Source organism: Macaca mulatta, chromosome 20 (assembly GCF_049350105.2).
Source record: "Macaca mulatta isolate MMU2019108-1 chromosome 20, T2T-MMU8v2.0, whole genome shotgun sequence".
Lineage (NCBI taxonomy): Eukaryota > Metazoa > Chordata > Mammalia > Primates > Cercopithecidae > Macaca > Macaca mulatta.
Window position 1 is genome coordinate 422,669 of NC_133425.1, and position 71,812 is coordinate 494,480.

Here is a 71,812-nt window from a genome sequence, read left to right on the forward strand (position 1 = left end):
CCCTCTCTATGTCCTTCCCTCCATCCCTCTATCCATCCCTTTCTCTCTCTCTCCCTCTCTCTGTCTCTCCCTCCCTCCCTTTCTCCCTCTCTATCTCCCCCTTTCTCTCTCTCTCTCTCTCCCACTCTCCCCCGCCCCCTGTCTCCCTGCCTGCTTCTCTGTCTCCTCCCTGCATCCCATACACATCATGGTAGAAAGGCCCCTTAGGATCATCCCACATCCTCTGTGGCCATCCACACCTGCCAACCTGCCCTCTGATCTGTATACTGTCCTGGTTTATTCTGTCCACCTGAAAAAGCTCGGCCATGCAGGTAGAAGATGCTGCTGTTCTATTTCCATGATGCCAAATGCCTAGAAATTAAGGGGAAAACGCATTCACCAAAAAAATGGGATTTTATGTTGAATCTTAGCATTTACTTCTGTTATCCTCCTTTTTTTTCTTTTGTTTAGGTCTGTGTCCTGGGAAGCTCTGGGATGAACATGACTCCTGAGCACAGACGCCGCCCTCACAGAGGTTCGTGTATGCTCGGCTTCATCCTCGGAACTTTACACTCACACTTGACTCGCCCACTTTACGTGTCTTTTTTTTTTTTTTTTTTTTTTTGGCCTGACTTTTAGAAAACCAATCTGAGAATAAAGTTTAAAAAGAGAGTTTCTGAACCCTTAACTGAGGTCAAAATCTTGGAGTGAAAGCCAAAGATGCAGTGTCCAAGGAGTCAGGGGAATGGGGACATCTTCGAACCCAGAATCAGTCAGCAGTGGGGAGAAAATAAGGGCTTCTATGTGCGGCTCCCTGATGAGCACTCGGAAAGCAAATGCGTTTCAGTCCAGAAGAAGGTCAAGTGAGGAAATGAGCTAAATGGGGCTTATTCCTTGCTCAGCCCTGAGACTAGGCTGGAGGCCCCAGGCAGGAGAGGGAGGGCCAGGCCCCATAAGCCTCTCCCCACGGAAAATGATGATGGGCCAGGAAGCTGCAGAGTGAGTCGACCTTCTTGTCCTCTCTGCAGAGGCCTGGCCCTTGTGAGTGAACCCCCTCACTCCCTCTTATTATTTAGTCTTGCTACTGTTGACATATTAAAGTTGGTGATCATTTGGAACATGAGTGCTAAACTGAATTTTGTTAATTCTAATCATTTATCAGAGCATTTTTATATTTCTAGGAAACAGAATTATACATTATCCTCAGAATTATTTTATCTTTCTTGTTAATAATAACAGTCCTTCAGTCGCCCTGCCTTCCCACTGGGTGTGAGTGCATCTCTGCTAATGTGGGGAATGAGAATGGATGCCAGAGGCAGAGCAAGCAGCTCAGAGGCCATAGCAGCTATTTTTTTTTTTGTTTATTTATTTATTTATTTTGAGATGGAGTCTCACTCTGTTGCCCAGGCTGGAGTGCAATGGCGCGATCTCAGCTCACTGCAACCACCACTTCCTGGGTTCAAGTGATTCTCCTGCCTCAGCTTCCAGAGTAGCTGGGATTACAGGCACCCACCACCATGCCGGGCTAATTTTTGGTACTCTTAGTAGAGACGGAGTTTCACCATGTTGGCAAGGTTGGTCTTGAACCCCTGGCCTCGGGTGATTCACCCACCTTGGCCTCCTAAAGTGCTAAGATTACAGGCATGAGCCACCATGCCCGGCCCATTGTGGCATCTTAATCACAGAGTGAAGAAGGCCTGGACCCAGCGTGAAGATGATGAAAAGGGGGAAGAGCAGCTCTCTCACCTATAGTGCTGCCAGGCGCTTCCAACTTTCAACATAAGGGACACTAAATAGCTTTCCCAACGAAAACAACTGAGATGTTGGGTAAAACCTACAAAAATGCATCTTTGTAAGTGCATTACTGGGCTGGCATTGAAGGATGGAATCCACAGCAGTCGATAAGGAATTGGCCGGAACCAAAGTGGAATTTATTTTTCTGTTTAGACAGTTGCACAGAGGATGGGGCATCAGAAACAAAACCGGATGTCTCTCCAAAATGAGGTCAGAAATCTGACATCTTAGACTTAAAATAAAAGCCCACCTCAGAGCAGGAGCAGCAAGGAGAGCAGCTGTCCCTGCATTGGTGCTGGGTGGAGGGAAAACCACTGACCCTGAGAACCGATGAGAAACAGTCCTCCAGGAGTTCATGCTGGAAGACCTCGAGAGCATGGGTCAAATCGACGTGGCACCAGGCGGCTGCTAACTTCACCTCTACCCCATGTGAGTGAACATCTTTGCTGAAACAATGCAACCCTGTCCTCAAAATATCTCCCCACTTAAAATTCCAAGAAAGATAAGTCCCCGTGCAAAAAGTTACAAAACATAAGTAAACAAAGTACTGTGGATACATCCAATAATTCAAGAAACAAATTGAGCAGAGCCACAAAAATCCAAAATGTGGAAAAGATCAACTGCTGGCAAAGTATCCACTGCTGTTGCTCCCGTTAAGAGACTGTATTTCATAAAAAGCTAGACACGCCCCTCTGTGGCCTCACACTTGCCTTCTCAGGCATGTCTGCCCCAGAAATGCCTTTGCACTGCCTTCTCCAAGAGACACATACGGGGCAAGAATATTTAGGCAGTGATTGTAGACATAGAAAACACTTGAAAGCCACCCAAATACATCTCTATCAAGGAAAAAAGCTGGCATAGTCACATTGTGGAATATGATACAGCTGTGAAAATGAACTGCCGTTAGAAGCATCAGCAATGAAAAATTACAGTGAACAAAGGAAATTACTGAAAAATACACTGCTATTCCACATACAGTTCACAAACTATAACATATGATATGGCTGAATAATATACAGAGAAATGATATAACTTATGAAAAGCAAGACAAACATTAACACGTTAGTCCTATGTCTGGGTGAAGAAGGGAGACCCAGGTGATGAAAGAAGGGCGCATTGTAGCCTTTCAAGACACTCGATGCTAATGCATGATGACAACAGCGCAATTATTAATCTATCAGATTATGCATTCAGTTTTGTTTGTTTGTTTGCTTTTGAGGCGGAGTTTTGCTCATGTAGCCCAGGCTAGAGTGTAATGGCACGATCTCGGCTCGCTGCAACTTCTATCTCCTGGGTTCAAACAACTCTCCCACCTCAGCCTCCCGAGTAGCTGGGATCACAGGTGCCTGCCATGATGCTCAGCTAACTTTTTGTATTTTTTTAGTAGAGACGGGTTTCACCACATTGGCCAGGCTGGTCTTAAACACCTGACCTCAAATGATCCACCCGCCTCAGCCTCCGAAAGTGCTGGGCTTACAGACATGAGCCACCGTGCCCAGCCAAATTTTATAGACTCTTAGGTGTCATATATTTCATAATTAAACATAAAAAACTAAATGTTTACTGTAGTTTGTAAATGAAAGAGCAATAAAAATTGTTGCAAACTTTTAAACATCAAACCTGTTGTATAGCTCATAGTGACCCTCCTATTAAGCTGTGGTAAGCTCCAATTGGTATTTCATTGTTATTTTCTAAAAACTAGGTGAACAGATGAAAAACAGAATTCAGTTTTAAAACAAGATATTAAGATAATGTTACTGGTTGAAAGTGTCCAGGTTGTTGGTGCCTTGAACCAAGAATTGGACGCAATGCAAAAATGGAGCAAGGAAAGAATGAAGCAGCAAAGCAGACATTTACGGAAAATGAAAGCACGCTCCACAGGGTGAGAGCGCCTGAGCACAGGGGGCCCGTTACTGAAGTTTCTAGGGCTTAAATCCCCTCTCGAGGTTTCCATTGGTTACTTGGTGTGTACCCTACGTAAATGAAGAGGATGAAGTAAAATTACAAAGTCATGTACTCGGTGTAAGCCCTGTGTAAATGGAGAGGATATTTCTTGTCATACCGCAAGAGTTTCCATTTGATTTCGTTCTCGGAAGTCAAGGTGAATCGGCCTTACGTTCCTGCCTCCAGACCCTTTTCTCCTGCCTCCGTGGAATGGATGGCAGGACATGGAAAATGGTTTTGTCCAAATGACATGTCCCAGGGCACTGGCAGCTGAGGACAAGAGGGAACCAGTTGGTGTCACTGAGGAACGCTCACCCGTGTCTCCACACCGCACAGAACAAAGTGAGTGTCCTTGTCCTGAACCCTCTGAAGTGAGTATCTCGCCTCAGGGCTTTCATGAAACCCTTTTTAGGAGAGGCTCCTTCTCTCTCCTTCTGCAGCCACAAGGCAGCAGGGATAGCCCCTCTCTCGCTGAAGTTCTTCTTAAAAAAACAAAGAGAATAGAATACTAGAATTAATGTAATGAATAATAAAATAATGAAAATGAAAGTATGTTTCACAGAAGCAGCTCTGGAATTTCATGTATTGGTGGCATTAAAAGCAGAAAATGGGCCTATAGGCCTGGCGGGGTGGCTCATGCCTGTAATCCCAGCACTTTGGGAGTCTGAGGCAGGTGGATCACGAGGTCAGGAGATCGAGACCATCCTGGCTAACACAGTGAAACACTGTCTCTACTAAAAATACAAAAAATTAGCCATACATGGTGATGGGGCCCTGTAGTCCCAGCTACTCGGGAGGCTGAGGCAGGAGAATGGCGTGAACCCGGGAGGCCGAGCTTGTAGTGAGCCGATATCGCTTCACTGCACTCCAGCCTGGGCAACAGAACAAGACTCTGTCTAAAAAAAAAAAAAAAAAAGAAAAAAGAAAATGGGCCTATAGAGCTCCATTTAATGGCAAAAAATTAAGGAAAGAATAAAAAGACTCTGCTAATAATGGTGACGTGAGCTGCTCATATTGTCATTTTCTCTGGGACCTAATATTGGGGAGGAGGTGGGACCACCTGCCACCAGGCTCCAGGTGATTTTCGGGCTGTTCCCCCAAATCACTGCAGCCTCTTCCCTGCTGGTCCCTTGATCCTGCTGCTGTGCCGGGCGTCCTGAGTGGCAGGAGGCACCTCGGCAGCTTCCAGTGGGATAGGCCTGCGGCATTCTGAGCCTGAATGTCGTGATCACTAGGAAGTAAGGAGACATAAGCAGGAAGGGTTCAGGGATGGAGCGGCCGCTTCTCAGGGATCAGTCTCGGGCCCGAGCTGAGAAGAATCCCCTTTCAGGACGATGGCTCCAGGCTGAGGTCAACGCTGTTTCTGTGCGTTATGATGACTGACCTGCATCCACAGGGAAGCGTATCCGGGCTCCTTTTTCCCAGGCAATGTTGGGAATACCTTGAAATGGGCACTGGTGGATTTCAATTCCAGCCTTCCAGAAGCCACTCCAAATGGAAATGGAGCTAACGGATGCAGGTGGAGTAAGTAAACAACTTTAGGTCCCAAACAACAATTTTCACATACAATATAGTGTACAGGGAAAAATAAAGCCTTGGGACCCCAACTCACAGCCAAAACGGAAAAAAATCATTAAGTTGGAAGCTGAATCATGCAAGAAACTGCCTTTCCTTTTGTTCCTAAGCAGATAGTTACAGATAGCTACATCTCCACAGGAAGCTGGTCTATGTTCACCTTATCTTATATAAAGGCTTATGTAGAGGACTGATTTACCGCATGTGAGATGAAGACGTAACTGATCCTTCCCCATCTGCTCTCTTTCTCTTGCAACCTGAGGAAGACCACAGGTTCCTTCTCTCCCCTCCTGCCCACCATTTTCCTCCAGCCCACCCTTCCCCTCCAGCCCACCCTTCCCTCCTGCCCACTCTTTTCCTCCAGCCCAGCCTTCCTCTCCAGCCCAGCCTTCTCCTCCAGCCCGCCTGGAAGAGGAAGAGGTCTGCAGCTTACATCAGAATCTCGAAGTTGACACCCAAAAAAGGTAAAAGATCCTGCGGGATGCTGGCATATACAACTAATGAGATAACGCTCTGGGTGTACATCCTAGCATACAGGAAGAGCATTCTTGTTCATGGCGGTGGTTTCAAATATTTCAGTGAGTTTTCCCTTGAATGCCTCAGTTGGGAGCCACTTCAGTTCAGCGCAGGAAGCAAGGGAGCTTCAAGGACTGGTAGTTATGAATTCAAGCTTATACACAGCGACAGATCACAGGTCTGTGGAAGATACTGGTCAATCAATATACAGAGGTAGCATTCCATAAGTGAAGCATAGGGAATATCTGACTTCATCTGACAAGGCTAAAATCATGATTGTTTTTCTAACTGGGAAATTTATGTAACTTATTTGCCAATAAACAACCATCTCTCTCTCCCCATTTTCTGACATAACGCTAGTCGTTAGAGAAATGTTCCGATGATGTTCATGAAAGAACAAACCAATGTCTTCCGCTTTAATACCACCTATTTCACACATATGACTCTTGCTGCTTCCATGTGACACTAAAAATATCGGGAGTGCCAGGAAGTCTCTTTAATCATCGTTCTCCAACGTGCTCAGGAGATGAAGTCATTCTGTGAAGTGGACTTCAGTTGACACCACTGAGAAAATGTCCTAGAGAAAGTAAAACTTGTAGTGGCCTCATACTTTACAGAAATAATCCAACTTCTTTCTTTCATTTCTTTCCGGTTTTTGGACATTAATTGTAATTGGTTCAGGGCGACCTGTTTCTGCATCAAAGTCTTGGGAAGCTTCCATCTGTTTTTATATTATATTATATTATATTATATTATATTATATTATATTATTTAGAAATAGAGTCTCACTGTGTCACTCAGGCCAAAGTGTAGTGGTATGATCACGGCTCACTGCAGTCTCAACCTCCCAGGCTCGAGCCAATCCTCAGGCCTCCACCACCTGAGTAGCTGGGACTGCAGGTGTGCCACCATGTCCTGCTAACGTTTTATTTTTATTTTTTTATTTTTTGTAGAGACAGGATCTCGTTATGTGGCCAAAGCGGGTCTCAAACTCCTGGTCTCAAGCAATCCTTGTGTCAGCCTCCTAAAGGGCTGAGATTATAGACATGAGCCATGGCACGCAGCTGATTTATTATTTTATTTTCTCAGAACTCTATGCAACCTGATTCTTAATACATAAGGAAAGAGAAGCCAGTCAAAAGTGGAAGTAGTTGCACACAATGAAAGTGTCATTTGGCACTTAGACAAGAGAGGCGGATTATAAAAATGAAAGATCTACATGTCGCAATTGGCTGTGGGCTTGGACTCCAGCACTTTTTATTTTTATTTTTTTAGGAGATAGTGTCTCACTCTCTTACTCAAGCTGGAGTGCAGTGATATAATCATAACTCACTGTTATCTCAAACTCCTGAGTTCAAGTGATCCTCCTGCCTCGACCTCCCAAGTACCTGGGACTACAGATGTGCCATCGCTCCAGGTAATTTTTTTTTTTTTGAATTTTTGTAGAGACGAGGTCTCCCTGTGTTGCCCAGGCTAGTCTCAAACATGTGACCTCAAGCAATCGTTCCCCCTTGGCCTCTAAAGCGCTGGGGTTATAGGTGTGAGTCACTGGACCCGGCCAAGAAACCAACCCCACCTGTTTTCTATATAAAGTTTAGCATCTAGATACGAAGCAAAATAAGTTTTCAAGATCAAGGAGTCTGAAGGGAAGCTGCTGGGAGGGGAATGGGCTCAAGGCAGCGTTTTCTGGTCTACAGTTTTGCTTATTCTTGGACTTTCCAAAGTCCTGAAAGAAGCAGAAGGAAAGTGAGAAGAGAGGAAGAGGCAGGAGGAAAGGAGGAGGGCTGCACCTCTGCGGTTGCAGATTAGCCCAAGCCGGCTCAGTGGCTGGGAAGGAAGGGAGGAAACCCCCAAGGCCGAAGGTGGAGTCAGAGTCCTGGGTCCAGCAGAGACTGGACAGGAGGAGGGTGCCGGGAGCCAAAGACCTTCCTGCTAGCACTGCAACCTCTTAAACTGCTTAGGCTTTTATCTAAATTTGATATGTCCGCATTTTGTAGACCTCCAAACCAAGTCACTCAGGGTAACCCAGACAGGAAGGGGAGGATGATAGGAGAAGGTGCCCCACCTGATGATGCCCTTCTGGCTTTTATCCATTCCTGGGAATGACTCTTTCTCCAACTCGGGGGATACCCCTATGGGAGAATACAGTGGCGTGGACCAGCAGTGGAGAATTCCAAGTCCAAAAAACGATTGGCATTTTCAAGGAAAGTAAGAAATCATCCTGCATATATGAAATATTGGGAAAAAGGTTGTTACTAATAATTCTCAAGCGACCACTCTGGTGAGACTAGGTTTCTCTGGGGATGTGTGGAGCAGGGTGTATGTACCGAGTGAGCACATCCCACCCTTCAGACTCCTTCAGCTCCTGTCTACTGTAGCAGTCAGAGGGCAACTCCTGTCCTCATCTCCTCTGAGCGACCCACTCACTCATTCACTCACTCATTCATTCACTCGTTAACTCATTCACTCACTCACTCATTCACTCATTCACTCCTTCACTCGCTCACTCACTCATTCACTCACCCTTTTACTCACTTGCTCATTCATTTACTCATTCACTCACTCATTCACTGACCCATTCACTCACGCACTCACTCATTCACTCACCCATTCATTCACTCATTCATTCCCTCATTCACTCACTCAGTCATTCCCTAACTCACCCTTTCACTCACTCACCCATTCACTCATTCACTCACTCATTCACTCACTTATTCACTCACTCACTCATTTCCTCATTCATTCACTCAATCATTCACTCACTCAAATCATTCACTCATTCACTCACTCATTCACCTCTTCACTCACTCATTCACTCATCCTTTACTCACACACTCACTCATTTATTGACTCATTCACTCACTCACTTGTTCATTCACTCACTCAATTCTTCACTCCCTCATTCACTTGTTCGCTCACTGACTCATTCACTCACTCTTTCCCTCACCCATTCACTCACTCACCCACTCATCTGTTCACTCACTCATTCACCCACTCACCCATTCACTAAGTCACTCATTCATTCACTCACTCACTCATTCACTCACTCACTCACTCACTCATCACTCATTTATTCCCTCGGTCACTCACTCATTCACTCACTTATTCACTTGCTTATTCACTCACTCATTCACTAAGACGCTCATTCATTCACTTACTCACTTATTCACTCACCCATTCACTCACTCACTCATTCACTCATTGACTCCCTTGGCAATTCATTCACTCACTCACGGTCACTCATTCAGTCATTTACCCACTCACTCACTCATTTCTCCTTCCCTCATCCACTCACTCACTCATTCACTGACTGACTCACTCACTCACCCATTCACTCATTTACTCACTCATTTACTCCTTCACTCACTCACTCACTCACTCCCTCCCTCCTTCATTCATTCATTCAGCAGCACCCATGACAGGTTCACTCTGTCCTGGGCTCTGCTGTTGCCCTGGGACTGCAGCAGGGAATAGTCAAAGATCTCTGAATCCACGGCATTCAGAGTTCAGCCAGGGGACCTTTCGAGAAGCCCAGCAGATAGGTGAAATGCCCCATGTGTGACACTGACGAGGATGTTTTAAGAGCAGCAGGGAGGGAACAGGAGTGTGCATGGAGCCCAAAATTTCTAAGAGGGTGATCTGGGGAGGCCTCACCGTGCAGGAGACCTTGCAGGACAGACCTGTGGAAAGTGGGCAGAGTCGGTAGGGAGAGGAGGGCCTGGGTTGAGGAAAGAGCAGGCTAGGCCTGAGGTTGTCGGGTGCCTGCATGGGCCTCTGGGCAGCACCAGGATCTGAAGGGACCAGAGGACAGGCCAGTGTGGCTTGTGTGGGGTCTGTGACTCCGAGTCAGCAGAGAAGATGCCTGAATTACATCCTGATAGGTGCACCCTGACTTTGAAGCTGAGGACACCCGAGACATGGAGGTGGGGTGGAGGTTGGGGCAGAGCAGGGGATGAGGAGGGAGCCTGTTCCGGTCCAGGTCAAAGGTCGTGGCCTGGCCCTAGTGGCTCCAGATGCAATGAAGAGCCAATGGGGACTTTCCTGAGGGACTTAGATGCCAGGGTGGAAGAGCACTGCAAGGCTTCAGCCTGAGCCCCTGGGAGGATGGAGTCACCAGGAGCTGAGGTAAGGAAGATTGAGCGATGGGGGGTTGTGTGGGGGGTGCAGAGGCCTGAGCTCAGTTTGGCCCCTGCAGATTTGAGATGCCCACTCCATGCACAGGCCGAGACAGCAGAGAAGGGGAAGAGGCTGCAGCTCAGGTAGCCCTGGGATGTGCAGCCCCACATGCTGGGGCACTGGGTCATGGTGTCCTCATGGCTGGTAGCTGCTTCCCTCCTGGGATGCCAGAACTCCTTTAGGGCACATCGGCAACTCCTGCGCTCACCACTGAGGGGAAGTGGGAAGGGCAGCTGTCCCTATGCATGTTCTCCTTCACCTTGTCCTAGGCAGGTCCCAGGCAGCACCACCCTCCCAAGTGGCTCCCCTTGGCCGCTGTCTCTAGTGTTCACAGCCAGACCCTAGAAGAGGGCTGGACTCAGCGGCTCACTTCTGATGAATAGAACCAGGCAAAAGAGATGGCGGTCTCTCCTGAGATTGGATTGGGAGGAGCTGAGGTTCTGTCCACTGGAACTCTCCCCCTGGCTCTTGGTAGGTGCTAGTTCTGGCAAAGCCAGTCACCCGCCCAGGGCAGAGGGCAACCTGAAGCTGATGCCACAGAGAGACTGGGGCCTTCAGTCCAACAGCCTGCAAGCAACAGAATCCTGCCAGCAACACAGAAGTGAGCATGGAAGCAGCTCCTCCCCTGATGAGCCTGAGCCTTCAGAAGACACAGCAGCCCTAGGCAGACACCTGCTGCAGCCCTGGAGAGCCCCTGGGGCAGAGGGCCCAGTGAAGCCTGCCTGAACTCCTGGCCCAAGGAGTAATTAATCATTCCTGGGGTATAAGTGTGTGCTGGTGTGGGCCTTTGGAGTAATCTGTCAAGGGACAATAAAGAACAAGCACACACCTCAGGTCCTACTGGGTGGAAGCTGTACGGTCAGCACCGCATGTAATATCTTCCTCTTAAATTAGAAGATTCATTGCTAAGGCCAAAGTTAAAAAAAAATAAAAAACAAAAAACTCTAGTTGTAGCAACATTGAAATACATGACTTTCAAAAAAAAGAAAAAAAAAGCCATAGCTATTCTTTTCCATCTTTGCTACAGGTATATATTAATATATGTTAATTCCCTGACTGACTGAGCAAGGGGCCAAACTCATAAGAACAGATGTGTGAGGACCGTCAGTGACCACCCTGACCCCAGCCCTTATACGCAGACAAACTTTTGAACATAATCCGTAACCTTGGGGGTCTTGACACTCTAAATTTTATTGTTTTTCATTAGCTATTTCTATTCCCTAAACAATACCTGTTCATCGCAGAGAAAAATGGCATTGCCTATACTAAGCAAAAGAAAGGAAATAAAATGCTCAGAAACATTTACATATGTATGCAGACTCACACACACACACACACACACGCACGCACTCACACACAGGCTCGCACTGCGTCTAGGCCTGCCTTTTCACTTATTTGTATGTCCTGAACATATTTCCATGTCAGTAGACACATATCTTTGTAGCGGTAACAGCAAATAAATATTATTGCAGCGCATATTTTTACCATCATTTATTTAACTCATCATGTTTGAACTGTTAGGTTGTATCTATCATTTTCTGTATTACAGACAATTTGATGACAAATGACCAATCCCCTAATGTTCAATATAAAAATATCAATTGTATAAGGAGATAACGGGTATTTGGCTAAAATAAAATTCAGTGTGGCCCACCTTCTCCACATGTAACATGCTCTAAAAAGGCATGAATAATTAAATTAGCCCTTCTATTCTCCAGCACAGATCCTGAGCCCAGCTGTGGGTGCAGGTGCTTAGAGCCTCGGTCTGCTCTTCTGCCCGCCAGAAGGCAAAGGCCACTCAACTGCCACCTTAAGACAGCCAGGATTCGCCTCTCCCTTTTAATTAATAGAATAATGCTCAGGTTCACTGCATGAGAGCAGCGCTCTCTGACTTTGCATTCATCAGGATAACCTAGGTGGTTTGTTTAAAAATACACATTTCCTGGCTGAGCTCCCAGAAACTGGACTTCAGTGGTTTAATGGGGGTGTGCATAGGACAGGTGATTCTGAGGACCACGAGGGGTTAGGAATTTCGCCGTTAATTCTGGCCAAGGGAGAGATTAGACCATCCAGCATTGTCTGCAGCATATATATTTTTTCCTCTTTTGCAATGAATATTTGATGCTCAGCGGGATGAGCCCCAGGATGAGGCACACATCCAAGAAAAATCCATGCCTCTCCATCTTTTCCCCAGGATTGCCCTTTGGTGAGACTCTCCTTTGCGATTGCTTCACTTTCCCGGGTTCATAGAACAAACCTCTTCTTAGTCTCTTTTGTTGTTTCCTATCTGTTCAACCAACACCCACTGCGCAGGACCATCCTCCGGAAAGCCCTCGAGTGGGGCCGTTTGGGAGCCCTTCTTCGTGGGGTGAGCACTGAAGGAACCGGGATCCCATAAGCCCGTGCTTTTGTAGGGGCTGCTCCCTCTCCCATCGCAGGTAACTGGCACCAGGCTGCTAAGCTGTGGATGGGCAACTGGCACAGCGCTTTGGATGTGCGTATTTCAGCACGTGGAGTTGGCCGGTGAAGTCAGCCGAGGTCGGCACAGCGTACAGCAGCGCGCCTGTCCGTAGGGAGGAAGGGTCGTCCCGCCTCCCCGCCAGGTCAGTCCCGTTGCACCTCCTCCTGTCCCACTCTGACTTTCGCGCGCCCAGGCGTCTCTGAGGGTAGCGCCCCGATACTCTCCCCCACCCCAAGGATTCTTCTCCCCACGGGACGGGCTGGGGGCCCGGGAGCGCCACAGACCCCGTGGACCCGGGAAATCGCAGCTTCGTCATAGCTAAGCTCGCCGCGCTCAGCTTTTCCCACCACCTGGAGGATCCACTCTCCGTGCGTCCTTCCCGACCTCAGGCTGCAGAGAAAACGTGGGGGCGGGGATCGAGGAAGCCGCGCGCAGAGGCTCCTAGCGCAGCCCCAGGAGGAATCCTGCCGCCAACAAGAAGCTGTGCGCGCGGCCGGGCTCGGCGCTGACAACAGCCGGATCTACCGGGCCTGCCGCGAGCCTCCGCGTCCAGGTGGGGTCTCCGCGCCCCAATTCCACCCCGCCCCGCCATCGGCGCTCCCCGCAAGTGCGGGGTTTCCACCGGCCCCGGCGTTCGCGCCCACTCACGGTCTCCCTTGCCCCCCCGCCCCCGGGAGATGCTCCCGGCGTTCTATTCCCCCCTGCCTTGGCCCGCCCAGCGAACGATGTGACCCCGCCCCCTTGCGGTCTCCCCTCCCCCGGTCGCTGCCCCTGCCCCCACCTGTGGCGCTCCGGGCATCTCTAAAGGCCCCAACCAGAGTCCTCTAACCCACCCGCGAGGCTAGCGCACCGGCAACGCGGCCCCACCCCCAGGGACTCCGCCCACTTGTGGTGCTACCCCCGCCTCCGCGACCTCACCCACCTCTAGCGCGGCAGCCACCTACGATGACCCCCGCGTAGGTCCTCCTGCCCACACCCGCCCCCGGCCAGCCCCTGCCCCTTTCTCTGCCCCTTTCCCTGCCGCTGCCCCTGCCCCTAGCCGCGCCCCCACCCCCGCAGCCCCTCCTGTGCGCTTGGGCCCCGCCCGTCAAGGCCCTTTGACGCTAGGGCCGGGCGGGGGCGCGGGCAGGGCAGCGTTTCCGAGTCGGGCGCGCGCCGGCAGGGTCTCCATTGCCTGCTGCGCACCCGGACTAGCGGCTGCTCTCGGCCTCCTCGCCTTGGACGCGGACGACTCCCGGGCCCCCAAGGGCTCCTTGCGGAAGTTCCTGGAGCACCTCTCCGGGGCCGGCAAGGCCATCGGCGTGCTGACCAGCGGGGGACATGATCAAGGTGCGCGCCCCCCTCCGGGCGGCGAGGGAGGGACGGACGGAGAACGGGAGAAGAGGGAGAAGGGGAGAACAGGGCGAAGGGGATGGGGGAACCGGGCAGAAGAGGGGGAAGCGATGGGAGGACCCGGGGAAAGGTGGGGAAGCGATGGGAAGAACTGGGGAGAAGAGCGGGGAAGCGATGGGAAGAACTGGGGAGAAGCCCGTGCCCGGGAGCGGCAGGGGTACCTGCGGGGCGGCGGGAGCCGGCAAGGCAGCCCCGGGGTCCTTGCCGGGTGGGGCGGAGGAGGAAGGAACATGGCGGTAGGAACCTCCATTCGGAAAATAGTGAGCTTTCCACCCTCTCCGGTTTATGTTTTAAATTGAGCCTGGTAGAGGGGGTCGCCTGGAGCACCTTCCGGGGTCGTTCTGCCTCTGAGCTGTAGGATGGCGCCGGGCTTCCCCTCCGAATCCTGGGTACAGCGCGATCACTTCTTAAGTTGCCCCCGCCCCCCAACTCCGCCCCACGCCACCCCCCAGCATGTCGAGGAAGAAACGGCCGGATCCCGGCGGGCCTCCTGTCGCCTCGGGCCCCCCGCGGCGTGGGCGGGGTCCTGGCTGCTGCAATGCGGGAAACGGCAGGGGTGCTCTGGGTTCCCGCTTGGCGTCTCCGAGGCAGTCCGGCAGCCCCTCGCGTTTCCGCTGGAAGATTTTAAAAAAGGGTTTCCTGCGCTCGCATGTGCTGTCGCCATCCGGCTCGTGACAAAACCGAAAACTAAAATGGGTCCCAGGCCCTCCCCGCCAGCCTCCGCGGACGGGAAGGACCAGGAAGCGGGGACTCCGGGACGTCAGCGGCGCCGCAGCGCGGGCTCTGGGCTTCCCCTGTCCTGTAATGTGGAAAGGGCTCTCCAGGAGGGGCCGAGCCTGGGCCCACGACGCAGGCGCTCCGGGAGGACATTTAACATTGAAGAGCGAGAGGTGGTGGAGACTGCGCTCCCCAGGCCCCGGGTGCACGTAGGGGCATCGGTGCCCGGGTTCAGGAGGGTGAGGCCTTCTTGGCCAAGTAGCCTTGTTAAATCTATCTGAAAATCACAGATAACTAAGTATCAAGTCGTCACAGATCATTTTAGTATCCTGAATGAGATGGCTACGGAAAACATGAAAACATCGTTACTGGTTACGTGCATGATGCATCCAAAACATTGTTACCTGCACAGTGGCAGCACTGATATTTGTGGGCTTTTGAACGTGTGGACTGGAGTGTTAAGAGCCCTTCAGAGTTATGACAGTAGTTTGATTTGAATGTTCTTTTCTTGGCGAATAAATGCTGTACATTGAATTTACCCAGGAAACTAGGAAGGTGAACCCACACGAAGGACACAGGCCTGTGGGCTGCTCCAGGCGCCCTTAGGGCGTTGCAGGGCCTGAGCCATGCGCTTCCTGCTCAGCCTCCTGAGAGCCGTGACGGCGTCTCTGTTCTGCCTCACACTGGACCCGCTAGTTTCATATTCTTGTTATGGTTCCGAGGCTACAAGCGGTTGGATTCTGTGAGACACTCTCTGTCTTCCTCCTCCGGCTGCTTTCAAATGGGTCGTCTTTTTTTAGAACTGATTTTTTAAGCAGTGATTGATGGGGTGAGTTGTAGTGCTGTCCTGAACTGCAGAGGGAGCGCATTGAGGAACCTGGCTTTTGATGCTGTGCACATCAGCTGAGTCACCAGCCCAGGGCCCTGTCAGTCCCATTATTAAGCTCATTTCTTGCTCTTGTCATCGTTACTCAGACGCCTTAAAAAAAAAGCAAACTCCTGCTTGCCGTCACTGGCTGAGTTTGGCAAATGGGTGTTTACCCTGGAAAGAGGGGCATTTTGTCCTCTGGAACGTCTAAGGCGCCCTTTGGTGAGGTGGTCTGTTTCTGACCACTCTATCCCGTGGGCGTCCTTCCTACTTCCACCTTCCCTTTCCGAACGCCTCCGCCTCCAGGGCTTTAACTTTCCTTCTGTGTGTGTGCCACGCAGAGGTTATGACTGTTGTGCCAGTGCCCTGTTTTTTCTTTCTTTCTTTCTTTCTTTTTTTCTTTCTTTCTTTTTTTCTTTCTTTCTTTCTTTTTTTCTTTCTTTCTTTCTTTTTTTTTGCTGAGGGCCCAAAACTTGCTGCATCTCAAAAGAAGCAATTGCATCCATTTGTTCGCGATGAGCATAAACTGCTCTTTAAGGGAGACTAATTGGTAAACCCGGCTGCTGTGGGTAGAAAGACAGAGGTGGCCGCGGAAGCAGGGCTCTGCCTCTTGGAAGCCTGCACAACCTTCCTGCTTTCTTTCTTCAATATCCGCGGGGGGGGGGGGGTGGGTGGTTAATTTTAATAAGCCCTGGAAACCAACAAAGCAGGAAAGTGCTAAGACATTGAGGTGTGAGATTTAAAATGACAACCAGCAGCCTCTCATTCTTCCTTCACTGAGGAAGGAAGGAACCAGTTGCCTCTTCGTTTTGGGGCTGCAGGGTATGTTTGGCAGCGACACTGGCCCTTTGTGCTGTGTGACTCATGAATTGAGATAGTTCTTTACTAAGTGTTTTGTGCAGTAGGTATGAAAATGGGGAAAGAGGGAGCACTGTCCGGGGTGGAGAGGCGTGGAGAGACGCTGTGATACATAGCGAGTCCTTTTCTTCTGGGCTCCTGGTTTTCAATCTTTTTCTTTTTTTTTTCCTAACAGCTTGAAAGATGATTTTTGTGTCTTAATTAAAAGATTGAAGACTGTGGGTCAGACCCAAACTAATTCCATTGGCATCAAAGAAAAGGATTCTTTACATATTTATCTATAGGCATAATTAATTTTTTTATTTTTTGCTGAATTATCTGGTTAGTCAAATCATACATTAGAGAAGTAATATTAAAAAATAAAAAATGTATCTGTAAACATATCCCCCTTCCATTCCAGTCTTTGTCTCTGTGTAATTTTAGAACCTTGGGCCATGATGTACATAGAGTTTATATTCTTTTAATATCTTGCTACTTCATTGTTTTCATGTTTAATCTTTGGGTTGATGTATCACAGGTTACTTGACCGTTTCTTACAGGTGTTTGGTTTAGTTTTTTTTTTTCCCTTAACGCTAATGTAAATTTGAGTGTTTGGATGGTAGTTTTAGCAGAATTTAAGGCAGAGTCTCAGTTAGGGTGATGGATCGATTTATAGTCCCTAGTTTGAGGAGGGAGGTGGCAATATGCCCTTTCTTCTAAAATTGATATGTTAAATCACAATGGACATTTACATGATTTTGAGCACTTGGGACTCCCCTGGGGTTCACTGGTATTGCAAGGTCAGGGCTGGGGATCTTCTGCTGGAGAGGCCCCCAGCGTGCCCAGCGCAGGGTCCTGAGTGTGTTGCTGCAGGACAAGCTCTGGGCTTTGCCCTGCAGCGGCTGTCGCTCTGGGAAGAGCTGGCTGCTCCAGGAATGAGGCCTATGCTCTGAAGCTCACAGTCAGCAGACCAGCAAAGGTCAACACAGACGACCTTATATGAATCATTCATTTAACAAGCATTCATGGAATACACATTCCATGCAGTTGGAACTTAGAGTGGAAGGCCATCAGTTCACTGTTGTCTCAGCAGAACTTTGTCCCTGGGTCCCTGTTGAACTTAGAGTGGAAGGCCATCTGCTCACTATTGTCTGAGCAGAGCTTGGTCCCTGGGTCCCTGTTGAACTTAGAGTGGAAGGCCATCAACTCACTGTTGTCTGAGCAGAGCTTGGTCCCTGGGTCCCTGTTGAACTTAGAGTGGAAGGCCATCAGCTCACTGTTGTCTGAGCAGAGCTTGGTCTCTGGCTCCCTGTTGTAGCCTCCGCTCCTAGGAGGTGCACGATGAGTGTTGGGGGACCCTCCACAGGCACAATTGCTGAACAAGGACCCCTCCCAAGGGTGTCAGCCCTAGGCCCTGAGCTCTGAAGAGGAGGAAGGCATTCCTGGGGCCATCTCCCCTTCTGGATACTGAGCTCTGCACAGAGAGAAACTCTTCCACATTCACTGCAGTGAAGTTCATACTTTAGAGACTGGGGCCTGCATTCCCCAGAATTTCCATGGCCACAGGTGGTGGCCGCACCATGCGACTGGTGTCTATGTTCCCTGGAATTTCCGTGGCCATAGATGGTGGCTGTACCATGTGACTGGGGTCTGCATTCCCTGGAATTTCCGTGACTGCAGGTGGTGGCTGCACCATGCGACTGGAGTCTGTGTTCCCCAAGATTTCTGTGACCACAGGTGGTAGCTGCACCATGCGACTGGAGTCTGTGTTCCCCAGGATTTCTGTGACCACAGGTGGTAGCTGTACCATGTGACTGAGGGTCTGCGTTCCCCTGAATTTCCGTGGCCATAGGTGGTGGCTGTACCATGGGAATGAGGGTCTCTGTTCTCTGGAATTTCCATGGCCATAGGTAGTGGCTGTACCATGCGACTGGGGTCTGCGTTCTCCAGAATTTCTGTGGCTGCAGGCTGTGGCTGCACCATGCGACTTGGGTATGCATTCCTCGGAATTTCCGTGGCCATATATGGTGGCTGTACCCTGTGACTGAGGGTCTGCATTCCTTGGAATTTCCATGGCCATAGATAGTGGCTGTACCATGTGTCTGAGGGTCTGCGTTCTCTGGAATTTCTGTGGCTGCAGATAGTGGCTGTACCATGTGACTGAGGGTCTGCATTCCTGGAATTTCTGTGGTCGCACATGGTGGCTGTACCATACAACTGGGGTCTACATTCCCTGGAATTTCCTTGGCCACAGGCGGTGGCTGCACCATGCATCAGGTCCTCTGTCTCAGGAGTTGGTGCCATTGTCTCTGTTACTCCCTCGCCTGACACACAGAGGCAGTTCCTGACTTTATCACTCCCAGGAAACACACAGGCATCTGTTTTGGATCCTTGTTTTATTTCCCCATCACCTTTCTCATCAAAGGGAAATTCACATCCCTCTAAAGCTGAAAATGGTGTGGGGCCCCCTGGTGGTCTTTCCAAGGCATTATCAGCAGGTAAATTAGATCATGTGGGCCAGTGTACCTGAAATGAAAACAGAAAGGTAAGTCGTGTCACTAAGCTTTGGTGGGAGATTCAGGGTCTTTGTTAGTGGCAGAATCATCCAAAGTAAGTTGTTTGTTCACTGCAGATCTAGATGGTTGGCTGTGTCAGGATTAAACTTAGCCAGTGTCGACAGAGTGTCGCTTAATCCCTCACGGAAGCGTGTCAAGTACATTGAAGAATAGCTGCCAAGTCTGCTATTGTCGGGAGAGAGGCAGGTACGTCTCTCGCTTAGCCCAGTGCTGCAGGAGGCCAGGCTCAAGTCAGGCTGTGCGTGTGAGTGGGTTGGATTTTTAGCACTCTGGGACGGTAAAGCACAAACATCTATTTTTAACTTGTGGGTGACCTTCTTCTGTGCTGCTTGAGTCTCTGTGGGCCTTTCTCTGTTTCCTTCCTGAGGAGTCTGTGCCAGGGTCCCAAGCGTTCTCTGGGCTGCACCTCCGCGCCTGCCCAGTGAGGAGCCTCCTCCTGGTGGCTGTGGGACTGGGCTGGGCCCACACTGTCAGCATCGTCTGGGGTAAGCAAGCCCGTCCTTCCACACCTCAGTGTCCCCAGCTGTTGAACAGGGCTAATCAACTGACCGTCAGGATTAATGGGGATCAGATGCGCTCATCTCATAGCCCTGCTTGGTAAATAGCCACTTCCACTCTGTCCTCCAATGTGCTACTCTAGACTTTTTCTTTACCTCCATTTAGCCAGGTGATTCGAGGTGACAGTGACTATCAAGAGGGATGTACAGAGGAAACCAGTGGAAGAGAGCTCGAGGAGCAGACATGGGCGCAGGGAGCACAGTGCGGGGAGCACGGCTGCAGGGAGCATAGGCATGGGGAGCACAGATAGGTGTAGGGAACATGGGCGTGGAGAGGACGGGTGCGGGGAGAACGGGTGTGGGGAGCACGGGCGTGTGAAGCATGGGTGCGGGGAGCACGGGTGCTGGGAGCACAGGGCATGGAGAGCATGTGTGTACTTGCTCTGCTCTGACAGAGGCTGCCAAGCATGTACTCTGTGCTCAGATGGGTCAGAGCCTCAGTGCCTCTTTTAAAAAAAAAAAAAAAAAATCTTTTTTTAAAGATAGGACTTCTGTCTTCCTGGTGGCCCCTTTTAGTCGATACTCTTTTAAGCCTGCTTTTCCAGAGAAAAGCTAGGAAGGATGGCCTATATAGGTTCCAGTCTGGGCATATCTGGAAGAATGGGTCTTTTTTAGGTTTGAGTCTGGTGTACCTGGGGACATCTTTGAACCTCCACTCAGAGTCCCAGAACCACGTGTAGAGGCTCCCCAAATGTCTGCTGGGACTTTCCCCTCTGCTCGGGGATGATGAAGAACAGAACCTCACCCTGCCACGACCTCTGGGGTCCTCCTTCCTGGAGGGCAGTGCCTTGGTGACCAGCGTGTGTAGGAGTCTGAGCTGGCACCTTCGGGCTATGCTGTGCAGCGGGGGCTCATGCCATGGGGCATTCTTGTGTTCTGCACCGGGACTGGTGACGTTGGGCATCCTCGTGCACTGTGGACCACATGAGGTGCACATGAGCCAGACAGCTCCCGGAATTCGGAGCCTGGCTCTGTCTCAGGCCACCCACCTGTCTGTGGCATTTTTGAGGGATTGTGGGGACCGTATGAGTCTGTGTCCCCACCCTCACTGGCTGGACACCTGTGCCAGGCTGGAGCTTTATGTTTCACCATCCCCTGTTCCGAGTTGTGTGAATATTTATTTTCATTACCTACTCTCATGAGCTTTCCTTTTTTAAAAAAAAAAAAAATCGGAGACAGACTTTGAAGTCCCCTGGCCCCACCGTTCGTGGACCTAATGGTATTGCAGAAATTATGACTTCAATTATGTATAATAACTGGGGCTACTTTAAAAGTCATGTAAAGGAATAAGGTGGAGTAGCCATTTCAAGCTGTACATCATGCTGGATTCTTAAGTGAACATTATCAGGCTTTCAACACATTTTCTCTTTTTATTTACTTTGGAGAATATAATGGATGCTCAGAAGCTGTTGGGATTTAGTAAGAGGAAGTTATCCTTAAGAAGCTATTTAAGCAAGGGGACAGTTGGAGTAAACGTAAATTATGAACACACACCTATTCCAAACCAGAGAAATAAAAGCATCAACTGTACTGGGGTTGAAACTTGGGTGCTAGCGTGTCTTTCCTGCCCACAGTGACTGTGGCAGTGCTGTGGGCAGGAAATTCTGGAAAGAAGACTTGGTGCCAGTGGTAATTTTTGTGACGATTCATTTGCTTTCAGCTCAAGTGACTATAGTCTTACTTGCAAATGCCTAGGTCTCCACCAATGGACCACAACACTGACATAGGACACATGAGAAATGACCCTTGGGTTTTTAAGAATTATTATTTTTAATGGACACATTATAGTACATATTCATGGGATACAGTATGATATTTCAATACATGTTTTTCGTGTGTAATTAGCAACTCAGGGTAATTAGCATGTCCATCATCTCAAACATTTGTCATTTCTTAATGCTGGGAATATTTAAAATCCAGTCTTCTAGCTGCTTGAAAATATACAATAAATTGTAAACTATAGTCACCCTACAAGGCTATAGCACACTAACCCTTATTTTTACTATCTAGATGTAATTTTGTATCCATTAGACAACCTCTCCCTTTCTGCCTTCCCGCCGCCCTTTCCTGTCTCTAGAAGCCACTGTTCTACCTTCAGAGGGTAGAATATCGTTTTCCTCATAGAGATCTTTAACCTTCTTGGTTAGATTTCTTCTGAGGTATTTTTATTTTTATTTTATATTTTTGTAGTTAAATGGGATTGCTTTCTTGATTTCTTTTTTCACTGGCTCATTGTTGGTCTATAGAAACGCTACTGATTTTTATATGTTGATTTTGTATTCTGTAACTTTACTCAATTTGTTTATCAGTTCAAAGAGATTTTTGCTGGAGTCTTTTTTTTTTTTTAAATTTATAAGAGCACATTGTCTGAAAACAGATAATTAGAGTGCCTCCTTTCCACTTTGGGTGCCCTTGATTTCTTTCTCTTGCCTGACTGCTCTTGACTAGGACGTTCAGTGCTGTGTTGAATAGGAGTGGCACAAGTGGGCGTCCTTGTCTTGTTACAGATCTCAGAGAAAAAGCTCTTAGTGTTTCCCCATTCCCCATTATGTTAGCTGTGGGTTTGTCACATATGGCCTTTATTGTGTTGAGGTATTTTTCCTTCTGTGCCTCTTTTGTTGAGACTTTCTATCATGAAGCAGCGTTGAATTTTATCAAATGCTTTTTCTGTATCTATCGAAATGATATTATGGTTTTTGTCCTTAAGTCTGTTGATGTGATGTAACATGATTATTGATTTGTGTTTGATGAGCAATCCTTGCATCGTGGGATAAATCCCACTTGATCATGGTGTATAATCTTTTTGATTTGCTGTTGGATTCAGTTTGTTAGTACTTTGTTGAGGATTTTTGCATCTGTGTTCATCAGATATTGACCTATAGTTTTCTCTTTTTATTGTGTCCTTGTCTTATTTTGGTATCAGGGTAATGCTGGTCTTGAAGAATGAACTTGGCAGGATTCCCTCCTCTTCAATACTTTTGGAATAGTTTGAGAAGAATTGAAACAAAAATGTGTAGAATTCAGCTGCGAAGTCACCTAGTTCTGGGCTTTTCTTTGTTGGGAGACTTTTTATTATTACTTAGTCATACATGTTACTCATTATTGGTCTGTTTTAGGATTTCCGTTTCTTCTTGGTTCCATCTTGGTAGGTTGTACGTGTCCGGGAATTTATCCATTTCTTCTAGGTTTTCCAATCTGTTGACATATAGTTGTTCAAAATAGTCTGTAATGATCCCTTGTATTTCTGTGGTATCAACTGTCATTCTCCTTTTCTGTTTCTAATTTTATTTCTTTGGGATTTCTTTTTGTTTGCTTAGTGTAGCTAATGGTTTGTCTATTTTATTTATCTTTTCAAAAAACCAACATTTTTTTCTTCATTTTTATATTTGTTAGTTTCAAGTTTATTTAGTTCCTCTTTGATCTTTGTTATTTCTTTTCTTCTACCACTTTTGGATTTGATTTGTTCTTGCTCTTCTAGCTCATTGCAGTTCGTTGTTAGGTTGTTTATTTTAAATCTGTTTTTTAAATGTAGGAGTTTATTGTTATAAACTTTCCTCTTAATACTGCTTTTGCTGTATACCATAAACTTTGATATGTTGTGTTTCTGTTTTCATTTATTTCAAGAAATTTTTAAATTTCCTTCTTAATTTCTTCATTGACCCATTGGCTATTCAAGGGCATATTGTTTAATTTCTATGTATTTATACAGTTTTGAAAGTTCTCCTTGTTGTTGATTTTTTTTTAAATTAAACTTTGTGTTCTAGGGTACATGTTCACAATGTGCGGGTTTATTACATATGTATTCACGTGCCAAGTTGGTATGCTGCACCCATTAACTCATCATTTACATTAGGTATATCTCCTAATGCTATCCCTCCCCCTCCCTCCTCTCCCCTCCCCACAACAGGCCCCAGTGTGTGATGTTTCCTTTCCTGTGTCCAAGTGATCTCACTGTTCATTTCCCACCTATGAGTGAGAACATGCGGTGTTTAGTTTTCTGTCCTTGCGATAGTTTGCTGAGAATGATGGTTTCCAGCTCCATCCATGTCCCTACAAAGGACATGAACTCATCCTTTTTTATGGCTGCATAGTATACCATGGTGTATATGTGCCACATTTTCTTAATCCAGTCTGTCATTGATGGACATTTGGGTTAGTTCCAAGTCTTTGCTGTTGTGAATAGTGCCGCAATAAACATACGTGTGCATGTGTCTTTATAGCAGCATGATTTATAATCCTTTGGGTATATACCCAGTATTGGGATGGCTGGGTCAAATGGTATTTCTAGTACTAGATCCTTGAGGAATGACCACACTGTCTTCCACAATGGTTGAACTAGTTTACAGTCCCACCAACAGTGTAAAAGTGTTCCTATTTCTCCACATCCTCTCCAGCACCTATTGTTTCCTGACTTTTTAATGATCACCATTCTAACTGGTGTGAGATGGTATCTCATTGTGGTTTTGATTTGCATTTCTCTGATGGCGAGTGATTATTGTAGCAGGACTAGCCTCAGACAAAACATGATGGGAGGCTACATGTATCAGCTAACAGAACAAAACGTTTTACACTGCTTTCTCAAACAATGTCTGGAATTTACAGATAACACTAGTAGTTTTGGTCAGGAGTTAATATTATTATTATTATTTTAACCACCAGGGCCAGGTGGTGGTGCCAAGGTCGTCTAGCTATTTATCTTACTTCTGTTTCTTTCTAACTTTTTGTTTTCTCCCCCTTCTCCTGTCTTATAAACTAGGGAAAAGGGGAGATGGGGAAAAGCTGGGAAAGACAACAGGAGAAGTGGTGGTCTCATTCTATATTATGAGCATTTTTTCATGTCTCTATTGGCTGCATAAATGTCTTCTTTTGAGAAGTGTCTGTTCCTTGTTGTTGATTTATAGCTTTATTCTGTTAGAGTCTGAGAATATCCTAGATGTTATTTCAATTTTAGAAAAAATGTATTGAGAATTCTTTTGTAGCCTAGCATGTGCTGGATTCTAGAGGATGTTCCATGTGCTGAGAAGAATGTGCATTTTGTATCTTTTGGATGAAATGTTCTGTAAATGTCTGTTAGGTCGATTTGGTCTACACTGGACTTTAAATTTGATGTTTTGTTGTTATTTTTTGTCTAGATGACCTCCAGTACTGACAGTGGGATTTTGAAGCTCCTACTATTGTTGTGTTGGTGTCTCCCTGTCTCTCTCTATACATATATATGTATATATAAATTTATTTGAGACAGAGTTTTGCTCTTGTTGCCTAGGCTGGAGGGCAGAGGTGCAATCTCAACTCATTGCAACCTCCACCTCCTGAGTTCAAGTGATTCTCCTGCCTCAGCCTCCCAAGTAGCTGGGATTACAGGCATGTGCCACCATGCTGGGCTAATTTTTTGTATTAGTAGAGACAGGGTTTCACCATATTGGCCAAGCTGGTCTTAAACTCCTGACCTCAGGTGATCCACCTGCCTCCACATCCCTCCCAAAATGCTGGGATTATGGGCGTGAGGCACCGCGCCCGACCTCTCTCTCTATTTAGATCTACTAATATTTGCTTTATATATCTGAGTGCTTTGTTGTTGGGTGCACATATACTCGTAATTGTTATATCCTTTTGCTATTTTGATCTCTTTATTATATAATTACCTTTTTTTCTCCTTTTTACAGTTTTTGACTTAAATTGTGATTGATCTGAAATAAATATGGCTACTCTTGCTTACTTTTGATTTCCATTAATGTGGAATGTGTTTTTCCATTCCTTCACATTTAGTCTATGTGTGTCTTTGCAGCTGAACTGAGTTTTTTGTAGGCAGCATATAGTCGGTTTTTCTTGTTTTAAATTCATTCAGCCCGTCTGTATCTTTTAATTGGGAATCTTGGGATTATTTTGCTATTGATATCACAGTCCAGACATTAAGATTTTCTCACTTAAGTCGCTTGTACACAAATTAATATGAAGAGGAAGTAGAGTTTTTCTTTTGTCCTTTTGAAGAGAGTGATGGATTATTATTTTGACTTCATGCAAGTGAGGGACTCACCATGCCTGTTGGGATTTTAGAATTTCTTTCCTGTTATTAGGAACAGCAATGATCTGTAATGGGTTCCTGGAATCATCCAGTGATGGTCTGAATATCTTAAAAGTTTCCTTTCATGTCTCATTTTCTATTTCTCCCCTAGTAGCCATGCACCCGGGGCAGGACATGGCCTTACATTTCCTTGGTTTCTTGATGATTTCTTAGGTTTAGTGTTTGACACAGTTAGGATTCTGGATAAAATCAGCCCTTCTGGGAAGTGTGTAAGTCAAACAAGGACTTTCTGGTGGCGTTATACAGGTTTCCCATGCCCCGTGAGTACAGGAATAGCCCCCTGGGGAAGGAGAATGGGCACATGATGGCAGGGAGCCATTCTTGGATGGTCCCATCGTTCTGCAGGAATTGTCATGCAGGAAGAAGAAGTACATGGCGACTGAGCTGGTAGTGATTCTGCTGATAGTTTTGATCGTTATGATTTGCTCCTGAAAGGTGATGTGGGATGAACTGCAATATTTAGAATGCTGACATTACTTGAAACAAAGATATAGAAAAAGGCTTATAATTGCATGATGCCTTGTAGTTTTCAGCTGCTCTCATGTGGATCCTTTTTCGTCCTTCTGAAATGCTTTCCCAGGAGAGAGCGTTGTTCTTCGTGTATAGATGAGGAGCCTGGGTTTCAAATGGTTAGGAATTCAGTGCGCGCATTGGAATCTTTAGTTTCCTGGAACATTTTCTATTCAAGTATAGACCACATGGCCTCTAAAGGCTGGCTCATTCTTAACACCGCGAATGGGGATCCAGCCTCACCTCTGGGGTGGGTGGCAGGAACTCAACAGCCATCCCGGGTGCTCTGGGGTGGGGTGGCTGAGCTGTGGCAGCCCCTCCCAGCTGAGCAGCAAGGCTGGGGAAAGCTCATTCCATTCCCCTTGGTTCTAACCAGGTAGAGGCTTACACTGCACATTTCCTTAGCTAGGAAACTTTAGAACTTTACATTTAAATCTAGTCTGTGATCCAGGGGGTAGACACATGGGTATTCACTGTACAATTCCTACATTTTTTGTATATTTAAAAAATTTTTTTATGTGTCGTGGATGACAAAAGAAATGAGACCCCTTTGAGTTAGCTTTTCTGTATAGCATCTTCTAGAATCAGGAGGCTGGACAGGGTTTAGTTTCATCAGAAATCTGAATCTTTCTGGTCAAGAGACGGCACTATTAAGTTCTTGGTTGTGTGGTTTCTGGGAAAGAAATATTCTAAATGAGTTCCAGGAATCACATCTATGGGATTTCTACAGGAAAAGTGACCACTCTTGAAGCTTCGCTGTCACTAACAAGAATAATGGTGACGGTTTCTAAGCTGTCTCCAGCCAATCTTTAGTTCTTTTATGTAGAGTGCTTTTATTCCAAGTGAAGTGCCCTTCTGTTTAATAGTGACCTCCAGTTATTACAGGGATTGCAGCTGCATTTGATGGACGTGAACCTGCTCATCTCTGGCTCCCCAGCTTCGCCTCTGGGGTGCGTGGCAGGAGCTCCACAGCCATCCTGAGTGCTCTGGGGTGGGAAGTCTCTAGGGGGAGTGGACAGTGCATGGCCGGGACATTCCTGTCCGACGTTCCACACTGGTGTATGGGCGTCTCTGCCCTGTTTCCTCCGTCCGTGCGTCTGTGGCGTTTCCTCTGTTCGTGCATCTGTGGGCTGTTTTCTCCGTGTGTGCCTCTGTGGCACGTTTTCTCCGTCCATGCGTCTGTGGCGTTTCTTCCATCCGTGCGTCAGTGGCCTTTCTTTCGTCCCTGCGTCTGTGGCACTTTTCCTCCCTCCGTGCGTCTGTGGCACTTTTCTTCCCTCCATGCGTCTGTGGTGTTTCCTCCGTCCGTGCGTCTGTGGTGTTTTCTCCGTCTGTGGATCTGTGGCATTTCCTCTGTGAGTCTGTGGCCTGTTTTCTCCATCCACGCTGAAGGCCGTCACTTCTCTCTAGTCACCACTTACTGATCGCTCCCTGTGTGCTGAGCCTGTGTCAGGCGTGTGGCGTGTGTCACCTGTGTGGCAGGGGTTTGCGTGACACACAGGGACACACGCTTGGGGAGCTGCAGTGATGGGGTCATAGCCACGCAGCTCAGCCCTCGGTCTGAGGGTCTTGGTGCCCACCCAGCTCTTCCCGAAGCAGCCTCGGGGCAGATCCCAGCTCTGCTTTCTCTCCTCGAGGTACCTCATGAGGTAAACTAAGCAAATCGAAAGTAGGAAACAGTTGTGAAATGAGGCCTGGGTTCAAGTGTGTGTGTTCATTTCTCTTTACATGTTTACTTCACGTACCCCCAATGATATACTTTCCAGCTGGTATAACAATTAATTACCAGCCATTACTGGTACAAAATTCCATGAAGGATATTTGAGGAGGGCATAGTCTCAAAAACATGCTTGATTTTCACAGTTGTGATTTGCATGATAAAGCTGTCAGGACTGTGACTTTCTTTTGTTATCTTATTTTTATTTTTAGACCCTTGGGAGGAAGTTATTTAGTGATTACTTATAATTGTGAAAATAATGTAATGATTACAGAATCTCATTAGAATAAATACTATATTTTCTGTTCCTTATGTCAATGAAATCATCTTAATCCAGGCCGATGTTGGCAGGAATTGTCACGTTTAAAATGGGTAAGATATTTATGTGATGTGACGACCTCCCGTATTGTCTCTGGAACATATCAGAACTTTCATCTCAATTCTCACTTGTTGACACCCTACCTTGTTTTGTAATTATTCTTGTTTGCATCAGAATTTTGAATCCACGTACCTGAGATGATACTTACGTATGCATGTACGCATGCATGTGTGTGCATGTGTGTATGCGTGTGTATGTGCGTGTCCACGTGTCCATGTGCACGTGTATATGCATGTATGTGTGTGCATGTGTACGTGTGTATATGAGTGTACGTGTATGTGCATATGCGTGTGTATGCATGTATGTGCATATGTGTGCATGCATGTGTGCTCATGCACACATGTGTATGTGTGTATGTGTATGCACATATGTACACGCGTGTGTACATGTATAGGTACGTGTATGCATGTGTATGCATCTGTGTGCACACAGATATACCTTTTCCTTTCATACAGGCTGTTTTGAGTATTGCTGTTAGGCAGTGACAACTTTCTGTTTCCTCAGTCAGAAAATGGGTAGCTCATCATTAATAAAGATGAGCATTCAACATCAAGAATAACTAAATACAAATGAAATTGTCATATTAAATAAATAAATTCCAAAACAAAGGCAATGTTCTGTACTATGTGTTCACATTGAACTTTCTTATAAAAATTGGTGTGAATGTTTCCCACTTATTGGAAATCACATGACTAGTTTAAGCCAAAACGTGGAATATTAATTAATTCTGTTTTCAGATCACTTTTGCATATTTATGATTGATCTGTTCTGCTGTTCTGGAAGCTCTGAAAACCACTCTGTCTTACTCTAGCTGGGGCCATGGTTGTGAGAATTCAGGGAAACAAGGTTTTTGCCAGTTTAAGTATTTTAGATCTCAAACTGCCTCTTTTCTGCATCATAAACCAGTCTTAAAGAAAGACATAGTGTGACTTGTAGTGGATTATGTCAGTTTTATTTTCTGTGGCTGAATCATCACTCTACATTGTGAATTAATGTTATTTTTCAGATCGTCTTTATAACACAGGGAGGTTCTCCAGTGTTGAGTGCAGGTTCAGTGAAAGTACTAACACTGTTACTACGGACTTAAACACACTTGTTTTCTGAGGTGATAACCTTGGAGTCAGGCATTCAGTGTCCGCCCATCTCTTGGTTCCGAGTTCTCGGTCCCCTCCCGCTCTCCTCCCCCTGTACCCTTACTACTGTCTTACCTTCTTTTTGACTCCTAGGCCCTCGGAAGATGGTGTGTTGGGGGCAGGTGCCTGCTGTGAATCTTTGATAACTTTGGGAGAGAACTTTTTCTTTGGAGCAAGACCCCTCTCAATAAACTTTCAGTAGCCTGAGTATCATCTGTTGTGTGAACTATTTGTGGAAAATGTTCAGCATTTTTCCTTGGATTTTGACTGATCTTTCTCCACCTGCCAGTTTCTTCTCAGTTTGCCATGTCTGTACCCTCACCAACCCGTTCCAGCCTGGTTACGTGTAAAGTATTTGAAGCAGAGCTCTGCAGATGAGAGAGTGTGTGTCACCACCCGAGTTCCCTTCCTGGCCTCTGAGTGTCGGTTGTGTTTTGTTCCGAGGGACGACTCTGAGGCTCCTGGCCCCTGTTTTGGAGTACCCCACACTAAAGTGGGTGTAAAATGAAAAATGGGTTTATGCTGTATTATTATAATTCATAGAGTAGATGATAAAAATGCTTGAATCTGAACAGCAGCTGAAAATGAGGACATGGTACCAGTTTGGATGTTGGACGACTTTCTTGAAAAAAGTTTTCATCAAATTTAGAAACTGTGCGTGTGCTGTTTTCTATTTCATACTTAGAATCTGTATAGTGTGTGTTGTATGAATGTGTTGTATGAGTGTGTTGTGTTGTATGTGAGTTGCATGGGTTGTATGTGTGTTGTATGTGCATATTGTGTTGAGTTGCACTTATTGTACGTTTGAGTGTTGTGTGTTGTATGAGTGTGTTGTGCGTGTATTTGTGAGTTGCATGCTTTGTATGTTGTATGAGTGTTGTGTGTTGTATGTGTGTATGTGTATGTCGTATATGAGTTGCATGTATTGTGTGTGATGTATGAGTGTTGTGTGTTGTATGAGTGTGTTGTACATGTGTTTATGGGTTGCATGTGTTGTGTGTTGTATGAGTGTTGTGTGTTGTGAGTGAATTGTACATGTATTTGTGTTGAGTTGCGTGTGTTGTGTGCATGTTGTATGTGTTATATGTTGTATGAGTGTGTTGTACATGCATGCTGTGTTATGCGTGAGTTGCATGTGTTGTATGTGTTGTATGAGTGTATTGTACGTGTATGTTGTGTTGTGAGTTGCATGTATTGTGTGTACGTTGTATGAGTGTTGTGTTGTATGAGTGTGTTGTACGTGAATGTTGTGTTGAGTTGCGTGTGTTGTGTGTGTTGTACGTGCATGTTGTGTTGAACGTGAGTTGCATGTGTTGTACGTGAGCTGTATGAGTGTGTTGTGTGTGTATGTTGTGAGTTGCATGTATTGTATGTATGTTGTATGAGTGTTGTGTGTGCATGTTGTGTTGTGAGTTACGTGTGTTGTGTGTTGTATGAGTGTTGTGTGTTGTATGAGTGTGTTGCATGTGCGTGTTGTATGTGAGTTGTGTGTTGTGTGTGCTGTATGAGTGCATTGTACGTGCGTGTTGTGTTGTATGTAAGTTACGTGTGCTGTATGTGTGTATGAGTGTGTTGTACGCACATGTTGTGTTGTGAGTTGCATGTATTGGTTATGTGTCGTATGAGTGTGTTATAAATGCACATTGTGTTGTGAGTCACATGTATTGGGTATGTGTTGTATAGGTTGTGTGTGTTTGTGTGCAGTGTGTGTTGTCAGTGTTGTATAAGCACATTGTACATGCGTGTTGTGTTGTGTTGCATGTGAGTTGCATGTCAGTGTGTGCCATGTGAGAGGCGTGGCATCCACATGACTGCTCCTCAGTGAGTCCTGCCTTGCAGCCCCTTCAAGCTTGTATCTTCCCGAGCAGCCTAGAAGCAGCAGCCTGTTTGCCTCTGCCCCTCCCCAGGGGGCCTCAGCCAGATCCTGTGCTCAGCCCCCGGCTGGGCAGTCTGCCTCTCTTGTCTCTCTCTCTTCTCTCTCATCGTCCTCCTGCGCCTCCTCCTTCTCGGGACCTGCATCCTTCCTCTGTGCTTCCTGGCAAGCCACACCTGGTACGTTGGAGTTCAGGCTGTCCTCCAAACCGTTTGCTCCTCTCTGAAGAGTGCCCCCCTTGACTGGCCGTGAGCAGCTGGAGTGGATTGCAGGGAAGGGAGGTGGGTGTTCCTGTAGAGACGCCAGGGTCTTACCTGGGGAGAAGGGAGCCTGCACTGGGCAGGCCGCCCTCCTGAGGAAGGGGATGGGGTGGGAGGAGGCTCTCGTGGACAAGGGGCCCACCTCCTGCCCTCCTTCCCTCTATCCCAGTCTGTTGTGAGGGAGGGCGGGACCCTAGGTGATTTCTATGCAGATCTTCAATTATCCACGCTGTGAAACAAATACTTCTGTTTTTAAGATCAGAGGAAATCTCCTTTGTTTCTCTGCCTTTTATTTTATTTTATTTTATTTTATTTTATTTTATTTTATTTGAGAAGGAGTTGCCCAGGCTAGAGTGCAGTGGCGTGATCTCAGCTCACTGCAACCTCCACCTCCCAGGTTCAAGCAATTCTCCTGCTTCAGCCTCCTAAGTAGCTGGGATTACAGGTGCCCGCCACCACATCCGGGTAATTTTTGCATTTTTAGTAGAGATGGGGTTTCACCATGTTGACCAGGCTGGTCTCAAACTCGTGACCTCAAGTGATCCACCCGCCTTGGCCTTCCAAGGGGTTGGGATTACAGGCGTGAGCCACCGTGCCCGGTCTGTCTGCCTCTTAGTTAGAACCTGTGTATTTTATGTTTTACATTTCACTTTTCTGGGTCAGAACAGTAGTGTTTCTTTTTCGTAGTGTTGCTATGAATGTCCTTTACGATTAGGAGACTGGGTTGGCTGCCCACTGGAGAGTGGTATCACTGGGTCACGGTCACCATCTGCCGCAGCAGCGTCCAGAGTGTTTAGAGTCTTTCCTGGACGTAGACACCCTTTTGTCTGACATTCAGATAAAACCAATCACCGCATTCAGATAAAGAGGTCAGAGCTGGGAACCGTTAGTGCACATCCACCTCTCCCGAGGGTGTTCACGCCTCTTCCACGCGGGGCTAGGCTGCTGCTGAGCATGGTTCTGCTGGCTGTGGCTGTGGCCTCTTTCCTCAACCACAGCCATCGCAGGCCTGCCACAGTTTTTATTCTTCTAGAAGAGAATAGGCAACACAAGAGAAGCAAGGTATGTTAGATATGAAACCGTTAAAAATTATTTCCTCAAACATTGTATATATTTTTTGCCCATACCTAATATGATAGCAATTTTAAAAAGATTAAAATGAAAAAAAAAATTCCCCTATATTAAGTCTTTGAAAGGCATCCAACTTAGTTTTCATACAATTATTCTCTCTTTGGAGTCATACTTTATTGGTTTCAGTAATGTGTAACAAATGCACCAGCATAAACAGATTTAGGAGCAAACAACTGCTTCGTAATTATAGTTCAGCTCGCGGGGCCCAGCTGTGGGGGTGCAGCCTGCGCCTGCCTGTGCGCCCATAGGGCTGGTCACCTTGAGCATCTGGGAGTGTCTGGGTAAGTGAGGTCTGGGCAAGGCAGCATCCACACGCCTGCGTAGTTCTCACTTTGTCCATGTTATCCGACAATGCCACAAAATTATCAAGTAAGTGTTCTCCAAGCGCATATTCAGTTAGTGTTTGGAAAGTGCATAGGTACCTCATACAGCACCTTTAAGAGGAACTAGGAGCCCAGGAATGAGAGCGGGTGTGAGACCTGTACTCTCTTTGCATAGATAAAATATGCATGTGCATATCTGAGGCCAGAAAGTTAGATTGGGGCCAGAATGTGGAAGTCCTTACCTGTGGGATACTAGGGAACCACTGAGGGTTTCGGAGAGAATCGTGTCTCTGATGTGCGGCATGCCGTGGAGCCGGGGGGTGACAGGGCAGGCTCATGCAGGGCACTCGCCGTGGCCGGAGGAGGAGAGAAGGCAGCCAGTGAGCTGAGCAATTCGGTGCCTGGGTCAGGAGGGGAAGAGGGAGTACAGGAAGGCGGATGAAGCTGCGAGTCTGCACCCCGAGGTCGCCGTTGCGCTTTGCCGGAAATCAGGAGAAGCAAGTGTGGACCTGACTCAGAGATACTTAGAGACACCACTGCAAGCTGCAAGTTTGGAAATACAGGAGGAGGCTTGGGGAAAATCTGGAGCAGGGAGCATTTGGGAGCCTCTTAGGTAGAAGTGCAGGTCAAGTAGCCAGAGTGTGAGGCGTGCATGTCTGGAGAGAGGAGGCCAAAGGAAAGCCCACATTTGGAAATGGAGGAAGGGTTGGAAGACCCAGAGAAGGCCCTGCTTAGAGTCCAGAGAAGAGCTGGATGGCGCAGTTCACTAAAGCCCAGAGCCGAGAGTTTCCAGGAGAAAGTCCCAAGTGTTGCTGAAAACCAGGGGGCAGGACTCCAGTTGGAGCCTGTGAGGGGAGCCTGGCGGCCCTGATCCCTGAGAGCAGCCAGAGCCTGGGTGTCATGGTGGAAGTGGGTGGGAAGTGCAGGAAGCAGGTGGAGATGGTCCTTCAAGGCCTGGTGCTTCACACAGGTAGCCAGCTGTGGACCGAGACACAACTGGAGAGGGGCCTGAACCCAGAGCATCTCCAGGTGGAGGAGGGAGCCAGGAAGGGCAAAGGTATCCGGAAGAAAGGTGGCAGGCATGGAGCCAGGTCCCCAGGGAGGCTGCAGTCTTCTTTCTCTGTTCATGGACTGGTTGTTAGTTATTTTGAGTTCTCAAAGTCGTCCACTCGGTGCGGTCCAGAGAAAGTTTCCAGGGGTCTCAAGCCGGAGCAGGCCTTGTGCTTTTCTGAACACTGTGCGTGTTGACTCAGGGTTACCGTCAATGGCTAATTCTAGCGTGTCTTTTGTTGAAGTCTGCAGAAGAGCCTCAACCAGCACCAGCTTTTGAAGAACTTAGAAAACTTGTGTTCTTCTGATTCTGGGATTTTTGCCTGAAATGCCTCGTATATTTTTGGCTAGGTGTTGTTAGCACTTGTGTTACAGCATTTGGAGCTCTGTATTTTTGTGATGTGCTAGCTGTGAGGATGTTTAAAATTAGATTCCTAGAAATCAGGTTATAGGAGCTCTCGGCCATGCTTCATGGGTTATGTTTTGACCCCTCATAGTGGACCCCGTTGCAGTGGCTATTCTTAGTATTTGTGGAACACCTGACTGGTGATGCTAGGATAATGTGATTTGTTTTCTTTGTAAGTCTAAAGTCTAACGACCTTGTAGAGTCTTTATACCTATCTCTTATAAATCAGCTTTAATATACTTGAAAATGTCCTCATTGTGCCCTTGAAAAGCAGGCTCACATTTTAAAAGTCATCCTTTTAAAATCCTTTTCTGCAGCCTGTGCCCTTTGTCTGTTTTGTTACCTTCACTGCAACATCATGAAACAGGGACAAGGGCTATAATCTATTTCATACACAGAGCTTGAAACAGGGACAAGGACTAGAATCTCTGTTTCATACACAGAGCTGAACTGTGCTGAGCGACCTGCTATGCTGACGTCTGTTTCTGTCATGAGAGGGAACCCAGGCCTCTTGACTTTTCCTTTTGTACATTTTCAAAAAGAATATTTTTTCCTCTCTTGGGTCCATTCCATTGTGGGATTCTCTCCTAAGGCTGTTTCTTTGCGTTCCATTTTGACAAGTATGATTTATTTCTGAGATGATGAAAGGGCAGTGAAAAGGCCTGGGAAAGAGAAAGCAGGAAGAGAAGGAATTGTCTCATGATTTTAGTCAGAAGGAAATCACTCAGACAGAAACGCTATTCCAAGTGGGTCAGATCCCAGGAAGTGGGATTGAATAAGTGACATGATATCGCACAACTGTTTTACATTCTTGCTGTTGCCAGGGGTAACAAAAAGAACGAGTATATTCATTCCGAGGTCAAATATATATCTTTGCTGACTCTGACTATAATTAGCAGAATTCGTTCAGTTCAAGTTTGAGAATACCTTTACAGAAGAGGGTCTTCGTGCACGTGTGCCTATTTCTATTTATGTGTTCACACGTATTGGAGTATAAATGTGTGTGTGCTGTGTGTGAGACCTCATTATTTGAAACAAGAAATGTGCAGTAGAGCTTATTAATTACGGGAAGGTACATTTGGGGGATAAACCACTTTGTTTAGAATTGAATAATGCGGTCTTTGAGGGATGTATATATGTATGTGTGTTTGCATTTATGTGTATGAAAGTGTGTATTGCATGTATATGTGTTGTGCATGTATGTGTGCCTTTGTGTGTAATGTACATGTGCACGCATGTGTATATGTGTGCATGTGTATTTGTGTTGCATGTATGTGTGTGCATGTGTTACATGTTTAGGCACGACTGCACATATGTGCAAGTAGGCATGCATGGATGCTCATGTGTATATAGTTATATATGTATATTTGTGCATGTTATGTCTACGCACTTACGTATGTATGTGTGTCAGAATGTGTATGTATATGCATGTGTATTTGAGTGTTGTGTGTATGCTTGTGCGTGTGTGTTTGAGTGTTGTATGTTGTGTGCGTGTGTTTGAGTGTTGTGTGTATGTGTACGCATCTGTTATGTGGTGGTATTATGTGATTATGTGAACGTGTGTGCATGTGTGAATGTATGTATTGCATATAGGTGTGCGTGTCCATGTGTGTGTGTGTGTGTGTGTGCTATGTGTCTGTGCATGCATGCATGTGCACATTTGATTTGTGAATCCTCTCTGGGAGGGGCATGTTCCTGGAGACAGTGCATGGGATCCTCCGCTGTCCTCTCAGGGAGAGAGACATTGTGAAAGTTCGAGCCATTAGGTAAACATGCCTGATGTTCTATAAAATATATATTTAAATATACCACTGGGGTTAAATATATGTTAAATGGGTGCAAAGCTGTTATATTGCATTAAAAGTCATGTTAGTACTTCCTGGTTAAAGGCTTTGTGAATGATTTCCTGTACATGGGACATAATACACCACACAGAATTACAGCAGGTCAATGGTATTTGCCAGGAGGTCTGGCTTATGATTGGTATTTCTAGTTGCAGACATGCAGGTTGAGCTTTGCTGGACTTAGAGGAGGGTCATTGACTCTGCCCACTGAATGATACCAGCGTCTCTGCTGCTTCCTTTTTCTGCCGGCTTCATCCAGAGCTGGGACAGCTGCTCTCAGACGCATTGTACTTTTTTCTACATAAAAATCTGCAGCATTTGTTAGCAGTCCAGTAGCAGACCGAGTGGCAGGTCCAGGGGCAGGTCCAGCGTCAGGTCCAGCGGCAGGTCCAGCATCAGGTCCAGGAACAGGTCCAGCGGCAGGTCCAGCGACAGGTCCAGGGGCAGGTCCAGCAGCAGGTCCAGTGTCAGGTCCAGCGGCAGGTCCAGCCAACTTTCCACATGGCCCATGTGAAAATGTACCCTCTCCCTTCCATTTTTTAAAGCAGTATCATTAGTAGAGCCTACTGCCATTTCTCCTTGAGCTCCTCACAGTGGATGGTAAGCATTTGCTTTATTAAAGCAAAGTTCCGTGCTCTTTGTGCTAAGTCCCCTCTGCCTTTCTGTGAGAGGCTAGAATTGGGATCGACCCTCAGCTGTGCCAGAGCCTTGGTACATGTCTCAGTTCTGGAATCTACTCTGTGCTTGTTGCCTTCCATCCACCGACAGCCGTCTGTCTTCCTGTCACTCCTTCAACATGGAGTCCAGCAGAGTGCACACAGGTGAGCCTGTGTGAATGCTGGTTTTGTAGGATCTTATCGGGACCTTAGTCATCTTTTCACTAGGAAACCAGACACTGCAAAGGACTTAAAGAAAAGCCCAAAGAAGCCGTATCAGTAGAATCATAGAGACAGAATTCTACAACCATAGGAAATGGCATTGATTATCATGAAATGTGCATTTATGTGAGACATAGTAAAACATCACATTTCTTACTGGGTAAGAGCTTGGAAAAGATTATGAAAGTATAACTGACTCTACTCTTGTATCGTAGAACATGGTAAAATGATGCAAGGTATTGTATAGAATGGAACAAACAGAATATAATTATATAGAGTAGCGCAGAATAGAACAAATAGCATAATGTTATATAGGGTAGCATAGAATAGAAGAAACAGTGTAACATTATGTAGTATAGTATACAATAGGACAAATAGTATTACATGGTCTAGAATAGAACAAGTGGGATAGTATTGTAGAGTATTCAGTTGAACTAATGACGCAGTATTGCATAGCATAATACAATCTAGATTAGAACACACAGCATAGTATTAATATTACGTAGTGTGGTGTGGAATAGTAGAGTCGCATGGCACAGAACAGAGAGGATAGTGTTCTGTAGCACTGATGCAGGAGTTTTGCTCTTTAGCTCAGCTGGGTCCAGGTTCTTGTCTCATGACCAGGAAGAACAGGCACGGGGACATAGAAGAGTGAGTGCAGTGGAACTCGTTAAGCTAAAAGTTAAGCTCTCAGCGAAAAGAGGGGTCCTGAGAGCAGATTGCTGGTCGCCCCCTTCCCAGTTGACTACAAGGGCTTTTATATAGAAGCTGATGGGGCTGGTCTCGCTGTCTAAGGAGCAAATATCTGGTGGTTCCACCCTATTCCCTCGTGTGCATGGGGACCTTTAGTCTGCTGTGAGCATGTTTAGGCGAGCCCCCCGTGCAAGTCCCCCTATCTGCACAAAACATGGGCTGGAGGCTCTCTGGGACCCTTCCCTTACTGTCTGCCTAAAGCAAGCTGGCTAACTCCTTTCTGTATAGAAGAAAATAGAATAGAATAGAACAGATAGTACAGCATTTTATAGTATGGAGTGAAGCTGTAGTATTCTATCATAGAGAATGGAATAGTATAGAATAGAACAAACAGATCGTACTAGTGTAGTATAGAATAGTAGCCTCAGGCAGCACGGAGCAGGGTTGTGCTCCCTATGTACAGAGTGTAACCACCAGGAGAGCGTTCTTCAGTGGGGCGTCACTGGCCCTTCGTATTTCTTTGGTTCTGCGGAAATGAGGAGAGGAAGTTAATAGAGGGGGAGGAGGTTGGCTTTCTTACTTTTAAGGCGCTCATTACTTCTTGGGGATCATTTGATGGTCCCCTTTGGTAGTATTCTGTGAAGCAGTCTCTGTACTCTGTGTAGGGTGAAATGTGGGGCAGTCTGTGGACTCTGTGTAGGGTGAAATGTGGAGCAGTCTGTGGACTCTGTGTAGGGTGAAACATGAAGCAGTTGAGAAAGGATGAAGTCAGAAGTAGCTCAGCAGAGATGCACCAACTCTTACCTGGGAGACTGTGGAGCAGTCTGTGGACTCTGTGTAGGGTGAAATGAGGTGTTTTGTGTGAATTGTTGTCTCATGCCTGGCACATGGCAGAGCCTCCGTGGATCTTGCCGTCGTGAACCCTCTGATAACTTCTCTACAGTGCCGTCCACACTATAAATACCACACATTGTGGGAAGTCCAGGCCTTTTCAAAGGCTGGGTTTCATTTTAACAAAATTGTTATGCCCTGCTTATTTGGAATGGCCAGATCATCCTGCACTTCTGACTTCACCTGTCCAGCTGGGTACACCTCCCTGCGTGCTGCCAAGGTTTACGGCGGAATTCCCTGACGCCACTACCCTCACTGCCTGCACCTGAATCTGCTGTGGGGTGATTTCCTTATTGGACTTGTCTGGGGACCTCCTGAGGGGTGGATGGGTGAGGACTGGGTTATCTGGGGAAGGTGTTCATGGCATTCCTGTTTGCAGTCTGTGTCTCTGTTGGAAGAGATGCTTTTAGCACATCCGTTAATCCAGACGTGATTAGCAAGGAGTGTCTCTCCCAGGTAAGAGTTGGTGCATCTCTGCTGAGCTACTTCTGACTTCATCCTTTTTCAAGTCTGTTACAAAGAGAACTTTGGTTTCTCAAGGTTTAAGAATTGATGTCAAAGAGCAATTTAGTGTTCTTTTTGAGTCACCAGCCTTGCTGTGGATGATTCATGGTCTTTGGTCTGTGCTGTTCCCCACCCTGGTGGATACTTTCTCACCCAAAGAAATGTATTCTGTTAACATGTCTCAGTTAGAATATTTTAGTAGGAGACAGAGTTATGGCTCTTGTTTTAATTTGTAATAGATGATTACTGTAGCAGGGTCAAGGTTGAGACTTGCAGTGTAGCTCATGGAAAACATTGATTAGAGACACCCAAAATATATCACCAGCTTTGTTGCTGCAGCTCCAAGGGACTAGGAATGCATATATATTTTTTCTTTTGTTATTATTTATTATTTTTATTTTTGAGACAGAGTCTTGCTCTGTCACCCAGGCTGGATTGCAGTGGCATAATCTCAGCTCACTGTAACCTCTGCTTCCAGGGTTCAAGAGAATCTTGTGTCTCAGCCTCCCAAGTAGCTGGGATTACATGTGCCTGTCACCATGCCCAGCTAATTTTTGTATTTTTAGTAGAGACAGGGGTCTCACCGTGTTGGCCAGGCTGGTCTTGAACTCCTGACCTCAAGGGATCTGCCAACCTTGGCCTCCCAAAGTGCTTACATTACACACATGAGCCACTGTGCCTGGCCGCCATGATCATTTTAAATGTGGCACTGAATATCTGCCTTTTTTTTTTTTTTTTTTAAGAAGTGCAAATGTTACCTCTCACACCTCTATTCTGTTGCTGGCCTGGGCTGGCCAGCAGGGTTCCCAGGCTCGAGGCTATGTCTGAAGTGTTGTTGGACAGTGTGGATCTGTGACCCCTTGGTCTTTGGGGACGTGGGGCACCCCGAGACACCGAGGTCTTGCGAGGGCTTACGGCTCTGTGTGTGGCTGCTGTGAGGCAGCCTTCGGTGGGGAGGAAGGAGAGCAGAGCCCATCTGTCCTGGTGCGGAAAATGCCCAAGAAACCAAAGAAATGGTACAAAAAAACATCATCTGCCCTGGTGCCATTTCTGTAAAAAAAAAAAAAAAATTCACTCTGAATGTGGTTCTGTGCTTGAGGAGGATAGAAAATACCTGGAAAGGCACAGAAAGTGTTCTTATGGGGTCAGCGCCGGGAAGTGGGATGGGAGGCTTGGGAGTGTGTGCAAAGGAGGACGTGGCATATTTTATTCTAGTTTATTTGGTAGAGCAAGTGATGAAAGTGAAGCTTGAGTGATCAGAGCAGCTCGGCCTGGCCATGGGTAGATCCCAGCGTGTCCCGCCTCCCGCCTGCAGCTGCAGCTCTGTTTCTCAGTCACAAATGAGACAGGTGGCCTGAGGTTGTGGGCCGAGGAGGGGCAGCTCGGTGTCCCCAGCACCTGACTGTCCAGGCTGCTCTTGGGCCAGCCTGAGGGAAGGGGCGGAGGAGAGCCGGGAGGGTGCACAGTGCGTCCTCCTCCCCCGCCCTGGGACTGAGGTAAGCCCAGGCTGCTGTCAGGATGGAGGAAGATGCCCTCAGGACGGAGGAAGAGGCCGATGGAGTTTGGTCAGCAGCCAGTGTGGTCTTTCCCACAGGGGATACGCAGTGCCCCAACTAGCAGGAAAAAACTCTGCTTTAGTTTTTAAATTTTGCTCATTCTCTTTATCGTGCTGGTCATGGTAAGATTTGGATATTGTTGGTAGGAATCAGTGTCAATTGCGTACAGTTGACTCTTGTCCAACACAAGCTTGAGCTTTGCGGGTCAATTTATAGGTGGATTTTTTCAACCAAACTCAGGGAGAAAATACAGTGTTCTGCCACGTGAAACACATGTCGGAGGGCTGATTCTTTGTACACGCAGAAAATACAGTGTTCCTGCCATGTGAAACGCGTGTCGGAGGGCCGACTCTTTGTACACGCAGGTTCGGCAGGTCCACCTGTGGGGCTTGAATGTGCCTGGATTTGGTGTCCATGGGGTCCTGGAACCGACTCCCTGAGTCCAGCGAGGCTGGCCCCGGGATCGACTCCTTGAGGACAGCGAGGCTGGCCCCGGGACCGGCTCCCTGAGGACAGCGAGGCTGTTTCTAGTAGCAGGTGGTTTATTTTGTGTTTTCCCCCTGGCTCCACACCCCGTTCTCAGAGACACGGCTGTCACAGGGGGACCAGCTGGGGCAGGGGAAGAGTGGAGGGCACCTGGTAGAAGTGGCCGTGGACTCTCTTAGGAACGATAACCGTGACACCTACCGTAGACGAAGATGTTGTTGGTCTGCACTCTTCTCGTGTTGGTCTGGGGCATACAGTGGCCGTGGGCTGCTGTGGTCCACAGCCCCGGTCTGGGGCATGCAGTGGCTTTGGGCTGGTGTGGTCCACAGCCCCGGGCTCCGTGGTCCCTGACCCTGAAATCCCATCCGGTCCTGTGTCACCTTGGGCCAGCTGTCTCCTGAGGGGAAGGGAACAGGGAACAGCCCTCCCTGCATGGCCTCCCCAGCACCACCCACCCCCAGGACCTCCAGTGTTGACCCTGCTGGGGGCTCCTCTCTCCTGGGGGGACCTTGTCCCAACAAGAGGACTCCATGGGCTGCAGGAGGTGTCGAGCTATTTTCTCTCCTGGAACTGGGTTGCTGGCAGCTCCCAGATGCAGGAGGAAAGGCTCAGAAGTGCCTTCATAATAAGGAGTTGTTGACGTGAACTTTGGACAGCAAACACTGCTTACATTTCCTTTTCCATTTTGATGCGTTAATGGTGTGCGGCAACACCGTGACACACGGGGATGCAGGCGATGGGTGACCCCCCCGCAAGGGGGCCATGCACCTGTTTGATAAGAAGGCATGCTTCTCTTACTGCAAATAAAAACTTTTAATGGTTTTCTGCCAGAAAGACCCTGTCCTTTATGTAGGATACATAGCGGATCATTTGGCAAGGGATTGGGGATTTGGGGTTAAACTAAAAACAAATTAATTTCATTTTGTAGCACTCTGAACCCATTTGAGTTAATTATTCATTGAGAATTTGAATGGCACACACTGTTCTGACTTCCAATTTCCCCCTAATGAACGGCATTTGCTGTAACATGACAAAACCCTTAGTCTTAGAATTACTGGGTAATGTGGAAAAAGTCAAAGTTGGTTCTCTGTTGTTTTGCTTTAAGGAAATTATATTACTTTGCAGCCACTTAGTTTTCTCCTTTCCAGTAAGAAAAATTGCTTTCTTACTACCTGAAAATTCGTGAAGGTCAAGGGGACACAGGCTGCAGTGCATTAAAAGCCACCATCAAATGTGGACGTGGACCGAGTTTTCCCCTGTTCTCTCCCACCATCAAATGTGGACGTGGACTCAGTTTCCCCCTGGTCTCGCCCATCATCAAATGTGGACTTTGACCCAGTTTCCCCGTGTTCTCGCCCATCATCAAACGTGGACGTGGACCCAGTTTCCCCCGTTCTTTCCCACCATCAAATGTGGACGTGGACCCAGCTTCCCCCTGCTCTTGCTAACCATCAAATGTGGACTTGGACACACTTTCCCTCTGTTCTTGCCCACCATCAAATGTGGACACGGATTCAGTTTCCCTCTGTTCTTGCCCACCATCAAATATAGATGTGGACCTAGTTACCTTCTGTTCTCACCCACCATCAAATATGGGTATGGACCCAATTTCCTTCTGTTCTTGCCCACCATCAAATGTGGGCATGGACTCAGTTTCCCTCGGTTCGTGCCTACCTTGCCACCATGGCTCATTTCACAATCACTCAGGAAAGGAAGAAACATTATTTTTAATAGGCATGAAGGCAGTTGTTTTTAACCTAAGGAACAGGACATAATTCCAGCAATGGGAATGACCAGCCGAGTGGGTCTGTGTGAGGTTTGGAAGAAAAAAAGGATTTTAACTTCCCCTCTCTGTGTGTGCCCACCTCCCCCAGTTGAGAGTCACAGATTTAATTACTTTAATTTTGAGCTTAAAACAATTTGACAACCTAACAAAAACTACTACAGTCCTATAAAATTCTGCTGTGTGTTTGGTTTTTCAGTTGCTTTTCTGAATATGGTAAATGAATGCATTATGAGTTGTTATTTTAGTAATTGCTGTAAAAATTAATGTATGTTATAACCAAGTGTTATAAAGTTAATTTAGCACCAAAGTAAAGCTAAAGCTGCATTGATTTCCCAGTGTAGTTGTGCATAACAACGGCTCCATGAGGCAGGGGCTGTGACCCTGCAGTCTGGTGGAAGCAGGTGCCACCTGGCTGGTGCGTTCGCTGCCCGTTCCCTCTTGCTGCCAGGCAGCTTTGCAGTTTCCAGGCTATGCGGGAATTGAGGCCGGTGGTCAGTAAGAGACGGTGGGGAGTTGGGTGGTGCAGGTTGGCGTGGAGTGGAAGGAGGCGTGGAGAGCCTGGGGAAGCCTGGACAGCAGCTCCGGTACCTGCACAGGGGGGCAGGGTGCAGCGGCACGGGACAGTGAGTAGCTCCTGGAAACAGCCGTTGGGGTTTTTATAGATGAGTCTGTCTTCAGCTCTGCATCCCTTTCCTGCTGAGTCCGGGTGGAGGGTGGAGGCGTCGAGCGCTTGTTTCTCCAGGTGAGGGCCCATCGGACACAGCCAGTGTTTCCTGGAGTCCCCTCACCTGGGAACGTGCCCCTGCTCTTTTCAGAACAAAACAAATCTTAGTTAAACTTGACACATCACCTTTCCAGAAGGTGTTTAAGTCTGTATGCCTGTTAAGTCACCTAACTTTAAAGAGTAATGATACAATATGCTTCTTTTTAGGGGAGAAAACCTAGCTGATTTAAAAGATAAAATCAGAGGTTGGGGTCGCAGCATTTTGGAGGAGACTTGGTTTATGTCCTAGTGGGCAGCAGTGTTTCCTCAACTATGGTGTTTGCTCTATTATTACATTACAGAGGTGACACTTCAAGCATAGGGAAATGGAAGGCAAAACAGCGCCCCCATTCAGAGATAAACGTTATCAACAAATTCATGCACTTCCTTCTGCTGTTTTTGGTCTTCACTTTTTGTTTTAAGACCACGTTCGTAGGATGGATATATAATTGTTTATGGTGACTTTAAAAGCACCTTTCTTGCTAAAAAGAGTATTTTTTCAGTCTGGAAAATTTAGACAACATGTTTTGTTTAAAAATTAATTATAATACCACCGTGAAGTCATCAATGTTTTTATACATTTTCTTGGTCTCTTTATGGACTTAATAGATACAATTTAACAAATTGGAAATAACGTAATATTATGCATAAAATGTTTCTTGGCATTAGAGATGGAGCAGAGAGGAGGCACAGGGCTTCCCGCTGGCTGAGGTCCTCCCAGGGTGTGACCAGCAGCCTCTCAAGTTTAGGGTCTGCACGGAGTAAGATTTCTAAATTGCCTTACACCACAACCCCTGCAGCCACGCGTCCCTTTGATAAGGGGGTGTACTCTGATAGATTTTTCAAGACAAGAGTTTGCTGGATCTGAGGCTGTTTCAGCTGCTTCTGGAGACGGCAGCTCTGGGACGTTTGTGCCAGCTCTCCCTCAAGACCCCACGGATGCCACATCCTCATCTTTTGGCACCCAGTGTTGTAGAGGAGAAATCTGAAGCCAGTTTGATTTTTGCTTCTTGGTAGGAAACTGATGTTTTCAGGCTTTTCCCCTTTATTTCCATAATGAAGATGATGTCCAACCTCATCCAGAGGTGTGTTTGTTACCTTGTCGGGAATGTCCAGCCCTTATGTGCCCCTTCAGGTCCTCAGTCCCTTTCTCAACTTCCTCGCAATCCTCCCCATCTCATCCATCTTCACTGTAATTCTGTTATTTTTTTCATTTTTGTGCTCACTTTCCCATGCGACTTTTGTTCTTGTTTCACAGATGCCCGTGCCAAACTTTATGTCTGGGGCTCGAGGGCCGTGTTTTATTCTGTCTGCCTCTGCATGTACTTTTGAGAAGTAGGGTTGGAGGTTGCCCCCCAGGTGCTGTTTCAGCTGGACCTGCCCAGACTCTGTGAATTGGGGGCGTCGGGCAAATCCCATGTGGCTCTATGGTGGGCCGTGCTGCTGAACCGTACGTCTGAGGTTTGGGGGCCGTGTTTCATTCTGTCTGCCTCTGCATGTAATTTTGAGAAGTGAGTGTGGGGGTTGCCCCCTGGGTGTTTCAGCTGCACCTGCCCAGACTCCCTGAAGTGGGAATGTCGGGCAGAACCCGTGTGGCACTACAGTGGGCTCTGGTGCTGACAGAGCAAGAAGCCGCACTCCCAGGACGTGCTTGCAGCTGTGGGCAGGACTGGGATTGTGACAGGATCATTTCCTTCTCTAAAATACATCTCAACTGTTATCCAGAGGGTTGGCTGTAGGCTTTCAACAGCTTCACTCTTCTTAGTTACCAGGAGACAATTCACTAAACAGAGTTGCTGTCAGGGTTTAATTAGGAATTTCTGCGAGAGGCTGGTGGTACAGCTCCCTCTGCAAGCCTCCTGCAGCCTCCCCGTCCCCACTCTTGGGCCCAGCCACCTGCATTGGTCTGTGGAGACTGCACATTCTCTGTTCTCCTAAGGGGCTCCTGGACTTCGGGACAGCCTTGGTAAGTTGATGTGTAACTCCCAGTCTCTTCTCTCTTTAAGTAAGTACGTTCATGGAATCCTGATCTTCGAAATTGTTTCATCTTTGTAAAACAGCCATAGTTTCCTAAGCCACCTTGTGTCTGAGTGTGAATCACTTGTTATTTTTCACTGCAGAATGAACAGAACTGGAATCATAAGATTTAGAGGGTGATGAAAAGACAGAGGTTAGCATATTCCATTTTCTCACCTTTTCCTTACACTTTTTCCTTAAATGCACCCCTCGTATGTCTGTGAAGTTCTTCCCAGTTCTGTAACGTCACTCCATCCGCAAGTGGAACATTTGTGAACACTAACAAGTATTGATGTATACACCTCTGCAACCCCGCTGGAATTAATGCTTTTTATTTATGAATGGATGGTCATCAGATGGCCAGAGGGATTCCCTGTGAATTGCAGGGGTCCTCATGCCTGCTTGTGTGTGACATGCACATGGCGAGGGCTAGGGAATCTCAGTCTCTGTGATTCGAGTTTTGACATCGTTTACGCAAGGCAGGTGGATGACTCTTTGAGCTTTGCATGCTCCTGGGTGGCATAGCACAGCTGACATGGAGTGGGGCAAGGGCTTGTTCCACGAGTTTCTGTGTTTTTGTTGTTGTTGTTGTTGTTGTTATTTTTTTTGAGATGGAGTCTCTCTCTGTCACTCAGGCTGGAGTGCAGTGGCGCGATCCAGGCTCACTGAAAGCTCCACCTCCCGTGTTCACACCGTTCTCCTGCCTCAGCCTCCCGAGTAGCTGGGACTACAGGTGCCCACACCACGCCCTGCTAAATTTTTTGTATTTTTAGTAGAGACGAGGTTTCACAGTGTTAACCAGGATGGTCTCGATCTCCTGACATTGTGATCCACCCGCCTTGGCCTCCTGAAGTGCTGGGATTGCAGGCATGAGCCACCGTGCGTGGCCTGTTTTTGTTTTTTTGAGACGGAGTCTTGCTCTGTCATCCAGATTGAAGTGCAGTGTCATGATCTAGGCTCACTGCAACCTCCACTCACTGCAACCTCTGCCTTTCAGTTCGAGAAATTCTCTTGCCTCAGCCCCCCTAGTAGCTGGGATTACAGGCATGGGCCACCATGCCTGGCTGATTTTTGTATTTTTAGTAGAGACAGGATTTTGCCATGTTGGTCGGCTGGTCTTAAACTGTTGGCCCCATGTGATCCACCCGCCTTGGCCTCCCAAAGTGCTGAGATTACAGGCATGGGCCACTGCACCCGGCCCTGTGTTTGACTCTTAAATCTTTTTCTTTTTAATATTTCTGTTTCTGGACGGCCACTCAGTGGATATGGAGGAAGAGTTCACAGATGTCCGTATTACATTTCTTACTTAAATTAGCCTCCCTTGAACACTGCTATAGGGTACAGATGCATGAAGGGCTGAAAGGGTGGTTGCGTCCCAGTAAGTGTGAGCGTGGAGCTGGTCTGTGAGACCCCGGTGCCAGTGAAGGCACCCGTGTGAGATGGCCTGGGATGGGGGTGTTCAGAGCCCTGACCGTGGCACACACCCTTCAGCTTTGATGTTTCAGGCCATTGCTCTGGTCATCAGTGAGCAGAAGGTCTAACAGCAGTGATATTTATCACTAGCTGTGTTGGCCAATGTGTTAGGAGGGTGAACGTGTTTGACTTAAGTTGTTTGACGGGTTTGCATTTAAATAGACAACTGGTGACCTGGTGCCTGGACGCTTGCTCTGTGACTTGCCCTACGTGGCTTCTCCCTCTGGTATGCGTTAGATGAGATGGGCGTGTTTAGGGTGGTGTGGCCCTAGACTAGAAATGCAAACCCTGCCTCACCCCAGATCTTCCCCACCCCAGTGTGACTTTTGGAGGTAGAGGCCCAGCATCCTTCACCTGCCCTCCAGGGTGATGCTGAGGATGCTGAGGTTTCAGAGCGCTGCTTTGTTGGCACTCCAGCAAGTCCTGCTTAAAGAGGCCAGGATCTGAAATTGCAGGTTACCAAATTGTATAGCAGAAAAATAGAAACGTTTCCTTAGAATGGGCGTAGGAAGAAAAATGATTTCCTTCACCATATCTGGAAAAGATTTCAAATTAGCAGGCACTATTTGGAATTATTAGTGGTCTCCTGTATTTCTTATCTTTTTTTTGTTTTTTGTTTTTTCTTTATTTTGATACAGGGTCTCACCCTGATGCCCAGGCTGGAGTGCAGTGGTGCAATCTTGGCTCCCTGCAACCTCTGCCTCCTGGACTAAGGTGATCGTCTCACCTCAGCCCCCTGAGTATCTGGGACTACAGGCACGATACCATACCTGGCTAATTTTTTTTTTTTTTTTTTTGTAGAGACGAGTCTTGCTATGTTGCCCAGGGTGGTCTCAAATTCAAGCATTTGTCCTGCCTCAGTCTCCCAAAATGCTTCTGTACCCCTGACCCAACAAGGAAGGACAAGAGGCGTGAGGCACACTCCTGGCCTCCTGTCTTTCCTTGTTGGAGCAGGGATGTAGAAGCACTTGCCGCAGCTGACTTGAGTATATCTCGTTTTGCTTTGTTTTCGTCACGGGTAACCTGGCAGTGCTGTGCACCAGTGCTGCTGGCCAGCTGTTTTTTCGATGGACTGGCAGAAAATCAAACTGAGACCCGTGTTCCTTTCTCCCTGGGTACTGACCAGGTGGGAGAGGAAGGACGTTATCTGAGTATCAACTTCATGAGGGCTGGTGGGGAAACGTCAACTTTAAGGTGCCTGGGATCTAAGGCATGGAACCCAGAGTGCAGCGGAACATAGGGGATGTAGCCTTGGGAGCAGAGACGTGCGGGCCAGTGCCCTCGTTCCTGGCAGGTTCTGAGTGCAAGAAAAGGTTAGTGACCCAGCCGAAGTCACGGAGCAACCTGCCAAGACCTGCCTGGATGTGTGGCTGGCATCTGTGCTGGCCCCAAAACTGCCCATTTGGGGATTCCTTGCAGTTTCAGACCCATCTAGGGGTCCGGAGAGGGTCCAAACCATGACCTCAAAGAATGAGGTGTTGCCTTGAGATCCTCCAAGGTGAGGGTAGGAATTTTTTTTTTTTCAATTAGCAATAATTTGTTGTGAATGATCTTGGACCTATTTTCCACTTCTTTGTATAGGAAGAGAGACAGAATAAAAAGTCTCAATGTGCCAGATGCCATGTAATGAAGTCGTGGGGTTAACATTGTTGATTATTATGTAACATCACGTTAAGTGGAACATATTCACACGTGTCCACAGCGTGTGCGTGTGCCCAGTCCGATGAGCACGTTGGGTTGGGGTCGCTGCTGGTTCATGCAGCCCCTCTGGGTGGTGCTTTCTCTTCACTTCCCAACACCTTTGATGCTGCCTCTGTTGGAGTTCAGCCTTGACCAGCCTTGCTGCCACCAGGTTCTCGGGGCCTGTGCACCCTCTTCCCCGCGCGCACCCTCTACCCCGCGTGCACCTTCTTCCTGGGGTACACCCTCGTCTCCGCGAGCACCCTCGTCCTCCGTCCTGCCCACCCGGGGTCTGCTGTGTGTTTCTACTCAGCCCATGCCTGCCTCTTGCTGTGAGCTCAGTTTATTGAGGTGCGGTGAGAAACCAACAGAGGGGAGCAGTGTCCCAGCTTGTCAGGGCAGGAGGGAGCCTTGGGCATCTCTTCCCCAACTCTGGCGACCCACCCTTCGCGATATAGTGCTGGGGAGAGAGGTGAGTTCTAAAGGTAAGACGGCCGTGATTTCCTGAGTCTTAATTACCTAACACTGGGTTATCTGCCGTGTCGCCTCATCGAATGGCACCTCTAGAGACAAAGCAAAGCCTCTGGTGGCCGTGGGCGGGGTGGCCATGCCTGTCTGTGGGTTCTGTAGAACCTACCCAAAGCCCCTCCAGCCGTGGGGATGTTCAGGCACTTGCCGCCTGTAGGAAGTGTGCGTTAGCCGCGTAGTAGGTGCGGACGCCTGGAGGGACAGGCACAGGCCCACAGGCGTGGTGAGTGTGGGAGATTTAGCCACGTGGGGACGTGTGGCGGGATAGGCACAGGACCACAGGCATGGCGGGTGTGGGAGAAAGTGCACAGAGTGCCCAGCAGATGGCGTGTGGTCAGCGGAAGCCGTGAACACAGGCCGGGCTCGGAAGACACATTTGGAAATACACTTTAAGCAACATCAATCGATAATGCTGCGATTTGGTTTCCTCCCGTGGTCCAAAACATGTTCTAGAGATGCCGCTGCTTTGTGTGTACCTGAGACAAGGGTCTAAATGTATTAGGGCCTTGATGTAATCTGTAAGACAGGTACAAAATGCCTATTTCAACGAGGCACTGAACAAGAAAGCGTGCTCTATTCAGTGCAATGAGAATGCTTCATTGTCATAAGCAAAGTAAAATGCCTCCAAGGCGAGCTTGCCATGTGTTTAATGACCTTGGACACGAGCCTCCTAAACCTGCCAGAAAGTGCTTCCAGCGTGGCTTCATGCAGTGGTTTCATGCAGTGGCTTCAGTGGAGAATGTGCATATGTGGCTGATACTGAGAGCTGCGCCGCACCCTCCTGACCTGACGCATGCCCATGTGTGGACCGTGAGCCGGGCAGCACCCTCCCGACCTGACGCATCCCCACGTGTGGGCCATGAGCCAGGCATCCTGACCTGACAGGTCCGCATGTGTGGACCATGAGCCGGGCAGCACCCTCTTGACCTGACGGGTCTCCTTGTGCCCATTGTGGGACCTCTGTCAGTCAAACAAGTGACACATGTCAAACTGAATGCAGGGAGGAGGGTCCAGGATTGCACGCAGGCTCCATGTCTCATCCTTCTGAGGCCTTCTGGGAAGCCAGGAGGGCAGTGGGGTCTTTTGCGTGTTTCCTCCTGGTGGCTATGAATTTGTACCAATGGCTTTTTGCAAAAGGGCCCGGAGGCGGAATCAGACCCTGTCTTAGAAAGGATGACGTCTTCACGGGCACCTCTTTCCGCCACTCTAGTGCTCCTGTGATTTTTCAATATGTGCACCCTGCAGACTTCAGCCTGTTGGTGTCTTGGGGGAATAGATACCAGGATTGTTCCAATGTGTGCAAACCTGAAACAGGAATTTCTCTGCATTGAGTTGGTCACCAAAATGGGAGGTAAGGGGAGAGGGGAAGGAACTTCTTGGCCTCATCAGCCCTTTTCTTGAAACTCACAGTCAAACTTTGTCAAATTCTAGATGATGGTGCTTTAGTCGATGCATTTATGTATGTTATGTCTCGTTTTCTGAGTATGGTGCTTCGAGAATTTAAATATTAAGGTGAAATTGCCATGCACGGTTGAATTGGCACCATAATTTGACTCTCTGTAAAGCCTTTTGGTTTTCTGTTAGAGTGACTTACCATTTTTTGAGTTAACTGAAACAAACTCTGCTGTCAGCACGAAGGAACCACTGTCTAGTTAGGACATCCAATTAAATAGAATTCTCCTAAATAGAGCGTGCTCTTTTCATAAATTTTAAAAATTCATCTATTCATCAAACACATATTGAGTACTTATCACCCTGGTTGCTAGTCACTGTTCATATATATTTTTAAGGAATTACTTCCACCTAGCTCTGAAATAACATTGTATTTAGAATTTAGCCCAGAGGTGATTAAGCATGAACTTTTCTCAGCAGTCTTGTTTTCATTTTTACTTGATAACATGTTCTCAGACTCGGTGCCCAGCTGACGTTACTGTGCATTGCCCCAGGCACACACCTGGCCGGCGCTGTGTCTCTGGGGCTTTAGGGCAGGAAGGAAGGGCTGCCAGGTGTCTGGCCCTTCCATGTTTCCCTGGGGGAAGGATTAGGCCTTGGGCAGGAGTCTTGGCTTGTCTTACTGGATTAGCTGGTGTCATTCAGTCAGCTCTGCCTTGGTGTTAAGCTCTGGACTGACTCTGACCTCTGAATGGCAGAGGAGAGGATGGCGTTTTAGAATCAGTCATGCAGACCGGGGCACCCAGCAGGTCTCGGATAAAAAGTGGTGGCAATTGATCACTTCCCTTTTTGGGAGAACTGTGTGGATTGACTCAGACCTCTTTCTTTTGATTTTATCTTGAGACTTTGCAGAAGCAAAAATGCCTTTAAAAAAAATTAAATGATGGGCTTTTGTAATGTTTGTGTCTCCCCAAGATTCACAAGTTGGAATCCTCACCCGCGAGGAGATAGTGCTAGGAGGGGGAGCTTTGGGCGGTGAGGAGGTCTTGAGGGTCTCATAAATGGGATTTGTGCCCTCAAAAAAGGGACTACAGAGAGCTCCCTCGCTCCTTCCATGGTGTGCAGACCCAGTGAGAAGCGCCGTCTATGAACCAGGAAGCCCTCACCAGGCAAACCTGTCAGGCCTTGACTATGGACTTCCCAGCCTGAGACTGAGACTGAGAGCTGTGAGAAATGAATTTGTGTCATTTGCCAGCCCCTGCCCAGCCTGTGGTGTGTTGTTAGAGCAGCCTGGGTGAACGAAGGCAGGTCGTGAATTTTCTGTCATGCTTTCTGGCTTCAGATACTTGCTAGGGAGATGTCACCATCTTACCCAGGTGGAAGTGTCTGGAATCAGACGTTCCGTTATGATTTGACCTTGTTCTTGCCCCACGCCTGTGCCGTTCACACCTCCAGGTGTCTCGGCTGCCCGCGGCCCCTCCAGACGTTTCTGATTCGGGGTGTGGTGCTGGTCGCGGCCGTGCCGTCAGTGACCAGGAGTAGGAGCTCGCGCCCCTCGTGAAGCAGCAGCCTCACCCGGAAGCTGCCGAGAAGCATTTGACAGAAGGTGATCGCGCCTCGAGACTGAAACTTCCTGTTTACAGGGAATGGAGGTGCATAGTAGGGAATTTCATGATGGCCCTAGAAACAGATGCCTCTGGGGTAGGGTATATTCTGCAGGACAATGCAATGATCTTCTCGAAAAGTGAAGATCACAGATAAAAGGGGTGCGAGGCTGTCCCTGACTAAGACGGGGAAGGAGAGTCACTCAGCACAGTGTGTGGCCCGGATAGAAAAGACGTTTTCGGAACGATTGTGCTACCTGAACATAACCTGGACAACGATGCTCTGAAATCATTCTTGTCTGCCGATGATGGTACTCCGGCTGCAGAGGGGCCTTTATTCCTAGGGAACGTGTGCCTGAGGACTCGGTGAGGCAGCAGGAGCCTCTCACCTTCAAGTGGCTCCAGAGAAGAAACAAATCTGTCTCTCTGTCTGATCTACAGAGAGAGTGAGAAAGCAAATCTAACGAAATGTTAGCAGTTGTTGGAGCTCCACGTGGAGAAAACTTGACCACTCGTTGTACTGTTCTTCCACTTTTTAAATATGTTTGAACATTTTCATAATGAAAATGTGGGAAAGTAAAAATAAATCTGGAAATTAGAACGGAAGTGAGCCCAGCCAAGAGCTCTTGGGTTCAGCCGGGAAGAGCCAACGGTCCGTTGGTGTTCTCTCGACTCGTCGTGGGGATTTCCTCCTCCTGGGTTCACCACCTAGTTTTCCTTGTGATAGTTATTTTATACATAGCTATGAGCATAGGTGATACTGAAAACACACGTTTAGTGTGGTTTGTCATTAAGAATTTGGAGAACTGGCTAAATAAACCACTTGTACAGAGTTGAGATGAGCACTACCTGCCTCAGCGTCTGTGGTAACAGCTTCATTTGGGTGCAGAGCTTGGCAGAGGTTTGAGTGACTCTGTCTCGATGGTCCTCTGTCAGAGGACAAGGTTAAGCATCACCACCGAGGGCCCTGTTGAGCCTCTGGGCTGGAAGTAACCTCCCCCTGGCTGGTGAGGCAGCCTCTGAGGGCCTTTCCTGACAAAGCCCTTCACTGAGCTGCAGTTTGGCCATCTCTGCCCTCACCTCCCCGACTGCAGGGCCTCGAGGTCTCACCACCTCCAGCCTGAGCACCCAGTGCCCAGGGGCAATTTCCCACCTTCCCTGGGGGCTCAGGATTCTGGCTCCCGGGGCAGTGCCCGCAGCTGGGCCCCTCCTCCTGGGCTGGGGGTAAGGCTGGCCACGGCCTCCTGCTATGTCCCACTGGCCACTTCACCGCAGCTGCAGCCCTCACTGGGTGGCCCCTCCTGCTTCTGTTGGATGAGGAGATGCAGGCCTTCACCGAGGCTTCCTGGCCTCGCCCCTGCTGGCCCCAAGGCTGTGCCGCTTCCCCCTTCCCAGCCCCTGGTCTCTGTACAGTGTCTGTCCAGGATGTCTGTCCATCTGTCCTTGACATTCTGTCCAGAAGCAGCCACTGTCATCTTAGTTTGTGAGGGGCGAGCAGAGCCCAGGTGCGGTCGATGTGGAGATGCTCATGCACTTCAGTGTGCAGGGAAGTGAGTTCCTTCATATCTACAGCCTCTGCACAGCCAGCTGGGAGCTCACCCCATTCACAGGTGGATGTGCCTTGTTTTTTGGCCCAATCACCTGCATTAACTCAGAAGAATCACAGTTCCCTGCTTTTCTGTCTTTCGTGACCGTCCACCTCCCTCCTCTGCCTGGGGCTGAATGGTGGGGTCTGTCGTGGGTTCGTGGGACCCTCTGTTCTTGTGCGGCCACCAGGAACTGTTATCCGGGCTGATTCCACAGGAGGAGTTTGGGGTGAGCTCCTGAGCGAGAGTTGGGAAGACTGACGTGTGTGTAAACCTTGCTTGTTCATGGTTATTCCTCTCAGTCTTCTTAAATTGTGAAAAATTGGGGACCATTTTGAAATATGGATTTAGGTATGGATTGGTGAGGAGAGAACGTTGATCTAATTGGGTTTACGTTGTGTGTGATAATTTTACACTATCCTTGGGAAAAACTGAAGATGTTGACAGGGTCATGAGAGTCGTTTCTTTCTTTCTTTCTTTCTTTTCTTTTTTTTTTTTTTTTTTTTTTTGATATGGAGTCTCACTCTTGTTGCCCAGGCTGGAGTGCAATGGTGCAATCTCGGCTCACTGCAAACTCTGCCTCCTGGGTTCAAACAATTCTCCTGCCTCAGTCCCCCAGTAGCTGAGATTATAGGCGCTCACCACGTCCAGCTAATTTTTTGTATTTTTGGCAGAGATGGGGTTTTGCTCTTAAGGGCATTGTTCATTAAGTATTAATTGGTGGCCTGCCGTTGAACTAATGTTAGTGTAGTGCTGACATCATCAGCCATGGCAGAAACTTACTTGGCATCCCTGGAAAAGAGGGCAGGGAAGCATAGTGCCCTGATACCACCTCATTCTCCAGTGCTACTTCCAACTCTGAGCTGATGGTCATTATGAGTGGATCTGCCCTGGACAATTAGTTTAGTGCAGCTGCCTTGGACAGTCAGGTTAAAAGTAACAAACCGCCACAAAACTCAGCTAATAAAATGTGAGGAGAGACATGGGGCACCAGGAAGGGGTGAGGCCTGTCTCCCTGTGTGCCATCTGTGTGGAGCCTCAGTACCTAGGGGACAGCGTTTACACAGAGCCCCAGGTTTTTATTAGCATTTCCCTGAATAAAATGTCACTTGTGAGCTGCGGACTGGGAGGCTTTTTCTGATTATTAGGTTTCGTAATGTGGGATCATCAGTAGGCAAGGTGGGCCTGAGGGCTATAGGATCTGGAGACTGTCCAGGGCTGCTTTCTGGGGATGACAGGCTTGTCCCTTCAGCAGTCAAGACACCAAAGAGAGTCTTTCTGAGAATAAAAGAGAGAAGCTTTTAAGGAAAAAAGCAGTTTCTCTCTCTGTTTGGGAGTTGATTGCATTTTCCTACATTTACTCGGAGATGTTCCTTGGTTCCCACCATGTGCCATCACCCCGCTATGGGGTAGGGTCACCCCACCGCGTACCTAACCCAGGAAAACTCCTCTGCAGTTATTTCAGAGGCTGTGTGCATTTCTCTTGCCTCAACGGGTAGAGTGAGTTTTTCTTCCTACTGTTTTTAGTCAGTTTTCTTAATCTAGCCTGTTACTGGGATAAGTTCCAGAGACGAGCAGTTTTAAAAACAATCTTTGTACGCTGCGTAGAGAGCAGTCCACCTGTAACCAGTTTGTTCCTGGAGGTACCGCAGTGGCCTTGGTTACGCGAGGGCCCCGTGGCTCAGGATGGGCCGAGGAAGGAGTGCGTGAGCAGTGGGCACTGGCCGGAGGCAGGGGAGGCATGGCCACCTGTGGCTCGAACTCCCCCCATCCACTCTACCGCACCGCTGGGACGTGAACATTCTCGCCCTGGACGTTTTGTCTGAATGTTCAGTGCCCAGGCTCTTGGGTACACAGGCGGCCCCGGGTTTTATTTCAAAAGGGTGTCACGAACAGTGAAGTAACCCACGTGCCTAAGCTTTGATTGACATGAAGGAATGTAGAGGCTGCTGAAATCCTGGTCATTTTAGGACAAAGTATTTTATTAACAGTTTTCTAAAAGAAAGAAATCATTAAAAAATTGATCCCTGTTGAGGTAGAAGGATCTCGTCCTCATGCTCCTCAGTTCCTTCCAGAATCAGCTTCCAGTTCAGCTGCAGAACAGGTTCTGGTGGTGGCTGGAGCAGCCCAGGCAGGTGCCGTCGGGTCTAAGTTCACACTGGTGCCCGTGTGGTCTCCAGTTACGGTGCGGGCCGTGGGGTCTGAGTTCACACCATTGCCCATGTGGTCTCCAGTTACGGTGCTGGCCATGGAGTCTGAGTTCACACTGGTGCCTGCGTGGTCTCCAGTTACAGTGCTGGCCATTTGTGCCTTTCTGGGAAGTTAGAAGGAGGATCATTTCATCACGTCTCTGTCCTCCCACACCTGATCTATGCTGGGCCACCGTGAATTCTTCCTTTTAACTGTTTCTCTCATCACGGGCAACACTGGTGTTCTGTGGTCAATGTTTGCCATTTCTGAAAACGGATTCTGTGTTTCTTTATATAATCACCTGGTCTCTTTTACGAATTTCGCTTTTCTTTAAGAAAATCATCGTGCTTTTATCTCTTCAATCTCAACTCTGTTCCCTGACACAGGCTCTTACCAGCTCGAAAATTAAAAGTAATCTTTGATTATACTTAATACTTTCTAAAGTTTTCAAAAGTTTATCAGCATGTGGGTTACTGAACATTGACTGTTTATTTAATGGAAAATTAGATTCTAAGTAGAGTATTAGAGTGAAAATGATCTTTTGATTTTATTAAAATATTCAGGTAAAAATATTAAAATGCCTTCGCCAAACTTCATGCCTGTGTAGCGTGAAAACATTAAGCTGCTCTCTGCTCCCGGGAATGCATGAGTAGAGTATGTGTTTGAAAGCGTCATTCCAGTCTTAAGTTTTAGGTATTCTTAAAGGGGTTGGCTGGAGAAGTGACATTTAGCATTGAGTGAACGTTTGACAAAGATTTGTCTCGATATAAAAATAGTTAAAAACAATCTTTAGTGTTTCCTGTCAGGGTTCACCCATTAAAGAATGGTCTTGTAAAAAACTCATCGAGAGTGTCGGCGCCCAGAGGTGCTACCTTGCCCACAGTTGTGTCATCTGCTGTCACCAGGCGATACGCCCAGCGTTTAGCTGCACGTCAGATGTGGCCACGGGGCCACAGGACATCCCTGCGGACGGATGTTCTTATGCAGATTAATGAGGATGGAGACCGCTGCAGAACTGTAAGCCCCCCAGGGGCTGACGGAAGCCTGGGAATACCCGAGACACCAGAGTCGCTGCTGCCCTGGGTGGAAGGAAACCTGCCCTGGAAGATGGGAAATGCAATAAGGAGAAAGTACCAAGGTACATGATGCTGTGAAAACGGAGATGTTTTAATTAAATTAACAATTAAAATCATTTTAATTATGTGAATTATTTGAATTCATGTTAGTTCTTTTTAGGAAATTAATACTTAAAGCAAGTTTGTTTTCTGAATTGTTTGATTTAATTGAGTCAGCACAAGAGTTAGCATTGATATCTGACCCTCTTCCAGGGTTGGGGCAGAGGAGATGGGGGCAGAGGAGACAGGCCTCCCACCCGCTTTTCCCTGGAGCTCAGCCAGAATTTCCCATTGAGGAGCCCACAGCTCCCTGAGAGCCAGGAGCTCTTGCGGAGAAGCCGCTGTCGGCATGCCACCCGCTTTGATGGCCCTGCTCTGCCATCCCTGCGCTCCAAGGGCCGGACCCTGCCGCTGCCTGTGCCAGACGGGTCTCAGGGAGGTGCCAGCCAGGGGTTATGCATGGCGGGGCCTGGGCATCGCTGTCCGGATTCCGTGGCTGCCGGTTTCATTCTCTCGCTGTTTGTCCCCCTAGCAAGACTCATGAGGTTCCTTGAGGACAAGACCCCCTCCTGCCACCTGGTCTGTTTCCTGAACGTTCTCTGCACCAGTACAGCCCCGGGATGCAGCCCTCGGGAATCAGGGTGTCGGCCATAGTAGGGCGGGTCGCTCTGCTGGGCACCATGATGGATGTTAACCGCTGTGCTTCACTTTGGGGACGTGTTTAAGTACAAAAGTAATTTTAAAATTTCACCATTATTTCAAGACAGCTAAGAGCCTATTAGCACAGAATCCCTGGTCTGAATGAAATCAAACGGTTCTTATTAATTATTCATGATGCCACGAATATGTAGCCTTATTTTTTATAATTGCCAGTCTGTATAATTAACCTTTCATTTGGTTAAAGTACTTAACACTAAGTAGAGCTGTAATTTCAACTGTTTATAAAGCATATGGAAGAATGTTTAAATGTTTAATTAGAACCACTTTTTTTAGTTTCATAGAGAATTTTTTTTCTTGTCAACGAGGGTCTTTAATTATTTAAACCAAAAGAGAAAAACAGACCAGAAAAGAAAAACAACTAGTAAAGCTCGGAACTGCGAAGGTGGCATCATTCCGTTAGTCTCGGATTTTGCTTCCTGGGTTTGTGACGTGGTCAGAGTCCTTGTCTTTGATTTCCTAACACAAGTTGTTAAAGTTGGAAGTGAGTGTGAAATTGAGTTAGTCTAGCTTTATTCTTTCACGGATGAGAAGTGAATTATCTTCAGCAAGGTGGGTGCAGGCGTGGTCCCCGGGGGTCACTGTGGTGAACAGGCCGCCCTTGTGGGGAGCCAAGTTCGTCATCACTGGGACAGAGCCCAGGACATTTCCCCAGCTGGCCAGCCTCTTCCTAGAACCTCACACATTGCAAAGGATGGAGTCCAGATCTATACCGTGAAGAAACAAGGGTGGTTACAGAAAACACCACGATCTCAGCTGAGTGGCTCTGAGCACCCCAACGTTGGGGCACCTCAGCATCCTGTGTGGCTCAGGCTGTGCCCAGCAGGGAGGCCGGCCCGATCGAGCTGCGGTCTCCATCCTGAGAGTGAGGGCCCCTTCCCCCAGCGCGAGTTAAAGCATCATGTGTCCACCTGTGCAGTGGCTGGTCCCAGTGGCCCTGGAGGGCTGAAACCCTGGGTCCCGCCACTGGTCCGGGGCATCCGTTTCCCCTTCCTGCAGTTCCTGTGTCTGTGTGTCCAGGGGGCTCCGATCCCTGTCTTAGGACCATGGCTGAGGGGTCAAGTTCACCCGCTTTGGAGCTGGCCCGGATCTTGGTTCTGTGGATCCTCGCTGTGTGGCTCTGGAGCAGTTCTGTCCTCAGGAGATGGATCCTCACAGCCGCCTCTTGGGGCCATGAGGAGAATTAATAGGACGACCCCCGGGTAGCTGCTCAAAGCCCTGTGCGGGGCCAGCCCTGTGTCTCCACCAGTTCCTTTGCTCTGTGCTCCCCCCCACTGTCACATCGCCAGCCTTTATTTCCTTTTCCTTGGACCCAGACAGCGAATGCTCCGCTGGTCTTGGCAGCCCCTTCTCTAGTCTATCCTCAAATCACTTCCTGACGGACAGCCATGACTAGCCATCGGCGTGACCAAAACCCCACAAAATAGAACCCAACTTTCCTATTAAGCTGTACAGAGCTGTCCCAGCCCCACTTTCCACAGGCTGGCCTCATTCACCATGGGATCCGTGGTTCTCACCTGGGGCTGGGGGTGCCCCTGGCATCTGGTGGGGAGTGTCAGGGATGTCCCTCCAGGCCCAGTACAGTCCCCCAGCCAGTGGCCGGCAGACAGCAGCACCCAACCTGATGTCCCTGTGGCTTCTGGTTCCCCGAGGCTGGCTGTGCTTTGCTGCCTGTACATGCTCTCAGACGTGTGCCCTCTCTCCACCTTCACTGGTTAGCAGTGTTCCATCCATTAGAGCTCAAAGCACTGCCTCCCGGCAATGCAGCCCCTTCTCCTGGCCTGCCGTCTGCCTGTGCCCCACGGTCTGTACCGTGTCCTCACGGACCGATCAGAGCGAGGCTCCCAGGGATGGAAAGGTTCCTGCTTGTGTCTGCTTGTGTCTCTGTCCCGCCTTCTCTGGACCCGGCACCGTGGCCTTTGCCGACAGAGGTCTTGGGTTGATTGTCAGCGAAGCAGACAATCTATATGGCTCTAAATGGCTGTGAACATGCTTGATTGGGTTATTTTAAAAATAGTTGTATATGTAAACATTTGAGTGTGACACAGGTGGATTTTTGGGCTAATGGTCTTGTTCTTCAGGGAGTAACCACAGGCCCATCCACAAGGACCATTTCCAGCTGATTTATGGAACGCTGTTCTACCTGGTTAATTTTCAACGTTATCTCAGCCTGAGAGGTAGGTCAGCATGTGACGAAGTTCACTGGTTTGAATCCTAATCTGCTCCTTAGGAGCTGCACCTTCCATGCCTTCGTTTCTTCCTTGGTTAGGTAGGGAAGGTATGAGCTACCTCAGAGTTGTGAGTGAGGCCTGCATCGAGTGACCGCATTAAAGTGACAAGGACTGCACCCGGAGTGTTGATATTTAAAGACCTTTAAACATCGCGATGCTGCATTTTGGTACCCAGGTAAAACAGCAAAGTTCTTTCAGATGCAGACACAGACCCTCGGTGAGGTGGGGGGCTGATGGCAGGAGGTGGACCACCGACCCTGTAACGAGGGCGTGGTCTGTTCGAGGCTGAACGAAGTGCACATCATTGCATGTACCACGGAAGTCCCTCTCGTGAAGTCCTGGAAGGGTCCATGTAGCTGAGCCGTGTGGTCTGTTCATGACGTCCGGCAGAAGCAGAGCTTTCGGGTGCAGCCTTGCTCTTGTGCGCACAGCCCTCAACGGTCTCAAAAGTCTGAGGCTTAAAGCAGGCTTGGGGTTTCCTTACACCTCCTGGACATCTAATTTGCCTGGCAAACATGTTTTTCTTGGGTGTAAAGGTGAAGGAGTGGGTGATTCTGGTGAAAGTGTACTAATTACTGCACTTCTGGGTCAGTGGCGCTTGGTTGAAGACACTATCTGCCCTGGATGGACATCTCTGGGATGGTGAGAACCGGTGGCTGGATGTCGCGGGGTTGCCAAGAAGATGCCAATTTTTTCCTTTTTCCTGAGTAACAACACCCTACTTTGTTTAGGGAAGCAGCACACCCAGCTGAAAATCCAATTCTCTTGCACGGCGGAGCGGCTGGTGACACAGGTCCAGATGCTGGGATGCTGATGGGGGGTCCTGGAGTGGGAGGTGTCAGGAGGCTTTCCTGACCCACAGCAGCCCTGGGCCCTTGTCCGGCCTTCTTGCCCGGGGCATGACACCTGGAGGGAAAGCAGCTTCGGGGGCCCGAGGGCCAGAAGGCAGAGTCCTGGCGTGTGAGGCAGACCTGGGCCAGGCTCCTCGGAGGATGTCACAGACCTGCTGCCCATGCAGGGACCACCCACCTCTGAGCCCCACGCAGATTTTCCTCCATAGCCGAGTGAAATCCTGGTACAGCGAGTGAGGCAGTCAGAGGCACCTTTTGTGGAAGGAGGACAAAGCTGGAGAGAAAGAGGTTTTCCTAAAGGCGCAAGGCGCTGATTCTGCGTTAGGGATAACTCCTAGGAGTGTGGTTGCTGGTGGGTGGAAAACTAGCCAGAGAATAAGTGGGAGTGGCACTTGCTGGTATTTAACTGATTCGTTCACGAATGGTCCGAACAGTTCCAGTGAAAAGAACATTTCGGACACAGAAGTTTTCATCCTGCCTGACAATGAGCATGACCGTGGGCTGTTCCATCCTTCCTGGGCGACAGTGAGAGGGTCTCAGGCCCTTCCGGCCCTGTGCTGGCATTTCCCCAGGGTGTGTGCCCCATCCCGAATAGGCTGGAATGCCTCTGGGTGCAGCTGAGCCTCTTGAAAAGGGAAGAGACATGTGATGTGCTCTGGCTGAACAGGAAAACGAGGGAGGACAGGGAGAGGGGCCTGGAGGTGAGGAGGATGGTGAGCAACACTGGGGACAGAGGAAGTAGGGTAACACCAGGGACAGGGGGACGGAGGGTAAGGCCGGGGACAGGGGCATGGAGGGTAACGCCGGGGACAGGGGATGGAGGATAACACCACTTCTCCAGGTGCCTTTGGGGGATGCTGCCGCCTCTCGCACCCCAGAGTGAAGTCAACAGGATTCTGTCCCGAGGAGCCCCAGAGCCTGGCAGCTGGGATTGTCGCAGTATGAACCACTGTTCACTAGCTCTGCACCCTGGGACAGGCTCCCTGGTGTTTCCACCCTGGTTTCCCATCTGGACAGTGGGACCCTGAGTGTGCCCGTCCCAGCTGCGCCCAGAGCCCTGGACTCCAGCGTGTCGTCGGCACTCATTAGCGTTTCTTTTGTTGTGGTCCGTGGACGAAGTGGCTCTCTCTTTGTGTGTTCACAGCCCTGCTGCTCACTTTACCTTCTGGGAACACTTTTTACATAGCTTCGTATGTGGGGAGGACTCGAGTGATTAATGGAATGTTTCATCAGGTGCAGTTCTTCTGTTTCCCAGTTTTGACACAACATTTGGTGAAATTTCCAGGGACTCCTGTGGTTAGCCTCACGGTTTCACTCTGTCACTTTCTAATGCAGTATTCTTTGGGAGTCTTTTCAATTAAGCGCCATCATTTAAAAATAAGTTTTATAATATGCAGTTTCAGGTTAATTCTTTACCTTTGTGTCTCAGGCAGTAGCTACCTACCTGTGAGTAGTCACAAAGGTTCACGCAGTTTTCTCTAGCTGTCCCTAGCTCGTAGCTCAGCAGGTCCCTTCAGATGAGTCAGCCAGCTGTGTACCTGCATGTTCAGGATACTTGTCAGGGGCCTTCCTCAGAGCAAGACCGATGCTCACCTCATCCTTGGGACTTTGGAGCCCGCCCTGGAGAGACTCCAGCCACGTCCAAAGGGGCCGTCCGGGTCCCACAGGCTGGTGGGAGTGACTTCTGAGCCACTCCAGACCACACTTTGTGTTCCTACACCCCACAAAGCCACTTAAAGTGCCATGTTCTGGTGCTGTGTGCCTCACCAGTGTGCCACACAAGCCTGCACGGGGATCTGAGCGGGCGCTGCCTTCCTCAGGCTATGCTGGAGTTTTGGGGCAACTGGAGCACTCGTGGCTGTCATTCTCGCCACGGTCTGGGCTTCCCTAGAGGGTCTCACCTGCAGCGTGAGGACCACATCGGCAGCCACTGAGGAGCCGCCAGGTGCAGCGTTGGTCCCACTCAGTCCTTCTCGACTTTGGTGAGAGAGTAGACAGCAAAACTTCAGCTGGGAGCCCCAGGCCTTCTCTGCTTGGGGCCCTGGGACTGACATAGCACAGATCCTGCCATCCACGTGCTGGGGGCCCCGCCGTGCGGCTCCCTCCTCTGGTCAGGGGCTGCACCCTTGGGCTGTGCAGCTCCTGGTTCTCACACTCAGGGGCCCAGGGAGGGTGGTGGATGAAGAGAGAAGGAGAAGGGTGGCAGTTTGAGCCCAATTGTGTTGGCTTCATCTTCCGCCTCTTGTCCCTAAGTACATTGGCAAAGTTTTCCAGGTGAAAACTCAGAAGGGATTTTTAATGACTGGAATCTGTGAATTCCATGGAAGCCAAGTCTGTCCACCTCTTTCACCCACCTCATTTCTCCCCGTTGGGGCTGATTTTGGCAGCGTTCATAGGGGCAGGGATGGAAGGGGTGGGGGCCAGCCGTCGGCCCTGTGTCCCTCCCTTCCTCCCCTCAGCGCCACAGCATTTCGGTGTCATCCCCTTCCATGCACGCGTCCTCATGAAAACCAAGTGCGGCTGGAGGGAGATGCCTGCGCCCACTCCCGTGACCTTCCCGGCCGGCCTGGCTGCAGTGGCCTCTCGGCAGGCATCTTTCTGGTGCTGCCTCCGTGCCCCTCCCATCACCTGATGCTCGTGTTCCTGAATCTTCACGCGTGTGCTCTGTGCAGCCACCTCACGGGCTCCCTGGGAAGGAAGACAGTGTCTCACGCCGGTCAGAATGCTCTTCTCTGTCCACTGAATAGTCCAACACAGAATCATTCCTCTGTGATTATTTGTGCTTTGTTATGTAGAACTGGAATAAAGAAAAAGTGAATTTAGACATTACAGCCATCAGGTTGAAGCTTAGTAATTGCATTAGGGAATTAAATGGAAACATTTGAGCTTCTCGAGTTCTAATTCCACATCTTCGTATCCCCATCACCCCATACCCAGTGTCTAACACAGCTCTTGGTCTAGGAGTTTCTTGATAAATGCTTACTGAATTGAACTGGACTGAGCTTAACATTCCCACCCAGAGTTAGAAGCCAGTCCCTGAATAAATTGCATTTAGAATATGAGTTTGATGTTACTGTGGTAAGGGGTATCCTACACGTCATAATTGCTAGTCAATATCGGGTATTTAGTCAAATAGACTCAAGTATAGAGAAGCATAGGCCCATCTGGCAAAAGGGCAAGGCACGCTGCTTTAGGTCCAGGTCCCCAATATCAACTATGAAAATAAAACGTCAACTCCAATGACAGCCCTGTCCTCAGCTGGTCACTGTTTATGCTAACAATTATAAACAGCTTGAACTTGCTGTCCTGAGAGGCAACACACCCTCCATTCTCTCTGCAGTGTAGCTGCCTTGGTGGATGGAACATGCCCCTGCTCCCTCCCTCTCCCTATCCCTCCCTCCCCCCTCCTCTCTCCCTCCCTCTCCCCTCCTCTCTCCCTCCTTCCCCTCTCCTTCTTCCTATCTTCTCTCACCTTTCTCCCCCCACCTTCTCTCCTGGACAAGGGGCAGAAGAAAGGAGACCTCCGGAATCTTCTGCTTCATCCAAGCAGCTTGGGGGCAGCATCAACAGCTGCAATTTGTCTGCCCCAGCAGGTGCCTCAGGGCAGCCTTTCTAATGGGAATCCTGGAATCATGTCTTTCCTTAATGTGTCCTAAAGGCTGGAGGACATGAAGTGAAACAATGCTCCATGCTCAGTCCTGTGATTTTGTGTAATTATTGGACTTACTTTGAAATTAAACTAAATGATACCCAAGGTAGAGCATGAAAAAAAAGAAAAAACAGGCTATGGTGTTTGAAAAACAAACAAAACCGTTTGGTTTGTTGGTTTGTTCTTAGACCTTCACAGGCTCCTAGGTCACACGTTTCAGTTTCTTAGCAAGTGGCATTCTCTGCAGAAGCTGTGTCAGTCTCTGTTTGATGATGTCAGCCACAGCAGAAAGAAGCACTCCGTAGGCCCCGTGCTCAGCACCTTGGCGTGAGCTCCTGCCATCTTCTGTTCATGCTCATCACAGCTCTGTGCAGTGGGCATCCTCCTGATCCCTGTGGGAGGATGGAGGATGGAGGCGGAAGGGTGAGTGATGGCAGGATCACATGAGGGGTCTCTCCCGAGGTAGGGAGGGGAACTGGCCCAGGACCTTAGTGCCCATCGCATCCTTCTTCCTCCTCCTCTGCCTCTCTGTGACTGTTTGACTCAGGCTGCAGGGACAGACATGAGTATGTGCAGAGCCTGTGTGCACCCCTGGGAATGTGTGCTCATATTGGCAGGGAGGGATGTGAGTGTGTACAGAGCGTGTGTGCACACCTTGGCGGTGTATGCCGGCGTTGGCAGGGACAGATGTGAGCGCGTATGGAATGTGTGTGCACACCTTGGGGATGTGTGCTGGCATTGGCAGGGACAGATGTGTACAGAGCGTGTGTGCACACCTCGGGGTGTATGCTGTCGTTGGCATGGACAGACGTGAGCGTGTACAGAGCGTGTGTGCACACCTGGGGGTGTGTGCTGGTGTTGATAGGGACAGATGTGTACAGAGCGTGTGTGCACACCTGGGGGTGTGTGCTTATGATGTTTTGTAACCGGCAAATACGTGGCCTGTTGCATCGGGCGGCCCTGCGCCCATGCTGAGCCCGTCAGTGGCCCTCGGGTTGGGGTCTCCATCTGCCCAGACAGCACTCGAGTGGCTTGAGGTTTCAGATTCTTCCTCTACGGATACTTGGGCTTCCTCAGGACCAAACATCAGAACCAGCCAACTACAAACTACAAGAACGTTCAAATGCATCTTCAGTAGGAAAAACAAAAGCAATTGGAAAAATTTTCCAACGTGACCCCGTGGTTAAGCCGTTAGATACTCCAGCCAACAGATTGAGTCACTTTAAAATTCACACCAATTAAAATGGTTGTGAGAGTTGCAGAGCTTTACCGCTAAACCTTGAAATAATTGAAGCATTCTGCTCCACTTGCTTACAAACTAGAGTTGGGGATACCTTTCAGTCCAAAGTAGCAACCTTCTAAATCCAGCTTAGATGCGAGGCTCCCACTGACACAGGAAGAGACAGTGGCCCTTGATTATTCTCCTGTGTTCAGATACTGTGTCATTTCTTTTCTTTCTTTCTTTTTTTTTTTTTTTTTTTGTATCCTGATCATCACTTCTGCTTTTCCAATTCAAACTAAAGGGAGTTTAGTTCTGTTTTGGAGAAGCTGTGGTTAGTAGTTTCTTTTCATGGTTTGCTTAATCTCTTAAGTCTGGTGCTTACATTACCCAAATAGACTTTTCTTTAGTACGACAGTGCCATAACCCAGGGCTTCTCCCTCCATATCTGCTCCCCAGGAGGCTCCCTAGGAATGGGCGCTGGAGATCCAGCCCCCCTCCATGTGCCATTTTCTTTGAGTCCAAGGTAGGTTTGGCTCAGAGAAGAAAAGAGGCCTCCGGGTTAGGTGCCTCTGACTGCTTGCTTGTGAAATGTTTAATGATAAGGCGACTTCCAAACTAATTTACACACTGATAGTTGTAGCTTGAAGTATCACCGCAGTCATAAGAACAAGAAACACTCCCATAAAGTAGATAAGCAGAAAAAAGCCATAGAAGTTTAATAAAGCGCAAATAAAATGGTGTTGTAAGAATGTACAGTGGGAAATGCTCTCAGTCCAGCCAGATCCAGCTGTGGCGTCAGTCCAGCTGTGGTGTCCTCCTGTAAAAACATTCAGCCACATGTGGCCCTGATCGCAATCACTACTCTGAATTGTGATCCAGAATGTTCTTGGGGGCCGATGCTGGGACTGTTCCAGCAGTTCAATCTGATTGGGCGTCACGGTGGTGATGTGCTTAGCGCGGCCAGCTGGGCTGAGTGGTGGCCACCCGTGCACTCGCCACGTGCAGCCGTTATTCTGGTGATGGGGTTGCATGCGCCACGGCTTGTCCACCTGGGCTATTAAAGTACTGGGAACCCAACCGCGGGCGGTGCCTCCCGATATGGGAGCTGTCTTTTTTATCCAGGGCCCTCTGGCGCTGCAGAACCCTGCTGCCAGTCTGAGCTCACAAGGAGGTACCGGAGGGCTCTGCTGGGGCATGGAGGTCCCTGAGCAGGTGGTCACTTATTGCTTGTGGAGTGGTCCATGGCCTGTGAGTTTATTCTCGGGGTTTGTGTGGGCGAGGTTAACCAGTTCACAGCTGGGCACTTACCCCTTACACAGGTGACACTAGTTAAAGTGGAATCTATATTAGCTCACACGGGAGTGTGTGAGGAGCTGGGAGGGTGGGGAGGCTTGGCCTTAGCACTAGATTCCCGGGCTCCTAACATTTCTGCGTCTTCCAGTTGAGGGGCCGTCAGAGCCACTGTGGGTCCTGAAGACAGTGGGTGCCATATGGACCAGGGGATGCAGAAGCCTCTAGAGGCTGCGGGAGGCAAGGAGACGGTGGCTTCCCCAGAGCCAGCCCTGCCGCCACTTCGACGTTAGATGGTGGGACCTGTTTTGGACTCCAGCTTCCAGAAATGTGAGAAAATAATTCAGAGTTTAGGGCGCTAAATTTGGGGTGATTTAGTGGAGAAATAGAAAACTAGCCCACAAATGTGCACGCATTGAAATGTGCTCTGTCCAGGTGTTCACAGTGGTGTGAGGGAGATGGCATCAGGGTTCTGGGAACTCTGCAGTTTTACTGAAGGAAGGGGGCTCGCCACGCCTTTCCTCATATAACTGAAGGTATGTATGCCTGCCACACTGCCCAGGAGACAGGGACTAGAATTCTGACTTTATTTCTTATGGGAACCAAGCCACAGTCAGAACACGGTGAGGGCCGAGACGAGCTTCCTACAGCCTGAACTGGGAAGAGGAATCGCAAGTAGTTTGTGTTTTTCTACGCAGACCTGTCCTTTTCAGGTTTTGTTAAGTTTTGGAAAAAGGGAGAAGCCAGGCACACCTCGGCGAGGGACAGTGTTTCTGGAGGTGGTGCGGCTTCAGCCTGAACGTGGCCGTGTGGTTGGGAGGCTCAGAAACTGCCCTCCAAGAGCACTCATCTATTCCTTATTGCAGTAATACCTCGTTTACAGAAATCCACAGAAATTACAGTGCGGGAGGCTTCTGGTCTGGATGGGTTTGTGTGGACCGAGGTCACGGGGTGTTGTCCCAAGTGCTAATCCTGATCTGGCAGAGGCTCTGTTCCCAAATAATTATTCCACAGTTTCAGAGCCTATATCTGAGTGATAGTCTTTGAACTTTGTTGCATAAAAGGAAACAAAGTATGTCTTGAGGGTCTAAAAAGCCATGTGGTAATCATGGCTGTAAACTCATACCTGGGGCTTTGGGATGGAGTGAAAACCACCGTCACCTGGCGTGGACGCTGCGTGGTATTTTTAGCGTGGTTGCCTGCTCGTGCCTTGAACTCTATCTGCAGTGTGAGCAACAGCTGTGCATTTGAGAAATGTGGACAGGTCAGCTTGCTCCTCCAGGGGCCTGCAGGCATCCGGGTGAGGGGCCTGGGATGAGGCCACATCAGTGGGAAGGAGCTTGGTTGTGTCAGCAGATATGTCTGCCTCTACAGGCCCGCAAGCCAGCCAGAACCCAGTTTTCCTTTGGTCATCTAATGCCAGAAAAAACCTGTTTCTTAGAGATTCTCATAATTTATATTAATGAACCATTTCACCGTACATAAAATGTTATAAATGCATGAGGCTTTACAACTTGGCAGATGTGTAACTCACATGTCGTTGTACCAAACTGTTGAAGATATTTGTTTCACTTGAAGGTTGTTAGCATTTTATGTGCAAAGCAAATGCCAGTAGCATTTTGAAGGAGTATTTTGGAATTTTAAACACAGTGGGATAGTGCTGGGTCTCTGGGATACTGGTGAGGTGGACGTGACCTCAAGCTCTTGTAGCTTGCAAGCAGGATTGCTAAATTGTCACAACTGCAGTGCTGGAAAGTCAAAGTGGATTTCTGTAAATGAGGTATTAGTGCAATAAGGAACAGGTGAGTGCCCGTGGAGGGCAGTTTCTGAGCCTCCCAGACACCCCAGGAGGAAGCGGGGGACGGGGGCAGTTACCCACCAGAACCTGGACGGTGAAGCTGGGTTTGCTGGTGGCCCTGCTTGGCAGGTCATTACATGCAATAAGAAACAGGTGAGTGCCCTTGAGAGCGGTTTCTCGGCCCCCTTCAGAACCGCAAGTGGAAGACGCTCCAAGGTGGGGGGTGGGGGTTCGGTTAATCCACAGGAGCCTGGATGGTGGAGCTGGGTTTGCTGGTGGTCCTGCGTGGCAGGTCATTACATGCAATAAGGAACAGGTGACTGCCCTTGAGGGCGGTTTCTCGGCCTGCTTCGGAACTGCAAGTGGAAGACGCCCCAAAGTGAGGGGGGGGCTGGTGGTCGGTTATCCAGTGGGGCCGGATTTGCTGGTGGCCGCTGCGTGGCAGGTCACGGCGTGGAGCGATGGGAGGGGAGTGGAGTGGGAATAGAGGATGCACCCTCCACAGCTACTGCTGGGAGTTGGCTCTGGTAGCAGAAGGGGCATAGATAGAGGGATTCCCATCAGGGGCAACACGACTGGGGTCCCACGTGTGGTGGATGCCGAGGTGTGGCTATATGTAATCTCAGTCTGCACAGCCGTCCTGGTGAGTGGGTTCAGTTACCTTCCCATCTCACATTTGAGAAATCTCGGGGGCTCACATCACAGCTAGGTGGGTTGGAACTAATGTCTCAGGCAGGACGTTGGCCCCAGAGCCCAGATCTTACCCGCCCCCGCTCTTTTCAGTCCACCAAGCTTGTAGAGAGGGTTGTGTGGTGGTGGGTGGCGGCTGAGAAACCAACACAGTAGAAGGCGGGGAGGAACTAAACCAGGCAGGAGACACAGGCAGTGCTTGGGAGGTCTGCACGGGGTGTGGGTGTGGGAGACACCTCTGGGCCAGTGAACCCCGTTCTGTGCTCCTGGCTTGCCCAACCTTGGCCCTCAGCCACATGCTGCGTGCTTTAGGTGAAATCTCAGTCGCTCGTGTGGTGCGGGCACCTTTTCTCCCTGGCTTTGCCTCTCTTTAAATCACGGAGTCTCAGTGGGGATGGCGGGGCGAATGGTGGTCCATGGAATTTGCCCTCCACCTCCTCATCCTTGTCCTGTCCTGTCTGGCCTGTTACCTGAATCTGTGTCTCTTCAGAGCCTGCAAATGAGTGGAGGCCACGACAGCCTCTCGCTGACCGACCTGTCAAACTTTTATTCATCAGAATAGTGTTAAATGCCGATTCCTAGGCACCCCCATTGGACTCTACGCCTGCCTAGCACGGGTACTTTGGGGAAGGTAGAGGATTGCTGGGCTGTTCCAGGGGGGAATTTGCATTGTTGAATGTCTATTGTGTTCCTTCCAGCACTCTACTTTCCACGCACACGTGGCATTAAACCTGGAAGACCTCTGGGTGCTGTGCTGGTGAGGAAGCCCCGGCTGGACGAGGGGCTGCTGGGGCTCGGACTTGATTCCTGGGCTGGGGGCTGCGGGCTGCGGGCTTATTCTCTTCAGTGGGTCTGCTGATGGGATGCCCTGAGAAGTCCTGCTGTGCACTCAGGGGAAGGTGCAGAGACAGGCTCAGAAAAGACAGACCATGGATTTAAAAATTCCTACTGGAAAATCTTTTATGAGCAAAGTAATTTGCATCTAACTGAAGACAATCATTGCTTGAATAATTGGTTTGTTTACAAAGTTGGTCCTATGAACAGATTAAAGTTTTCATTCATGCCTTATCTATAATGTGAATAGGAGCTATTACCGCAACTTAAATTAGCTTTAAATTTCGTATCAGATTGCAGTCCAGATTACAAACGGCTGCTTGATAATCTAATTGATAAAACGGAGGAATTTAGTGCTTGGAACTCGGAGTGAAGGGAACAGAATTGCTTTGGTTTCTCAAAAGGGTGTTGACTGAGTGGTGACCTGGGGTGAAGAGAAGTGGCTAGAGTCATTACACTCGAGGAGATGATCTGCCCCCGCCTTTCTCAGCTGTCTTCTGGACAAAACAGAGGGTGATAAATGGAGAAAATTCAGCACTGAGTTCGTCTATGCCCTGAGCTTCTCATACAGTCATTAATGGGCTGTATCTGTGAAGCCTCCATACAGGCACAAAGGAATTAGGCTAGAGTAAGGCGGCCGGCGACCTCTGGCGTCTGGACCGCGTGTCACTTCCTAAAGCCCTTTTGGGTGAAATGACAGTGGCAATGTCGTTGTTCGGAGGAGTGTAATCTCACGTATGAGATGCAGATTTTAAATGATGCAGATTTTAAACACCAAAGTCAGGAAGCTTGGTGGGAGTGGCTGTCTTCCAAGTGGTTTTCTGTGCTGCCATGGATGAGGCATGGATGTGTCATCTGTTGGTGAGATCCACTGGTGAAGGGGCTAAGCAAACCATGGAGGTGGGGGGGTGTGAAGCTGCATCTCTTCTGGCATCCCAAGGAAATACATCTTGTAAAACTTGTGAATTTGACCCTGACCCTAACCCCAACCCTGAGTGTTGAAGTCTGGTGCAGTGTCTTGAGCCCTCTTCTGCATTGAGGGTGAGTGACTGTAAATGACCGATTCCTCAGTGGTGAAAGTTCAAATGTAGCTTCCCTGAGGAAGCCAGACCTCGGTCACCCGTATCTCCATTGTAAACACTGCGGCCCCTACGCGGTGGCTGCAAGTTTCCAGGCCTTCCTTGGAGAAGCAGCCGTGAGGTGCTTGATGATTTGATAACATCAGCCACCTTCTGTCTTCTGTCTAATCACGGTACAAATGATTCTCCTACAAGGAAATGGATCTGGTT